The following is a 72,089-nucleotide window of genomic DNA, read 5'->3' as shown; positions in this document are numbered from 1 at the left end:
CTCCTCCTCTACCCTTCACACTCCCTAGAATCTCCAGATGCACCTATGCCTTGTGACTTTCTACCTCTGTTCCTTTGCTGCTCCTCTTTTAACCATTTCTACATATTGTTCAAACCGCAGTTCAAATCCTATCTTCTTCATGAAATTTTCCATAATCCCCACAACTGGAACTCATCCTTTTTCCTCTGAAAGTTTTAGGCACCTTATATTTTTCTTCTTGCATTTCTTACTGCCCATCACATGCTGTAGTTACTCATGTGTCTCCTTGAAGGAGGAGTAATGTCACCTTTCTATTTCTCCTACTGCCTGGCACAGGGCTTTTTACATGATATGTGCTTAATAAATGCTTGCTCCATTGAAATGAACTATTTTCCCTTTAATCCACAAAAAGCTAAAAACTTAATTTTAGCCAAACTTCCTTCTTTCTTACCCAATAGAATGGCCCCATTTTTCAAGTTCCTATCTGAAGAGCTCAAATGAGTGTATAAAATTCAAAATGTGGGTGTTGCAAGGGAGGAGGTAAAAACAAGGACTGGAGTGACACTTTAGAGGCTTCTGAAGAGTGGAGAATTCATTGTTAAGTAGAAGGGACGCACAGGCTCAAAGGAGAGAAAACTTTCAAGAATTAAAAAAGCTTCTTGGTTCAAGACTATTTCCTAGAGGGCCAGCATCTCAATAAGTTTGGGTTCATCTGTATATGATGGAAAAGCAAAAGAATAGTGGCTTAAACAAGCTAGAAGTTTATCTTTTACGTTAAAAAAAAAAAAAGCTCAGGGGTGCCCGGCTGGCTCAGTCAGGAGTCAAGAGTCAGTGACTCTTTCCTGCTTTGTCAAAGATTAGTTGGCTATACGTTTGTGGGTCTAGTTCTGGGGTTTCTATTCTATTCCATTGGTCTATGTGTCTGTTTTTGTGCCAATACCATGCTGTCTTGATGATGACAGCTAAGAGTCAGTGACTCTTGATGACAGGGTTGTGAGTTCAAGCTGTACATTGGGCATGCAGCCTACTTAAAAAACAAAACAAAACAAAAAACAAACCCAGAGGTAGGCAATCCAAAGCTGTTAGAGCAGGTCCTTGTGGGAAGGATCCTGGTTCCTTCGATCCTGTTCTTCTGCCGTCTGTAGTGCCTCCCTCTTGGTCCAGAGGGTTGCTCAGACTTCCCTGGCTCATTTGCATTTGGACAGCAGGAAGGAAAAGTAGGAAGAAAAAGATGTGTTCTCTCTTTTGAGGAGACTTCTCAGAGATCACTGTCATAATTTCTACTACTTCAGGGGTAGAATCTATTCTTGTGGTTATACCTAGCAGTGAAGGAGAAGGGGGAATGTAGTTTTTTAACTGGGTTACTGAAGAAAAAGGAACACTGGGTGGCAATGAGCAGCATCTGACAGAGCAAGTATCAGGCCTTACATTGTCCCTTATATTCCTTCAGGACAAAGAACAGCATTATGCCCAAAAAGGAACATTTTTGAAAAATTTTTGTAATGTTTATTTATTTTTGAGAGAGACAGAGAGGAGGGGCAGAGAGAGAGGTAGACACAGAATCCGAAGCAGGATCCAGGCTCTGAGCTGTCAGCACAGAGCTTGATTACAGGGCTCCAACCCACGAACCGCGAGATCATGACCTGAGCTGAAGTTGGACACTTAATCGACTGAGCCACCCAGCCTACCCCAAAAAAGAACATTTTAAGAAAATTTTCTGTAAAGTTAAAAGGAAAAAAAAAGAGCAGACCAAGCTGGAAATAAACATAGAGTCTCTTTGGATATAGGAGCGAACCTTGACAAAATGATGACGGTGACAAAAAAAAAAAAAAAAAAAAGACAAAGGTGGCCAAGTAAGCCTTTGGTCCCCCAAGGGCCCACATTCCAGCCTCTGGCCCCCAACCTTCATCTCCTTTCATCCTCACATCTGCATTGTTATTGTTATTATGCCAATTATACAGATCAAGAAACCAACGCCCAGAAAGATTCTGTCACTTGGCCAAACTTCCCAAGGAGTTTCAGATAATGAAAAATAAATAGAACATATAGCTGGGTTGAAACCTGCTGTATTACTCAAAAAAAAAAAAAAAAAAAAAAACCCATATACTCATAGGGTATTTTCCAAATGGGTTTCCACTTAATTTTAACCGTGGATCACCTCAATTAGCCCCAGCAGAAAAACCTATTACAAACCTGTTCCACTTGTCACTTGAAGTAGGTGATTTCATTTAATGTGGGATGCTTAGGAAAAGCTCTACATTTGTGGCTTTCATTATTTTAGAGTCAGATGAACTGCTCTGAATGTTGGAGTACTTCAGCTGATTTGAAATACATACAAATTTATTTTTATTAGTCAATAATAGTTGAGCTCATTTGTATTTGTCAATAATAGTTGCGTTAATAATAATAGTTGAGTGCCTACTCAACACCAAGCGACTTAAAAATGGAAAGACTCAAAGAAACAAGAACTTTTACTTTTTACTTGATATGTTATTAAATGATTAGAATTTTTTAACAGCAATCTATTGAATATACAATAAAAACCTTTAGTTATAAAATTATTAAAACAAAGGGTGGTATAAATTACAAGGTACCTATCATTATCAATGGCATTTTATTTCTTGTAGAACCTCTAGAAAAATCAGAAAGACTTCACAAAACATGGTGTGATGTCTACTGGTGGAGACAGGCCACGAGGTGAGTGAATATTTCAAAGAACCTGTTTCTAGTAACCACACAGATGAACGGAGAGCTTAGCTTAAACCAGTGTCCTTGTACTTTATTTATAAATGTAAGTGTAAACATTTATAAATTTCTTAAGAATCTTGTAACTCCTCTTTGTTTAAAAACAAGCAAATATATCATGGGATTCCTTATTAGTTAGCAATCAGAGCTAACAGCCACCTTATAAAAACCAGCCATGTTACATCAGACTTTTACCAAATGTATGAATGCTTACAGTATTGAGACAATAGTGAACTATATTTTCATTGAGTTCTATTGTGGATGTCTTTGGGCAGGGCAAAAAAAAAAAAATCAAAACACCTAAAGGACAACAAAATTTGCATTAAACTAATATTTACTGAGTCCCTACTTCATACTAGGCTTTATAACGTGATAACTATGTGGGATAGGTAAGTATTAACCTCATGTTACAATTGAGGATGTGTAGGCTTATAAAGGGTAAGTAACATTCCCAGGGGCACAACACTAAATAAGTAGCAGATGTGCAATTTGAAGTTAGATGTCTCATGAACTTAAGGAGAAAGTCCTATGGTTTAAAACATTATTTTTAAGTTTCAAAACTAAAAAGCACACATTATAAAACAAACTTGATCAAGACATAAGAACATAAGTATGAAAGCCCATCTCACCCCTAGCCCGTTCCCCTTTCCAAGCATAACCACTGCTACTAATTTGGCATAAATGTTTCTATATTTTTCCTTTTGACTAATGTACTTTTTACTGTACCACACTTCCTGTCTGCTTAAAAACATCGATGAATGGAGGAGGTTGAATTTACTATATATCTACTAATATAAACGTCTACCTCTAAATAGTAACTGAAATGTTGAGGTGCCTGGGTGGCTCAGTTGGTTACACAACCGACTCTTGATTTCAGGTCAGGTCATGATCTCGTGGTTTGTGAGTTGAAGCCCCACATTGGGCTGTGCACTGATGGCACGGAGCCTACTTGGGATTCTCTCTCTCCGTCTCTCTACTCCTCCCCTGCTCCCCCTCCCCCCAAAATAAATAAATAAACATTAAAAAAAATAACGGAAATGTTCATTCATCTAACATTAGCCATCTAATTGCAGAGATTCAAAGAAGTATAGAACTGACTTTCTGATTCCTAGGGACTCTTAGTCTAGTGCAGTGTTCTTAGTTTGGTTGTGAGAGGGTAAATATGGACTTTGTTGAGAGTCTGATGTGAGCTCTGAATCTTCTCCCAGAAGAAAATGAACCCCCGTAAAATTCTGCCTATAATTCAGGGGATTCATGGACACCCTGAGAGTATATGGACCCTTGCCTTTTGTAGAAGTAAGATTTTTAAGTGAATACTTTCACATAAATACCATGTGAACATAGTATTTTTGTGGACAAAACCCTAAGGCAGCACAAAAAAAGCAAGGGCTTACCTTTAGCAAGGCATGTCAAGAAAGACAGGGAAGAGTGGTACTTGCACTGACTTTGACAGACACAAGGAGCTAACCCAGAGTAAGGGAAGGATGTCCACCGAGGAACAACTTTATAAAGCCCAGAGGCTAGAGAGGCTAGAAAAGACAGGGAACCACAAGACTGTCTCTGTGATAGGAGCCCTGACAGTGACTGACATAGAGGCCAGATGAAGGTAGAGGTCCACTGCATGAGGACGTCTGAACTTTAGGAGTCACTGAAGGATTCTGACTAAGATTTTCATAGGTAGGTAAGAAGCCTATAATTAATGTATGATTGAACAAATGAACATGGGACTAATAAGTTAGATGATAGAATAATAAGTTAGATGATAGAATAAGGTAGAAAAAAGAGATAAGACCACTTGATTCAGACTTGTTGGAGGATCAGTGATGAAGCCATATGCTATTAAAAAGATATGTTGCTAAAAATCAGATGGAATTCATTGCAAAGTCTTTGGTTTTGCAAAGGAGATTGGGAGAACGAAGCTCGGAGATGGCGTGTGTAAGATAAAACTCAAAATTTGGGCAGCAGTTTGCGCCCTCAATGCAGGGAGTCCCATGTAGAACCAGACTAGTGTCAGTCACTCAGGGTATATCACTCACTCCTGGTCTGCACACCCCCTGCCTTCTGCATGGACTCTAGTAACTCCTGGTGGACTGTTCACTTTCCTAGCAACTCTTCCACCTGCAAAGAGTAGCAAAGAGAGGAGGATAAAATCAGTTGGTTTCAGTATTTCTACACTGAGTATATGTATTTCTTTTATAATTATTTTTGTAATTTAGGTTTCAAAGTAATACAACCAGAGCAAGGCTTACAAATAATTCCATAACTAGTTTATTTCTTTTTGACTCTACCTAACCTAATATACCCAGGTAAAAATCCATCTGTAGTCTCGCCTCCTACTGCTTGGCAGTGGCTTCATAACTGAGGAAAGACTATAATGTCTCAAGGATATTTACTTGATAAATATTTATTATTAATTAAAATTTTACTTATTAGATGTCGTAGGAGCTTTGAAGACTAAACTTACATATATATTGAAGAGGCACTTTTGTGTGTATGATGGATCATATGTATATATATATATTTTTAATACAAAGAAGCATTTGGTCTTTGCCAAAGGGTAGTTGCTCCAAAAGATTTCCTGGTCCATATGTTTAGACAGTGAATTTATGTTAAAACAGAATTTATAATTTTAGGTAAAATAGCATTGACTTTTCCAGCTTGCCTTTTCTAGCTTATTAATTTAAAACAAAAATGTATCTCCTTGATATTACTATGAATAAATAAAGTTCTGTACTGTTTTCTTTTTCCCTCAGCTTTAGTGAGGAATAACTGACAAATAAAATTGTAATGTATTTAACCAGCTGATTTGTTATATGTATATACAATGAAAGGATTTCCCCCATTGAGTTAATTAACACATCCATCACCTCACATATTTACCGTTTTTTTTTTTGTTTTGTTTTGTTTTTTGGTTTTTGTGTGTGTGTGTGTGAGAACATTAAGTTCTACTCTCAGAAAATTTCAATTATAGGGGCACCTGGCTGACTTAGTAGGAAAAGCACCTGACTCTTGATCTCAGGGTTGTGGGTTCAAGTTCCATGTTGGTTATAGAGATTACTTAAATAAATAAACTTAAAAAAAAAAAGGAAAATTTCAACTATACAATACAGTATTATTAATTATAGTCACTATGTTATACATTAGACCCTCAGACTTTATTCATCTTATAGCTGAGAGTTTGTACCCTTTTACCAATCTCTCCCTATTGTTGTTTGCTTTAGGGAAAAATAATCATTAACCATCAACATCCTCTGGAATTGAATTAAATTCAACTCAAACTTGTGTTGAGCATTCATCACAAAACATTCTCAAACTTCACGTCAGAGGAATGTGAACAAATAATATAAATGTATTCACCTTTAAAAGCCAAGCTAATTTTTGCATGCCCCTCTATAAAATATCTCAGCATTTAAGAATGTATATTTTTAAGTTGCTTATTGTTAAGTAAAATTGCCAAATAAGGAGATGATCTATATTTATCCTGAGGCTTAAAGTCCAGCTCTCTAGTTTGGTAAGAATTCACTGTACCCACTGGGTACAATGGATATGAATAAGAAATGGTCCTTGCCCTAGTGGGGCTGACAGTATCCCACGGGAATCAGACAGAGAGACTGTAGCCTACAATGCCTAGCAGGGAGAGATACTAACAGTATAGCATGAGAATGTAGTAGAAGAGGGGTTGACTAAAGATGACTTGGAAGATCAGGGCAGGCTTCATAGAGAAAGGTGCTTGAATTGAGCCTTGAAGGATGAGAAATACTTCTTCAGGCAAGGAAAGATACTTGAAGCATAAAGAACGGGATAAACAAAGGTACAGAGCCAAGTGTTTGATGAAATGCATGAACTGTGACCATCTACTGTGAAATGCATGAACTGTGAAATTCATCTACTGATGAAATGCATGAACTGTGACACATATACTAACTACTATAATGTTTCATTTTAAATACTATGAAATAGAGAAACAAATCAAGTAAGTTCAACTGGTTCAGTTGATAGCTGCTACAAGTAGCAACATTATATCAGCTAGTGTCTGGTTGGCACAGGGACACATGGGGAGCCCCACCCATGCAGCCTCTCCAAGGTTCCAGACCAGAGTGCTGGAAAGGATATGACGAGATTGTGATTTGCAGAGCCAATAAGCTAGAGTTAGTGAGAAGGGGCTCCTAAGATATAAAATTAAGGATCAAGACACCTGAGGCAGGCTAAAAATCTGATACTCATTCAAACGGATTTACTATCAATTTTCAACATTTGAATAAAGGACAAGCTGATTCCTTCATGGAGGAAGAGCGAAAAATGAGGCCCCTGAAGGGCAATACTTGGCCTCCCATCCAGAATCAATAGCAGCTCAGCTGCAGCCTCACTCTACAGCTCTCAGCAAAACATTTTACTAAGAAACCGGACTCACCTTTCTTAGAAGGCTTTTTGGTGACCATTTGTTGCTACTTAAGACTGCATCTAGGGGGCGCTTGACTCACTCAGTCAGTAGAACATGTGACTCTTAAATTCAGGCTCGTGAGTTCAAGCCCCAGGTTGGTTGTGGAAACTACTTAAAAAAAAAAAAAAAAAAGAATTATGGACGCCTGGGTGGCTCAGTTGGTTAAGGCGTGGGACTTCAGCTCAGGTCATGATCTCATGGTTTATGGGTTCGAGCCCCCCTCTCCTTCGACTCCGGTCAGGCTCTGTGCTGACAGCTCAGAGCCTGGAGCCTGCTTCAAATTCTGTGTCTCCCTCTCTCTGCCCCTCCCCTGCTCAAGCTCTATCTCTCTCGCTCTCTCAAAAATAAATAAAGATTAAAAAAATAAAAAAGATTAAAAAAAAAAAAAGACTGCATGTAGGACAGCCCATCACCCCCATCCCCAAACACACCCACGTGCCTGTACCCACACACCCTCATAATGTTGATCAAGCATTCCTTTCAATCACACAGGATACTTTCCTTGAGAGAAGTCCTGACAAACATAGTTTTCTCACTCTCCCATTTCCAGAGCTCTGTTACTGCCTCTGATAGACTGGTGCATGCCGGTCCTTCATCCGGCTGTAACTGGTGTTCAGGCCCTGCTGGTTGCTGGGGGCTCCCCCATGCCACAGCTGGACGGAGGCTGCCTGCAGAGGCAAGCTCCAGATTCTGGCTCCTGTGGTGGTAACCAGGGCCTCTGAATGACTCATTTTATTATTTCTGTCCAAACAAGAGCTTAGGATTTAGTCAAGTCACTTAACCGCTTGACCTCATTTTCTTCATTCCTGAAGCAACAGGGTTTGGCTGGCTGATGTCAACGTAATCCTTCAGTTCTGATTTTCTTTACCACTATATGCTTCATCTTTAGTTTGTGCTGCAAGTAATTCTGGTTTGGTTTGGCTTGGTGTCTCCAAACTATGATATTGGTTCATTCATTTATTTAACACCTATTTACTTGAACCTATTCTATGCTGGATCTTGTGTCAGACTTCAGAGAATGCAGAGTGAATAAAACTGCCCATCCCCTAATGAACTGGAGGTGGTGGGTCAAGATGGTCAACGAACGATAAATAGATAGCGCTGTCATTTGCTGGGAAATGCATCAAGAAAAATGAGGCAATGGAAGAGAGATGGGCAGTGGAGGCTGGGTCCTGCTCTTAACATGTGGTCAGGGAAGGCCTTTCTAATAAGGTGACCAAAAGCCTTGGAGCCTTTTTATCCTTGCTATATGATTATGGGATATTGTAAATTTGAGAAGACCTTGAAGTTGCCAAGAGATAGGAACGAAATAGGCCCTGGTGGAGGTGTGTAAGAGTTTGGGTTTCAATCTAGCTTTCCCTTCTCACATCTTTCATGTCCTAAGATTTTCACCAATGAGCTTCTCTCGCTTCTGTGAGTCTAAACGTTCTATTTCAGCATTTGAATGATTTTTCAAATGTACTGCATCTACCTATTTATCTCATTTTTCCCCCCATGGGAACTACGGCTATTAACAATAAAGTCAAAAAGCTTTGATAATTGAATTTACAGGAATTTACCAAGCAGGGATTTGTTTTGCATGTGAATTTTGCATCCTGATCTTCAGTATTTTTCTCTTCAGCTCCACAAACCACAGCCTAGAGGAAGGACCCCACCTAAAGAATGTGTGGGAAGGAGGTAAAGAATCAAGGACTAGATTGGAAATACTGCTTTCAAAGGGTGGGCCTCCCCCCCCCCCCGCCCTGCCCCAGATTCATCTTGCATCTGCTGGCTCCTTTACTGCCTATAAGGTGATTTGCTTTGGAGGAGGCTGGAAGTGTGGGTCCCCAAGCAGATGAATAGCAGACACTGCAGGCTGAAGGCAGGTCCTGTGGATGTTTAAAGAAAAGAAGTGGGCAAACCCCAGGTAGTGACGTTGCTAAGGTGCATTCCAAAGTGGGTTAAGGATGAAAAGGATTCACTTTACCTCTAAATCCAAAACATTCTAGTCTAGTGTGTGTGTGTGTGTGTGTGTGTGTGTGTGTGTGTGTGTTATATAATAATAATATATAAGATTATATATAAATAGAATATAGAATTATATATTCTATATATAGAGATAATACATAAATATAGAATATATAAATATATACAATATAAATATATAATATATATAATAATATATATATAATCTAATTCTAATCTTATTTGAATTAAATATATATCTGACAAGGGCTAAGCCACTACAGATCATCTACTTTTGACCCTGTAACTCTGAAAATGCCCTCTAGGGCTGAGATAGAGCCGTAAATCCCTCTGTTCCACTATCCCAGCCTGGATTTCCTGTGGCCAAGTTCTTCCTCCCTTAGTCTCTACATCCGTGACTACTGATTATCAGATTTTTAGGTAAGAGAGCACTTAGCTAATTAATTACTAATAGTTGATTACACCTAATTAACACATTAGATTACGTGCTAAATAGTTATCATTGACAGTGTTTGGCAGTTTTGTCATCTTATTGAACAAGATTCTACTCTATGTAAGAACATAGAATGGGCACCAAGGATCCCAAGAGGTGGAAGAAATAATCTCTTTTCTCAAGAAGTTTATAATCTATTTAGACAATGAGATTATTTATGTAAGATAAATAACAGTAGAAAGTCATGGTTTTGGTTCCAATTGAGTTCAGAGGATTCCAAGAAAGGAGGGCTAATTTACTATTGGATTGAAGGAGGAAGTTCCAGAGGTTATGGGCCTGAGTTAGACCTCAGGGAATGAGGAAGGATTTGACAGTTGGGGTAGGGTGAGGAGGGCAGACAAGGCAGAAGGAATGGGAGAGACAAGGCAGGAATGTAGGTGATGAATTAACTCAGAAGGCTGGAATTATCCCCTACAGATTGGAAACAAGGTTGGAGAGGAAGGTCAGGGACATTGTGGAGGACCCTGAAAAAATAATTTATGTATTACATTTTATAACTCAAGTTTTTGAGAAGGAGTAAGAAATGACCAAAGGAAAATAATCTAGTAGTGGCCTAGAGTGTTGAATAAACTAATTAGGAAGCTCCTACAGAGATTTAGGCACAGAGGAGTCAGGGTTGAAACAAAGAGGTAACATGAAAAGCAAAGGAGGAAATTTAAGAAATCTGACAAAGAAAGACTCAGAAGGATTTTACTTCCTTTAGACTGGACGGGGAGAAGAAGTTCATTCGGAGGTCTTGAGCCTGGGTCAATGGTAGTGCTAATGACAGAGCTAGAGGAATCTGAAGGAGGAGGCTGGATAGGTTAAGATGACCAGTGTGATAAAAACAGCTTGAGGGGTGCCTGGGTGGTTCAGTCGGTTGAGCGTCCAACTTCGGCTCAGGTCATGATCTCAGGGTCTGTGAATTCGAGCCCTGCGTCGGGCTCTGTGCTGACAGCTCAGAGCCTGGAGCCTGCTTCGGATTCTGTGTGTGTCTCTCTCTCTGACCCTCCCCCATTCATGCTCTGTCTCTCTCTGTCTCAAAAATAAATATAAAACATTAAAAAAAAAAAACAAAAACAGCTTGAGTTTGAGGTGACCATGGAACAGCCAAGTGCAAATATTCATTGGAAAGAAATATAACAACCAGGGATATTCATTTAGCAGGGGAAAAAAAAAAAAAGATCAGAAGAAAAGTCAGTTTTGTTTCTTTCCCTCAAAATAAAGACCTGAGTACTAGGGGCACCTGGCGGGCTCAGTTGGAAGAGCATGCTACTCTTGAACTTGGGGTCATGGATTTTAGCCCCACAATGGGTGCAGAGATTATAAATAAATAAATAAATAAATAAATAAATAAATAAACAAACAAAAAACCCAAAACCAAACCAAACAAACAAAACGACCTGAGTACTAAAAAACAGCCCAAACTGCATACTGAAAGAATTAAGGATTGGGAAATTATAAACTACTTAACATAATTCCAGTTGGGGTTATAGTGGGTTTTTTGTTTTGTTTTCATTTTGGTTTTTTGGTGTTTCAGACTGAACAAAAAAACAATTATGGGAGGCTGTGGGGACTGAGGGGCTGGGGAAGGGAGGCCACCGGTTGCTATATCACCATGTTGCTAAGTAATATTTGGAGATACCCTGCTAGATTTTATTTATTATTATTATTTTTTAATTTTTATTTTTTGTTTTTTACCCTGCTGGATTTTAATCTCAGCATTTTAGAGCTCCAAAGACTTTGAGAGCCTCCTTGTACTAGATCTGAGAAAATGGAAGCCCAGACTCTCATGGCTTCCTCTTGGCCCTGCTGAGTGAGCAGTCAGGGTCGGATCTCAGTCCAGTGTTCTTCCCATTTCTTGACCCTGCCAATCAGCAGGTCAAGATCTGGGGGGAACATTGTTACATTGATCCATGATGGGAAGCCTTGGTGAAAATGTTCAGATTGCATGACTGAAAAGCAAAATGGATGGTCTATGAAAGGCACTAAGTCTCCAGCATTGGAGGTGGAAAATGATGTGGCTCAGCATGTGTGTGCCCCTCTGTTAGACTGATTTGCCTTCAGGTAAGGGAATCATTTTCAAATGACATCAGGACAGGATGAAATGGGCATAATCTGTGCAGGGAATGATTTCCTTATAGTATGTTTAGGCAGCCCTGGAATAGATTTCAAGTGAGATTGTTCACTGTGTTTCTATATACAGTATATTTTTCAAGGTTCTGAAGGATAGGATTGCTATCTAACTCTCCGGGATGGGAGAAGTATGTAGTTGTTTGGAGACAGGAGGATGGAGAACTTCTATGTTTCATTTACTTACTCTTGTCCCAAGTTGTTCCCAAAAGGAAATCGAAACAGTGCAACAAGAGATTTAGGAATCAGTATATATAGCTTCTTAGCGAAACCAGTCCCAATGTGTTCTGGTCTCTTTATGGAGTATTTCTAGACCTCTCTACTTTGCGCCAAACTTTCCAGATATTGGTAAGAAATGGTAAGAAAGTACTCAGTGATTGGGTTCAGTATGCTTTAGCTCTAGGAAGGCCATGTATGAAACAGGCTGAAATGATTAAAGAAACAATCAAACTAATGATGAATTTACATTTTTTCATCGATGAACAAAAATATTGAATGCGTCTTATATCGAGGTTAATATATTGTTGGACTCTAGTCATAACAGGTTATAAGATGATCCTTGCCTTTGTGAGGATAGGTGACAGGTGAGGAGAATAGGTGACGTCAAGGCAGGCTTATGAAGGGTATAATTGCCCTTTGAAGGTTGAGTGGGATTTGGGTTGGCAGAGTGCAGAGGGTTTTAAGGCAGGGGAAAGGCAGGGACTGAGATCCTCAGGTATAAATGCATAGACCAGTTGTGCAGGGAGAATGTTGTCGTTTTTTAGTGGCTCAAGAACATCACTGACTCCTGTCAATGGTGCACGAGCTGGGGGCTATTCTTCTAACTGAAGTTATAGATTTGCAGGGTTTGTCTATGATTTCCAACTTCTGGAGCTCCCTGGGAGGTAATGAGAAATTACAGTCATTCTCAAGATTGGATTTGCTCTATTCTCCTTTCTAGCAGTTCTGAAAGTGCCAAAGGCAGATCCAAATTGGATGTGTCACTTTATCTGAACTATGAAAAAACTTCTCCCAGGAGAGGCAGCGGTAACCTGGTTTCCCCTCTTACCTAAAAAGGCTTTGGTGACTGATGATCTATTTCACAAGGTACTACTAACTCAGTCACGTGATCTGGCTCTTGTGAGGCCCGCTGCTGTCTCTGCCTCAGCAGGAGGAATGCTTCCTGAGGACTAGCTGAAGTTGGCCACGTTGATAGACCCCTCTGCTAATTAGGATCATCCCTAGGGCTGGAGGGAGCTCTCTCTGGGGCTCAGGCTCTTTCCTTCACAGCTCTCCCAGAAGCCTCTCTTGCCCTTCCCATTTTCCCAGGCAGGACCAACCTGGTGAGAATACAGCGACAGTCACTTCATCTTCCTTTGAAGTACGCATTTGCCTTGCACTGGGGCCACACTGTTCTCTCCATCTCTTGCAGAGTGTCTCAGAGAGGCTCTGAACTTCAACTCAGATGAATCCAGGGAGAGAGCCTGTTTGAAAGGTTGAAATTAAAGTGAGTCAAACTGGGATAAGAAAAGAGAGAGGGCGCATTTTCCTAACCAGACCCATACTATAAAGCATTCAGGTTCACGAAACTGGGTTCTGGCACATTTATGTATGCCAGTCAATAAAATGAGTCAGAAGAGCCCCTGGAAGTAACAGGGTCAGAAACTCTTGGTACGTTTTGATGTCTTAAATGACATGATAAGTTAAATTTAAATTTTAATTTTAAAATAGCTATCTCTAACCACTGGGTTGTTGTGTGTGCGTGTTAGCATGCTGGTGTTCTTTGTTTTCTGATTGACATGTTGACACATGGCAGCTCAACCAAATAACTATCCTGACTGATATTAGGGTAAACAAACAACTTAATGCCCCATGGAGTGGAAGTGGAAGGATCTCTGTTATTCCATATTCTGATGTAAAGAACCTCTGTGTGCTCTTGATCTATGGAATCACCCACTCTTTGCCCTCTTCTCACTGGCTTTGGGTGCTCTGAGGTTGCTGGCAATGGTGAGCTTCAGTTATAATTCGTTTTGGTGTGGCACCATTCGTCAGGAGATCCTGCTCTATCCTGGTTCCAATGGTGGGCACAGGGGATACATCCTGCCACTAAAACTTTGCTTGATGGGTTTTCCCCCCTAACAAAAATTACCTCCAGGCTAAACCCTTGTTCTATGTAACAGTAATTCTTTTTTGCTTATGTGAAGCATGTGTGGGAAAAAGCATGCTTCTCTTGTGGTACTGGATGAGAATTCAGTTCATTTCCATGAATATTTGTTGATGATGTGCCCAAAATGGCACAAGGAGCTGGGGATACAAAGACGAATAAGACCACCACTCTGCTCCCAGGTTGCTCACAGTCTGGTGAGGAGACTAGCGCTCACGCAGTTAACCAAGGATGTGATGATGGCCTTATGACCTGGTCAGTGGCAGGGCTGACCTTTTTCTAGCAACACCTGTATTTGGGAAAAAGTTAATTAAGAGGCTGTCTTGAGGACCAAAGACCATTTTCAAAATAAGACTGCTTATTTTTTTTCTTGTTCAGCTAATTTTTTAAAATTTTATTTTATTTTTAAAAATTTATATCCAAATTAGTTAGCATATAGTGCAACAGTGATTTCAGGAGTAGATTCCTTAGTACCCCTTACCCATTTAGCCCCTCCCCCCCTTCCACAATCCCTCCAGTAACCCTCTGTTTGTTCTCCATATTTAAGAGTCTCTTATGTTTGGTCCTCCCTCCCTGTTTTTATATTACTTTTGCTTCCCTTCCCTTGTGCTCATCTGTTCTGTGAATAAGACTGCTTATTTTGAGGGATGTCTGGTGGTCCTATATTTTAATTCTTTAATTTATTGCCTTTGCCACCATAAGTTGCTATGCATTCAAGAATGATTTGATGATTGTATATATTTTTGGAAGCAGGTATAAAAATTACATTATCATTGAGGTATCCTCATTATAAACACTTGCATCTGTGCCCAGGTATTGTGAAATTTGCTTTATCTCCTTACCATTTTGCTTCTAAGGGTCACATTGTGCTCTCTTTCCTTTCTTGAATTATGTTGATTAATGAACTGTATCAATAGATTTGTAAGCATCCAGCCATTTTTACACTCTAGAACGAACTCATGGTATTGTAATTTTGCTTTCAGACATTTTATTTAGAATATTTGTATTTTATTTATTTAGGCTATCCTAGAGTAGCTTTGGTATCAGAATCTCATGGGATGGATTTCGTGATTTACATATATCCTATTCTCTGATACAGATTAAATAATACAGTCACTGTTATTACAGAAACTTCTTGTGATATTATCCAAGATTATTTCTTATTTGAAGCATAGACATTTGACACCCCTCTTTCAATTATCTTCTCTAAATAGGTGTTGTAGTTGACATTACAATTTTTAAATTATTTTATTTTATTTTAGAGAGAGAGCACACAAGCAGGGAAGTGGGACAGAGGGAGAGAGACAGAGAGAGACAGAGAGAATGCTAAGCAGGCTCCATACTCAGAGTGGAGCCTAATGTGGGGCTTGATCCCACAATCCTGGGATCATGACCTGAGTTGGAATTAAGAGTCAGACGCTCAACTGACTGAGCCACCCAGGCGCCCCAAAAACAGAATTTTTAAAATAATATTTCATAGCCTCTGAATTGGTGGTTATAGCCCTCTTCTTTGTCCTATTTTGTATTCTTTCTTTTTCTCTCAATCTCCCTCTGTCTCATCAGACTTGCCGGAACTTTTCTCCTTTTACCAATCCATTTAACCTGTTTGTTCAAACAGTTCGCAGAGCCCATATAGGAAGTAAGACATTTGTTTTAAAGTTTATTTAATTTTGAGAGAGAGAGAGAGAGCATGGGCAGGGGAGGGAGAGAGAAAGAGAGAGAGAGAGAGAGAGAGAGAGAGAGAGAGAGAGAGAGAGAGAGAACCCCAAGCAGGCTCCACACCGTCGACGCAGAGCCTGATGAGGGGCTCAATCCCATAAACCTTGAGATCATTACCTGAAGCAAAATCAAGAGTCAGATACTTAACTGACTGAGCCACCCAGGCACCCCAAGAATACATCTTTAATGACAGTAAAAGTGGTTCCTTCTATTATAGTGTTTTGGAATCCTGTGTCATGAAGTGGCTTATTTAAAGATCTAGGCTAATAGAATAGTGGTCTTACTTGGAGCTACTTCTTGTGTAACTTTGAGTAAATACTTAATTGTTCAGAGCTTCAGTTTCCTTTGGTCCTGGGTGGTAACAGTGCCCTGCACAGCACTGTTGCAATGATCAAGTGATACAATGTAGGAGAACCTGCAAACTGCGACATATGTACAAACAAGGTCATGAAATATGCCATTTCATAAAACCTATGTCACTTCTAAGCTATAGAAAAAAAACAAACAACTACTTCCATAATTTTTTTCAAGCATTCTTCTACATCACAAAGATTTTAGAGATTTTCTTCTCTGAAAACATTTGCAGAATTTGTCCTGATGAATTACTTTAGTTTCAGGGGAAAATATTTCCTCATCACCCTCCCCCCAACATAAAAAGTTCTCATTCTACTAAATTAGAAATGTGCACTAAAGACCCATTCAATAAAGGACACTGAAATGGAAATTAGCTCAAGTCTGCTTTCAATTAATTTCAATTCCCCAAAGTGCCAAACTTTCTTTTTCTGTCACAGCAGTAATTGGAAAGTAATAGACAGTCCTAAGTTTTTGTGGTCTTATGCGTGTATGTGTGTGTGCGGTATACATTCTAGGTCAGTCTGGGGGAGGGTCAGGAGATTTTTCTCAGTATTCTTTAGGCTTGTAGTAACTTTACTAATATTATAAACTTTATTAATTTCATAAAATCTGGCTATAACTTCTTAGATTAATTCCTATTTCTCTATTGCAATAATTTTAGAGCCTTTGTTTTTAAGCAGCAGAAACCAATTTTATTTTATTTTTAATTTTTTTATGTTCATTCATTCTTCAAAGGCAGAGCATGAGTGGGGGTGGGGCCGAGAGAGAGAGAGAGAGAGAGAGAGAGGAAGACACAGAATCCGAAGCAGGCTCCAGGCTCTGAGCTGTCAGCACAGAGCCCGACGTGGAGCTCGAACCACAAACCATGAGATCATGCATGACCTGAGCCGAAGTCGGACGCTCAGCCGACTGAGCCACCCAGGTGCCCCTAGCAGAAACCAATTTTAAAAGGAAATGCTTCCCCACAAGCTGCAGTTTGTTTTCAGGCAAGAACAAAGAGACTCTAGTTGAAGGGGATGGAGAGAGGGGCCCGGGACTCCACGAGCTTGGTGGCTTTGTTTCTGTTCCCAAGGCAGGTTTGAAAAAGCCCGAGGGCTTTGAAGAGTACAGACTGAAAACCATTGCTCTATATAATGATCAGGCAAGGTTTAGTAACTAACAGACTTTTCCTAAAAACATTTTTCAAGGGTCTGCCAAGGCCCACACAGGTGTTTTTAAAGGCTAGCACTGTAGAGATGGAAAGACAGGAGGAAGACTGGGGAGGAGTAGAAGCCATATGAACTTGGTGAGAGGAATGTGGCAGCATTTGATGGTTATTCAAAGGTAGGAAGTGATTCCAGGGCAATGAAGGAGAGAGCAGAGAACGGGCTCAGAGAGTGAGGGATTCCCACAGAAAATGAGGAAAAGACTATAAGTAAGATCTCAAAGGGAATCTCAGAATGTAGTAAGTCTTTTCCTAGAAAAAGTCATACTACTTTTCCATGTAATCTTGTTGTTATCCTCCCTTTTAAGATGTGCTTTTCGATATATGTTAGTCATTAATATGACCATAGTGTTGGAACTAGTAATTCTCTTCTGGAAACCTTGCCTAAGGAAAAACAATGTCTTAAATATGGAAAGAAAAAAACTATATTCCTTTTAATATTCATTTGTTATAGTGGAAACCAAAAAACTCTCCTAATGTTCAATAATTTTGGGGAACGAAAGAAAACAATAACACATTTCCTTAAACAACTATCTTTCAGTAACTAAATATAATGGTTGTTAACTATTTGGAGAAAGCTGCAAGTAATAAAAGTACCAGTTCTGAAATCACAGAGACCTAAGTCGCAATCCTGGCTCCCTCTGCCATTTTTTAACTATGATCCTGGCTATAATATTACCTCCTTTTTCCAAGTCTCAATGTTCTCATCTATAAAATGAGGATAATAATACGTGTTCAACAGGACCAATATGAGGATTCAATTAAATGTGACAGTATAAATAAATATGAAGCATAGTGATTGGCACATAGCAGGTGTTCAATAAATGTTATTTCTCTCTCCACCATTCTTTATATGGCACATGGAAAGATGCTTATGCTCTATCAACAGATTGGTTGAGAAACTTAAGGAAATATATGGTTTCCTAGGAAAACATAAATTACAAAATTAAGCAGAAAAACTGAATAGATCAATTACCTTTGAGCACGATCTGTCTACCCTTTTAAAAAAGGCACCAGGTCCAAGTGGTTTCATAGCTATACTCTATTATCTTTTAAACACCAGATAATTCCAACTTAAGTGAAAAATTTCTAAATTATAGGAAAAGATTGAAAACTCTCTAATTCATTTTAAGAAGCTAGCGTAACCTGAATGCCAAAAAAGAATAAAAGACAAAAAACAATAAACCTCCCACAGATCAAAATCATTTATGAATATAGATACAAAATGCCTAAATATTAACAAATAGAGTTCAGTGTACCAAAAGAGGTGTACTTACAGCCAAGCAAATATTATAGGAATGCAAGGATGATTCAACATCAGGGAATCAGCATAATGCATTAAAATAATAAAGGAGAAAAAAGCAATTCTATCAATAGCTCTTGAGAGTACTAATAAAATATAGTATCCATTCCTAATAAGAAATTTTAGTAAAATAGAACTAAAAGGAAATTACTTAAGTATGATAGAGATGATTTACCAAATAAGAAGCATCATTCTAAATGACTTTAAAGACATTTACATTAAAATCAGAAAATGGATAATGATGTCCACTATCACCATTATTAGTAAACATTATTCTGGAAGCTCTAACAAATACAATAAGATAGGACAATGAAATAACCAGTATAAATATTTGAAAATAAGGATAAAAATCACCTAGAAAGGGAGCACCTGGCTGCTTCAGTTGGAAGAGCATTTGACTCTTGATCTTGGAGTCGTGGGTTTAAGTCCCACATTGGGTGTAGAGATTACTAAAAAAATAAATAAATGAATAAATAAATAAATAAATAAATAAATAAACAAACAAACTTTAAAAAAAATTTAGAAAGCTGAATACTCATTGAAAAATCTTCCATAATTAATAAAGGAATTTACTAAGGTGGCTAAATGTAAAATAAATATGCAAAGAAATAGAAAAACCAGCTAGAAGTAGAAGTGAAAAAATACCATTTAAAATAGCAATAAAAAATACTTAAGAATGAATTTCACAGGAACAGTACCGGATCTTTAAGAAAAAAACAATAAAATCTGATTGAAAGACCTAAAACAAGATCCAGTCAAATGGAAAGAATATACATGTTCAAGGATGACAAGATCTGATGTAAGAAAATATCAGTTCTCCCAAATTAATATATAAATCTAATGCATTTCCAATGAGAATTTAAATTTTTTTGTAATGGGTAAAATGACTTTGGAGTTCATTTATTCACATGGAAAAATAAATGTCAGGTAAAGCAAATTACAAAAAAAAAATAATAGTTGACTTGCCTTACCAAATATGTTTAAAACACAGAAGAACAGCCATAGTTTGTGGTTTGGGAACAGAAATAGATCAGAATAGGATAGAGGACGTATAAAAGATCTCTGCGTGACAAAGTAATATTCAATTCCATGAAAGAAAAGGATGGCTTATGTAATGGCTGGTGCCAGTACAAGTGACCATCCATCTGGAAAATAAAGAAATTAACACTCCCTTGCACCATATATTATAATAACAAATTCCAAATGAATGAAACACTTAAAAATAATGAAAGCCTGAGAAGAAAATTTAGGGAAACATACATATAAAATCTTGGGGCGGGGCGCCTGGGTGGCGCAGTCGGTTAAGCGTCCGACTTCAGCCAGGTCACGATCTCGCGGTCCGTGAGTTCGAGCCCCGCGTCAGGCTCTGGGCTGATGGCTCGGAGCCTGGAGCCTGTTTCCGATTCTGTGTCTCCCTCTCTCTCTGCCCCTCCCCCGTTCATGCTCTGTCTCTCTCTGTCCCAAAATAAATAAATAAATGTTGAAAAAAAAAATTTAAAATCTTGGGGCTGCATACAGCTTTTTTAAAAAAATTTTTAAAAATGTTTATTTATTTTGAAAGAAAGATAGAGAGCAAGCAGGGGAGGGGCAGAGAGAGGGAGATAGAATCCCAAGGAGGCTCTGCACTGTTAGTGCAGAGCCTGAAACATGGCTCAAACCCACAAACTGTGAGATCATTACCTGAGCTGAAATCAAGAGTCAGATGCTTAACTGACTAAGCCATCCAGGAGTCGTAGGATACAGAGAACTTTTAAAGCAGCTCAAGAAATCAAGAAGTAAATTAGGAAAAAGTTCTATTTGACTTCATAAATTCAAAAATGTTTTAATAGCAAAAGTGACTGCAAAGTCAAAAGACAAAAAAGACAGTTGGGAAAAATAACTAAAATTCACATGACAAATAAAAATCTAATCTCTAGAATATAAAAACTCTTACTAATTGATAAGGAAAAGACAGATGACTCAATGGGAAAATATGCAAAGCAGAGGAATAGGTAATCCCCAAACAGCAAATCTAAATGTACAGGAAGGACACGTAGAGGTGCTTGGTAACTCTAGCAATCAGCAAAAGTAACAATGAAATATCCCCTGTCACACTCATCTGACTGGCAAGAACTAAAAAGTGTTAACATCTACTATTGGCCGGGATGGGATGCAGGAGAAAAGGTACTCACACAGTTTTCCTGGGGGATATGGGAACAATTACAGCCTTTTTGTAAAGCAGCCTAGTCATATCTATTAAAATCCCACATAATTAAAAGTAAGGCTCTATGTACCAAGCTGTTTGTTGTGGCATTGTTTGCAGTGGCAACATAATGGAAATAGAGGGAATGTACATCAATACAGAAATGATTAACATAGGTCATTCACACCTCAGGTATTGTGCAGCCATGAAAAATAATTTATTAGCTCTACACCCATTAACTTGGAAAGACTGCCATGAAAGAAATAAGATGCAGGGAGGTGTAGTGGGATACTACCATGACATGTATGTTCTGTATATATGTTTGTACATGGTGATATGAAAATGGAGAGAAGAGTGGAAAAACACTGGCAGATTGTTAACACCAACTGGGACTGGGGAGGAATGCTGCCACTCTCTGCTAAAGTGACCACAACAACAAAAAAAAAACATGAGTAACAATGATCCAGTTAAAAAAAAATTTTTTTTAAATTAATTTATTTTGAGAGACAGAGAGAGGAGAGGAGGAGCAGAGACAGAGAAGGAGAAAGAGAGTCCCAGGCAGGCTCTGTGCTGTCAGTGCTGAGCCGACGCGGGGCTTGAACTCATGAACGGGGAGATCATGACCTGAGCCGAAACCGAGTCGGATGCTTAACTGACTGAGCCACCCAGGTCGCCCAACAATGATCCAGTTTTTAAAAAGAAAGTAAAATGCTCGTGCTATAATGCAGGTGAAATAGTAGATACAAGTAGGTCCATGAACAATCATGTAAAACATTCAAGAGAAAGAAAGATGGGCAGGCAATACAACTAAATGATCATCATGGCTACTTAAGTGAAGGCACTAGAGTTGTCTTTTCTATGTTTTCCAAATTTTCTCTAATGTAGTTTTGTTACTTCTGTAATTAAATATATAAAATAAAAATTCTCATTTACCCTATATTAACCACACTCTTTTGGTTATGTCTTGAAATCCATGACCATGTGTACATATGTGAGCTTGATGATGTCCTAACTCTGAAAATGTGTAAATTTACACTATATCTATGATATATGAATGGTATTTTTGGTTTGTTTTCAATGACTTGTAAATTAGATAACTAAATCCCTAGGAAGTAATTAGCCATAAAAACATGGCTTTACATATTTCAAGCTTTTTTCCCCTCTAAACAGTAACAGAAATCACTTCTAAAAGTCATTTTCAAAGCTGTGTGGCTTTGGGCAGGTCATTTCTCTTCCACTCTCCAGACCTCAGTTGCTTCACCTATAAATGATGAAGCTGGATGAAATAATTTTCTCAGGGCCTTTGGCTCTAACATTTCATGATTTAATTTACATACATCAAAGAATGCATTAGTTGTCAAACAAAGGAACAGCTGCTAAGGAGAAGAAAGTTTTCATCTCAGTAACACTCACATCAGCTGTAAAAGACATTCAGATAACTAGAGAAGATGCTCTACCCTGACATAATGTTCATGCTCATGTGAAAAGGGTGTAAGATCCCAAAAGTATATAGCCTTGATTTTCTTGATATCCCTCATTTATAAATTATTATATGTTGATCAATCATTGGAAAGGATTAAAGTTCTAGATGGCCAAAAAGAGGTCCAACATCCACAACACTGACATTTAATCGCATTTTGAACCCGCAGCTATGTGTCCAATGGTCGCTACAACCAGGCCACATTCGATAAGCACCTCCAGTGTGTAGTCTGCCAGATGCTGAAAGTGGGAACAAGGTCATCCAGGAGCTTACTGTGTGATGTATTGGCCTTCATACTTGCTCAAGTTTTTTTTTTCTTTAAAAAAATTTTTTTAATGTTTATTTTTGAGAGAGAGAGAGAGAGAGAGAGAGAAAGAGAGAGGCAGAGCACGAGCAGGGGAGGGGCAGAGAGAGGAGACACAGGATATTAAGCAGGCTCCAGGCTCTGAGTTGTCAGCACAGAGCCTGATGTGGGGCTAGAACCCATGAACTGTGAGATCATGACCTGAGCCGAAGTCAGATGCTTAACTGACTGAACCACCCAGGCACCCCATCAAGTTGTTTTTTTTCTTAAGATGATTTCCCTGAACTATATAACCTATTAATAAAATCAATGGGCCTAAAGTAATTGATATGATCCAAAAAAGAATATATTAAAAACTATACATCAATTTTTTTTAATTTTTTAAACTTTATTTTATTTTTTAAATTTTTATTTGAGAGAGATAGAGTGAGCAGGGGAGGGGCAGAGAGAGGGAGACAGAATCCCAAGCAGGCTCCACAATGTCAGCACAGAGCCTGACATGGGTCTTGAACCCACAAACTGTGAGATCATGACCTGAGCATAAATCAAGGGTTGGATGCTTATCTGACTGAGCCACCTAGGTGCCCCTAACTTTTTTTTTTATGTTTATTTATTTTTGAGAGAGTGCAAGTGGGGGAGGGGAGAGAGAGGAGAACAGAGGATCTGAAGCGGGCTCTGTGTTGACAGAAGTGAGCCTGATGTGGGCTTGAACTCATGAACTGTGAGATCATGACCTGAGCTGAAGTCAGACGCTCAACCGACTGAGCCACCCAGGCACCCCAGTTAACTTTACCTTTTAAACTAGCTATGAACTTAGTATCTTCACTCTTCTGAAATTACATAAACCTCAAGTTGCCTCTAATAGCTGTGTTCATTCCAATCATTTTAAGTTAGCACATAAAGTAAGTCCAGTTACTTCACCAGTTCTGCCTGCTAACCCTTCCTGTTGATTTCAATGGGCAGGTCCAGAGAAGAAGGGGTGGCCTGATCCAGGGACAATGAAGATGGAATGCTGAAAAGTAAGGTGGAGGAAAGAAGCAACAGGCACCATGGAAAAGACCAAAACAAAGCAAGGTTAGATTTTTTCCAATGTCTTGCTTTAGATCTCAGAACTTAAGAAATGTAGGTTTCAGTCTTCTTTTGCCATTGTATCAAAACATGAGAATAAGTTGCCTTGGCTATTCTCATTTCCTTATTATATAATGACCACAAAGAGCACAGACTTGGTGCTGGAAAAGCGGGAAATGCTGTATCTATAATTTGGTGTGAGTTGTTATCTTATTTTTCTTAGCAATAACTTTGGGACTTGCTTCAGAGCAACCTGCTGAATAAGGCCAAGATACAGATTCAACTAATAAACATCCAACACCTTCTAGGTTAGCCTAGAAACATAAGTGCTCTCTCTTTTCATCTTTACCATATAGAATCAACCATACAGAAGTAGTTTCTGTCATTCTCTCCAATTTACAGATAAGGAAACAGTCATAGAGATGTCAGGCTACAATCACAAAGTGTCAAAGTTTGATCTGGGAGCCTGGACTTGGTTCCCATGTTCTGGTTCTTGCCATGGTACCAGGCTGTTGGGACATAGTATAAAATGGGCTAATTAATCTTTACTCAGACTTGTGTGGGGAGTTGTGATGATCTTAAACCATCTAGATTTTATAGGAACAGCCTTCTGTCTGTGTAAGCTCTGGGCTGAGGTTATGTATTATTTATTATTTATATTTATTTAGAGGTTGGCTCCTCTAAGGAAGGGTTTTCTGTACGACCATATCTTAAGTGAACAATATATACATCCACACAACCAAATATTCGCAACCATGGCTTAAAAAAAATTTTTTTTAACATTTATTTATTTTTGAGACAGGGAGAGACACCATGAACGGGGGAGGGTCAGAGAGAGAGGGAGACACAGAATCTGAAACAGGCTCCAGGCTCTGAGCTGTCAGCACAGAGCCTGACGCGGGGCTTGAACTCACAGACCGCGAGATCATGACCTGAGCCGAAGTCGGATGCTTAACCGACTGAGCCACCCAGGCGCCACAACCATGGCTTTAATCTATAAACTGCAGAGTGACACAATGGAGATATAGCTAAATGGATGAGCAGTGAGCTGCATGTTTTACTTGGATTGTCCTTCTTCATGGCCAACCAGTGTGGTTCTGCAAGGTACACTGTAAGCTGACCTTTTTTCTCCCTAGTTTGTAAGTGGTTTTTACAACCTGCTATTTCCTTTGTATTTGCCCTGTGTTTATCAGTCTTTAGTGTTGCCAATACTATTTTCTTTCTGCCTGCATCCTTCCCAGAATCTTTCCTTTGACAATTCCCTTCTACCAACCCTCTTGCCCAGGAAGACAGTAAGATTGCCTTAGGTGATCTGGGCAGTGACAGCAGGGGAGAGCTCAGAAGTTTGGCAAGGACATTGTATGCAGGCCTCCTGAGAACAACACAGTGACAACTAGACAGGTGCTGGGGCAGCCTTCCTAATTGTAGAATACCCTCTCAAGTAAACTTCCACCAGCCCCAAGGACAGGAGGGAAACCTTCATGGGCATTCCCTTCTGGCTGATTAATGAGCATTCATCATTCAGTTTGGTTGCAAAACTTGCCCACTGTGGTAGGACATTTTTGTTTTGTGTTGTTGTTGTTTTACTACAAGAAAGAGTTATATCAGATAGATACGGTTTGGTCATTAGGATGTGAATCTAGAAACTACCTACACCAGCTTATGTTTTGTTCTTGTATCATTGGTTTCTTGTCATGCAGCCACAGATTTAAGATCCTAGAAGTCCCCTTATTCCCTACGTGTGTGTGAAGGGGATAGGGACAGAATAAGTCATGTCCATTGAACAAAGCTCTTTCTTCCCACAGGAGAGAATGAACATATACCGATGAATAATCCTTCCACACAGATTTACCAGGTAAAGACAACTTAGATTGTTTTGAACACTCCTATATGTAATAGTGATGACTGTCATTTATGTATAAAGTTTTCCAGCACTCAACAATTGCTTCCACATTTGTCATTGGTGTTTGTTTACTTAACAAGACTGAGGTAGGCGGGGCAGAGAGCACCATTCACATTGTACTTTTGAGCAAACTGATTTTTGAAGGACAACTTATCCAGGTTATAAATTACAGTGCTACCCGCCACCCCCCCCCCCCAATCAACTCTGCTTGTCTTGCCTGTTGCCACCATCACTATGGCCATTAAACTGTGCAATAACATTTCCGTAAGAGAGAAGGAGAAAGCAAGATCTGTTTTTTCTTAGTTTGCTATTTTAGCAGAGAGCATTAAGAACTGAAAGGGGGTTAACATTGCAAATGTTCAAATATGGTGACAGAAAAAAATTTAAGCTCCTTTTAAACAATGGAAATAATTTACAAGAAAGATAAAAATTCTTCAAAACATTTTATAATATGTTTGCAACAAGGGTCGCATCGGTCTGCTTTGGCTCTCTAAACAGTGTTTATTTGGCTTCTTTCTATCTCTAAATGTAAATTTAAAGTAAAATTCTGTCTTTAAAAATCATGGAAGTTTATTCTGATATAATATGTAATATAAAAGCAGCTTGGGCTAGGAAAATCCATGCTCCTCTCTAGAGTTAAGGCACTGTTATCTGGAAAGCATGAGAAGGAAGAGACAATTGACAGGGCTTGGTGGAGGCTGGCAGAAAGGGTAATTTCAAGTTGGCCATAAGACTTTAAGCTTTGGTAAGGATAAAGAGTGCTCTCCTGAAAAGAGATACAGGAATCCAGAAGAGTGGAGAGTTTTGGGGGGAAATGTTATTTAGATTTGTTGAGTTTAAGTGATAAGTAAAGTGAAAATAACAATAGTTCCCAGAAATATCATGCAAGATATCATCGCTGTGTGCCGAGTCAGAGCAAGCCAACACAGGATTATGAAAACATTTTTGTAATCATATTGCTCCTAGACCAAGACCAGCAATGGAAAGGGGTAGAGGAAACAGCCTCATTTCAATTTAATACATATTTATTGAGCAGTTACTATGTGCAAAATCAACTGCTTGGCCTAATGAAAAACAAAACAGATGCAACAAACATTCACAATTGATTTTTAAATGTCCACCACCTGGAAAACATATACAATAAATAGCTCACACAAGGCAGGCCACTGGAAGGATTACACAGAGGCATTGATATGGGGGAGTGATGAATGAATATTGGCTAAAGGATTTCAATGAGGCATTTAAGGACAAGTTGATCATTTGGTAAGTGGATATGGGGAACGGTATTTCAAACAGAGGGGCCAGCTTGAACAAAGGCCTGGAAGCAGGGGTCAGTCTTTCCTCAGTGCTAATTTGATGCCTCACTCATCTATGACCTTAAAATGCCTTCCCTGCCCACCTCTACTCTGTTCACATCTGACCTGTGTATGCATTTGAATAAGTGTGAGTATGTCTTTAAACTGAGGTATGATTTAAAATCTATTATAGGTTTTATGTAGGTCACTCCCTGAATGTTGGCTAAATATAGCAGCAGTGGGGGGTGGCCTCATTCTCTTATTGTATCACAAATCCAAGTACATCTGTTCACAGTGGAACAAATGAAGCAGTGGAATGAAGTTGGTCTATATGACCTCTGTGATGCTGTGATTATAACCCCATCCTTGTTTTAAAAGAACGCTTCCTAAATCCCAGTCTGTTTACTCCAAGCAACATTTAACCAAAAGAAGATGAAAGAGAAGTAAAGAAGAAGAGGAAGAGGAAGGAGGGAAGCAGGGAGAGGTTAACTATAATAGAATACAATTTACAGCAAAAAGGGAGAGCAAAATATGACATTTGAAGCAAAATATGACATTTCAGCCATTTTCTATGTCTTTATTTTATTTTCTTGATAGACCCCAATCCCTACCTGAAATTACAGCAAATATTAACTTGTTTCTTTCTTTCTTTTCTTTTCTTTTTTTTTTTTTAATTGTGTGTCTCCTTCTCTAGAATGTAAGCTCCAAGGGCAGGGATTTAGCACGTTTTGCTCTCTATTGTATTCTCAGCATAAAGTACAGTGCCTGGAATATAATGCATGTTCAATAAATATTAGTTGAATGAATGAATGAATATCTGCAAGATGTGTATATTGCTTTGAGCCAAGAGATCTGATGCACTTATTCAGTCTGGTGCCAAATGATGTTTGGAAAGTTGTCTGGTTCTTTTGGGGAAAATTGTCTTGTTCTTCTTTGGGAAAAAAAGAAAAGAAAAGGAAGACATCCTTACTTCATACCCCAATCAAAATAAACTAAAAAAATGGATTAAAGGACTAGAAGTAAAAAAAGTCAAACCATAAAAGTTTACAACTAGTGAATATTTATCTTGTATCTGGACGTGAAATGTCTTTTTAAGTAAAACAGCACTGGAGGAAATCACAAAGTAAAGGGCCAGAGATTTCACCCACATCACAATTAAAAATTTTCCCAACATAAATATATTTTTAACAAATTCAGAGGCAAATAACCAAATGGGAAAACTTCTTACAAGAAAATATCATAAGGGTTTAATGATATAAAAATAGTTGATACAAGTCAGTAAAAAAAGGAAACTTCAGAGATCTCAGTAGATTAAGGGCAAAGGACACAGACAGTTTACCAAAGTAAAATTACAGATGGTTAATAAATAGAAGATTGAGGTTTTCAAAGCTGACAACAATCTAATTAGCAAATAATGAAATAATATTTAGTTCTGATGAGTGTGTGTAAATTGGTGGAAGATTTCGTAAGAATTATTAGTTAAAATACAGTGAAAGTATTAAAATGTTCATACCTCTAATTGGCTCTCTGTTCTTTGGATGGACTTGACCTCCTTGGTGAGTAAGGAACATTGACCCAATCAGGTCATGGAAGCCGACAGGAGAACGAGCACTACTATCTCCCAGTTCGTTCCAGAAGTACTACCAGAACAGGTGAATCTGTGTGGATACACTGACTGTCCTTAGCTCACATTCCTTTTGATTGGAATCCAATCCATCCCACTTCAATCTCATCCTTTGTCCACTGTACATAGGCCTCTCAAAGTTTACCCAATCTCTTTTCCAGAGTCAGATTGTGTTGCTTCAGACTGATTACTTCCGTTTGCACAAGGATTCTTTAAAATAACAGTCCATTAACATGAGCAGTGCTGGTGGAATCTGCCAGTCAAGGCAACAGATGTGGTAACTGCACCATTTAGACCAGCTCAACTCTTGCCTGATGATGTGAATTCCAACTGTGTTTTTGGCTTACTTGTAGGGATGTAAATCCTGTAGCTTCCTCCACTTATATTACTTATGTTTTATGTATTTTATCCAAGACATGTTTTTCTAAATACACTAATTTAGCCCTTTAGGTCAAATACTGCCTAACATCCTTAAACTCACAGTAATTTCATATTTAGGAATTTATCCTAAGGCAATAATCTGAAATACATACAAAGCTTTAAATAAAAAGCATTATATGCCAGCACTATCTATAATATTGAAAAGTTATAGATTTCCAAGAAGACTGAATGGGTAAACTCTGGCATAACCACAGGATGGAATATTGAGTGGCCATTAAAAATAGAAACATTTTGAAGGCTATAGGAAAAGGCTTATAAGAGTGTTTGGCAAAAAAAGGAGGGGCAGAATAAAAATATATCTGTAGGGTGATTTCAACCATATAAATGTCTGCACTTACATTCATAGAACAAAGCAGAAGGAAATGTGCCAAAACATTCGTGGTTATATTAAAGTAAGGAGATTCGAAGAGATTTTTTTTCTTTTTTTCTTTTTGTCTGTAATGAAAAGAATTTAAGCCAATGAATTATGTGCCAAAAGGACCCCTAACTGAAAAACCATGGGAACCAGTCCTACAGCAATAGGTTTCATCATTAAAATTGTCATTGTAAGTTTCCAGGATTTGTAAGTCCTATTCGAGCCTCAGTCTCTTTTTGCCATTGGGGAATATCTTCTAACACCAGAGAAATTAGTTCTACTAGGCCTGTGGTGCATTCGGGGATGGATAAGATAAATATCCAGCATGCCACACTTCACATCAGCTTCCATTAAGAATGGAAGAATGGAAGTAAGAATGACATTAAGGATCAACTTCTATAGGGAGTGTAGAGGAGTAGATTTGGGAAATTTGCTCTTGACCATTCGGGCAACTTGCTGCCCACTTTGTGTTTTAAATTATTATATTTATGGGGATTGATAAAGAGGCCTAAAATTAAGAATATGAAAGCTGACAGAAAGACCACATTTCCTCTCTATAAACCCTGGTTTAGGGGGAAACCAAAGAAATTATGTTGGCATCCTTGCCAGCATGTGCTGCTTCTCACAGAGCCTTTAGTCAGGTGTTGAAGGAATTCAGCCTGCCTTCTGGAGTTTTTTCAAATCTTGACATTTATGACTCAGCAGGGTTCTCAAGGCACAGGCCCAGTCCCCCGAATTTGCCCCATAGTAGTCTTTGACCTTGATAATGGGACAGAATGAAGAACAAGTCTGTGTAAAAAACAAGTTGGAACAATTTGCATAATGTATGAGAATTTAGTCTGAGGGATCTTTGGTGGAAAAAAAATTGGAAGACATTGATTAAAATTCACCTTGAGAAGAGTTAAGAAGCCAAGAAAGTAAAGAAAATTGAGAAACAGAAATTAAGAGCAGGAAATAGGAAGAATTCGGACTCCTCTCCCCTATTTCTTTGAGCCTAAGATGCCCTCTGTGGTACCCTAGGCTTCGAAGTACAAGTCTTCCCTGAACCTGCCTCCAGTGGGAGCCCGTCTCCAGCGGCAGGATGGAGGGATCATAACCTCTCTAGAGCAGCTTCATGAAAAAATCAACGAGATGAGGAACGTGTTCAACTCGCTGGAGAACAAGGTAGACACCCATTTCTAATCCTTGGGGTGGGCTGCGGGCTGTCAAACAAGAGAGTTGAAGAGACAGCAGAAAAAAGATGTTAAGTCCATGTCCTGGGAGTATTTTTCATTCATAAAGGAATGGCCAGTTGGTACTGGAAAACCAGTCCACAGCAGCTAAAGACATTGAGCCCCACGCATCTTAAAAGTGACATGTGTCTCAGGTGTGTGATTGTGCTCACTTTTGGCATCTCCTCCCTGTCTGATCAGTGGTTGTGAAGCCGTTTATAAAGCAGTAGTGTTACTTCAATGGTAGGTACCCAAGGGGCTCAACGTAATATATGGGAAGGAAATGGGCTCATAGCTAAAATGGTTTCAAAATTCCCAAAGTCCCCATACAACCTGGCTGTTAGGGAAAACTTAATTTTTTTTTTTTTTTTTTTTTTTTTGAGAGCTGGGGTTCTACAGGTGAGGAAAAGTCCTTTCCCCCGAGGATCCTACTGCTGCATTTTGCTGCTGGGGAAAACTCTACACATCCACCTAAGGGAGCAGTGATAATGAAACCTATTTCTGTCGGATAGTGGTTCCCTTTCTTTTCAAAGAGGAAACCTGAGAGAATTTCAGAGCACCTGAATGAATGTCAGGTTTCCTTCCTTCAACTTTAAAACTTGCATAAATTTTGCTTTGATATTATATACTGTTGATTTTTTTAAATTTTGTTCACAGAAAATGAATTTACATAATGAGAATTACCAGATCAAAAGTAGTTGAGCTGGTGATTCAATCCATTCTGATGACTAGATTAGGATGTGTACTAAAAACATCACAAAGATTAATTAAAATTAAAAATGATTGGAGTGAAATACAGATTGCTCATGTTGTTTCTCCGGCTTCCAGCCCTGAACATGTGGCAGATCCTGTTTTTTTCCTCAGAATGATCTCTTTGGTTCCTCTACTTCCTCCCTATTCCCAGCCCTTGAAAGAAACCTTTGCGAGGCACAGTGAAACACAAACCCTATATTTTTAAAATGTGGTGTAGGAGACCAAATCACTTTATAGTGGGAGGTGTTTTGCAAGTTGGAATAATTTGGATAACCAGATTCTGAAAATGTTTAGAAATACACATTTGAAGGAGTTTTGTTAATTTTGTGAAAAGTTCTGTTTTAAAGAGAGATCTGGGGCTAAGAGTTCCTCTACTTAGCAGAGTGTAAGGTCATAAATTTCAAGAAAGTAACGTTTTTATCTTATTGTTATTATTATCTTAACTTTCTGTCTGTTGAAATGCTTTTTTCATTTGTTCAATAAAAAAACCTGAACTGTAGAAGTGCTCCATTTTCTCCACATTTCTGTTTGTGCTTAACTTTTTGATTTGCCACTTCAAGGGGGAGAAGAATTAAAATTTCTTGAACACCTTCTATGGACAAGCATGCACTGTAGCAGAAAGCTTATCTACATTTATTCATTAATTCTCCACACAGTCCTGTGAAATAGGTGTTATAGTAATTATTTTATGTATGAGGAAACTGCTGTGAAGAGGTTAACCAACTTGCCTGAGGTCTTACTTCATATAGGAGAGAGCTAGGATTTGTACCCTATCAGACTCCAGAATTGACACCTTTGTCATGGTGTGGAAGTTGACAACAGAAATCCAATGCGCACACTCCTACACGACCAGGCTTGACTCTTGGAGAGAATTCAACATCACTGTCAACAACGTGCTGAACTCCTACCATTTTATCTGTTTCCCACCACTGCAAATGCTGTTATCTCCTTTTCCATGACATCATTCAACTATCTACCTACCTATCTATATGACTTCCTCACCTGCAAAGAAATTCTCAGATATGCTTAGTTATTACTCTTTTTATTATTTTTAATTGTTTAAGGGGAAAAATGACTGAATTTCTTCATTTTCTTATACCACTAGGGGTAATATGACCTATCCCTTCTTTCATAGAATTGAAAGGGTTACTGGATCAAGATTCTGTTTCACATGCATATGTTGCTTTTCAAGTAAATCTCACTTTAAGCAAAGGTGTTAGAAGAAACAGTAGCTGGCAGGGACACTTGTAAACTTAATTAATTGCTTGCTTGCTTGTCATAATCAAGCTTCAGCATGTGCTGCATATAAAAGACCCTCTTTTCACTAAATGAATGGGGCCAAGTTTGTCTTAAGTTGTCAAAACTTTAGTTTACCAGGCTGTAGATTTTCTATATCCTGGTTTCTTAAAAAAAAAAAAAAGGAAAATTCAAGGGTTCAGCGGTACTATTTATAATAGTTAATAGCAAACTGAACTTACTCTTGGCGATCATCATTTAGTTGCAGGCCTTGGCCTCTGAACTGAAGACTGGTTTCACAGAAGCAATGCAAGAACTGTCCAGAATTCAACATGGCGAGTATGCTTTGGAAGAGAAGGTTAAGAGTTGCCGATGTTCCATGGAAGAAAAAGTTACTGAGATGAAGAATTCGTTAAACTATTTCAAGGTAGGCCCCTCTTCTATTTCCCTGCTAAACAGAAGTTCTTGGTCTTAGTCACAGAAGTAGAAAATATCTTTTCATGTAGCAGGCAAATATAAGAATTTTTACTCCTGGTCTATTCATTAATTATCAGGCAAAAAATATCTATTTCATGCTTTTCTTTCTTGTATCTCTGTGTTAAAATTATAGGCCACAGTAGAAGTAAGATGCTCATCTCTCATCCATTCATTCAACAAATATGTATTAAAATATGTATTATATACCATGTTATATCCTTTTATCTCTTTTACTAGATTAAATATGTATCAATTCCTATTTTTTAGGAAGAGCTGAGCAATGCCATGTCAATGATTCAGGCCATCACTTCCAAACAGGAAGAAATGCAACAGAAAATTGAACAGCTTCAGCAGGAAAAGCGAAGAGAATCTCGGAAAGTTAAAGCCAAGTGAGTGTCTTACAAAAAATTGGTGAAAGGCAAAGCCATAAGCAATGGCTTATCCAGTGGCATCCAGAACACCTTCCCTGCTATCAGTATACAGCTAACTGTCTATATACTGGTGGAATCTGTGGGTCAGCATGTGATGGAGGTTATAGAATCATAGAAGTTGATTGATATTAGGGTGCCTAGGTGGCTCAGTCAAATGTCTGACTTCAGGTCATGATCTTGCAGTTCATGGGTTCGAGCCCCACATCAGGGTCTGTGCTGACAGCTCAGAGCCTGGAGCCTGCTTTGGATTCTGTGTCTCCCTCTCTCTTTCTCTGCCTCTCCCCTGCACATGTTCTCTCTCAAAAATAAATAAACATAAAAAAATTTTTAAAAAGGAAGAAGTTGGTTGATATTAAAGATGGATGGTGATGATTACATGGACTCAATATAATAGGAAGTGGAATGAAAATGATAGAAGATGGTATGTAGAATTTATTTAAACTGTGAAAATGTAAAATAACAAAGATGAATTTTAAAATAATGATCGGTGTGTTAAGATACTGGGGTCACCAGTGATTTTCTTTTTTTATTCATTTTCTAAAATTTCTCTAATGCTACTAGTTTACTTCTACCATTGAAAATTAATGTATGTTAATAGCTCAACCGGTTTGAATCAATTAAGCCTCACCATTAAACATATGTGGTAATCATTGTCATGTTTTTAACTTATCACGTTTTAAATAGAAATATGCCAATAATAACTGTGTGACCCTGGAGACTGGCTTATTGTTTTTCGTTGAAGATCTGCTGCTTCCCGGGACCTTTTGTGTTGTTTTGTTAAGAGAATGTACATCATCCCAAGCAGACTGTCGCCATGGCAAACTCTCAAGATCCTGATGACAAGGAAGCCAGTAACAGAAAAATAAAAATATAGGTGGTACGGTTAGGATGTGATTTATACATATTTGAAATCTTTCCCCAGCTTTGGCGATGAAGTAAGTTGAACCCTAAAAATTGCTAATATATGTTTTTAATTTACAAAAACAGCAATTTTATATGGTTCAACCTAATAATTTGGAATTTTTCTTGGATTATTCTGAACTGATTCTCTTCTGAACCCCTCAGGTATTAACACCCTTTGTTTCCCTTCCCCAGGAAAACTCAAAAAGAAGAACATGGCTCACAGGCGGGGCCTGCTCAAGCACAAGGAAGTCCTTTCCGTTCAATCAATATCCCTGAACCTGTTCTTCCAAGTGAAGACTTTACAAACCTTTTGCCTTCTCAGGCCTATGAAAAAGGTACATTTTGCAAATCATATTGAAAAAGCCAACCTTTCCCCTGGATTCATAGAGCTTAAGTAATAGTGAGCATGGGTTTATGTCTTCCATCCTTATCTTATTTAATGCTTATGTATTTATTTTGGGGGGGTGGTGAGGGGCAGAGAGAGGGAGATAGAATCTCAAGCAGGCTCCGCACTGTCAGTGCAGAGTCCAACACAGGGCTTGAACCCATGAGCCGTGAGATCATGAGCCTGAGTCGAAGCCAAGAGTTGGATATTCAACCGACTGAGCCACCCAGTGCCCCTGTCCTCCATCCTTATTACAGGAAAATGATGTATTGCTCAAAATTTTTCCTCCAATAACTGGAATTTAGAAGAATCCAGAGCATCCTAAGAGACCAGGAGATCTGCCCAATTTGAAAGATTTTCTTTTGTGCTCGCTTCGGCAGCACATATACTGAAAGATTTTCTTTTTGGGGGGCGCTGGATAGCCAGAGCTGGTGCTGTCCGTTGGCTGACAGTCACTAGCACATCTCTGATCTGAGGGATGATAGAACAGATGCTAGAAAACTGTTCCTGGGCAGTCCTAAAGAAACTGGCTTTCCATCCAGTTCCATCTATCTGTAACCATGTCCAGTTCCACGTTTGCTACACTTCTGTATGCTCAGTAATGTCCAGCAAAGCACTTCTACACAGGAGAGTGAATGCAGACATTAACAGTGTTTAGAGGAATTGTCCCATCTGTCTCTCTCTCTGTCTCTCTCTCTCTCTTGATCTCTCGTTTTTGTTTTTGTTTTTTTTGTCACATCTAGAAAATCTCCAAGAGTCTCAAGGGCTTCTCAACCAATTGTAAGCTCCTCAGTGGCAGTGCTGGTGGTTCCTACCCTTATGGCTGAAGGAACAATATATTCATAGACAGTAAATATGTCCTGCATAATTAAATTTAAAAATCTAAATCAGGGGATGCCTGGGTGGCTCAGTCAGTTAAGCAACCAACTTAGCCTCAGGTCATGATCTCAAGGTTTAGGGGTTTGAGCTCCGCATTGAGTGAGCACAAGCCCTGCTCTGGGCTCTGCACTCTCTCCCCCTCTCTCTGCACCTCATGGGATTCTCTCTCCATCCCTCTCTCTCTGCCCCTCACTCACAAGCGCTCTTTCTTTCATTAATCAAGTTAAATCAGATGGCTTTTTAAAAAATTTTTTAAACATTTATTTTTTTTTTTTTGAGAGACAGAGAGAGACAAAGCGTGAGGAGGGGAGGGACAGAGAGGGAGACACAGATTCTGAAGCAGGCTCCAGGCTCTCAGCTGTCTGCACAGAGCCCAATGCAGGGCTCGAACCCACAAACCATGAGATTATGACCTGAGTCGAAGTCCAGGGCTTAACCAACTGAGCCACCCAGGCGCCCCTAAATCAGATGGATTTTACTCAGTATAACTTCTAAGTATGGATTTGCTTTTATTTCTGTTTTTTTTGTTCTGTTTTGTTTTTGTTCTTGTTTTTTTACGTCTTTGAGTAGTTACTTTTGAGACCAGTAGGTGCAGCTTGGCAAAACTCCCTGATCCATCTGGGGAATGAGGGGGTTCGTCACAAGGGGTTCTATTTTCTTTGCTCCATGTCATGAAGAACATGATGTAAAAGGATGATCTTATTAGGAAAGAATACAGGACAGCCTTGGAAAGTAGAGGGCAGATCAATGCCAAGTGTGGGGAAGTTGAACATGTTTACAAGACAAAAGGTTTAAAATGATAACTTGCGAAGTGCTCGATGGAGTTCATTTAGCTGCGTGATGGTAACTCCTCCTTCCCCCACTATTATAACAGAGGTAGCTTATATAACATAGTTGATTCATAGCTGCTGCTATGACTCTCTTAGGAGATTGCAGTCAAGGTGTTGACTCTTCCACTACCCATTCTTCTTTCCTCCTATCCATCCATCATCCCAGACACTGACTTAGATGGTGGGAGATAGTAGTGAACAAAACAACAAACACTCCTGCCCTCCTGGAGCCTTTGTTCTGAAGGAAGCAGACAATGAACAAGATACATAAAATATGTAGTTTGTCAGTGATAAGGGGGGAAATAAACACAGGTGTAATTTTAGAGAGGGTGCCCGGTAAAGATCTGAAGGAAGTGAGGAAGTGAGCTCCTGCATACCACAGGGAAGAAAGGGAACAGGTCCTGGTGGGAACACAGCCAAGATTTCAAGGAAGAACAGGGGCAGTGGGGCTAGGGCAGAGTGAACAAGGGAGACAAGGGGAGATGGGGTTTTAAAAAAAGAAGGAAACACCAGGCAGGGAAGGGAGCAGATATTTTAGAGCCTAATGGTCATTATACAGCCTCTGGCTTATGGGAAGCCATTGGAGGGCTAAGCAGAGGAGTGACAGGGTCTGACTTACATATGAGCAGCGTTGTTCCCGCTCTTCCCATCATCACCATCCTCTCCATCATAGTTAAATAATAATTTAGCTCTTACTGTGTATAGGTTACACATAATAACTGATTTAATTCTTTTTTTTTTTTTTTAAATTTTTTTTTTTCAACGTTTATTTATTTTTGGGACAGAGAGAGACAGAGCATGAACGGGGGAGGGGCAGAGAGAGAGGGAGACACAGAATCAGAAACAGGCTCCAGGCTCCGAGCCATCAGCCCAGAGCCTGACGCGGGGCTCGAACTCAGGGACCGTGAGATCGTGACCTGGCTGAAGTCGGACGCTCAACCGACTGCGCCACCCAGGCGCCCCAATAACTGATTTAATTCTTACGGTAGTCTATGAGGTAAATGCCACTTAATATATCTTTTTACAGATGGGAAAATAGTGCTTGCCACTATATTGAGATTTTATTATTATTTTTTTTACTGCTCTGTCTCTCTCAGTAGACTTTGAGTCTGTCCCCAATGTCTGGCTCATAGAAGGTGCCAGCCCATGTTAGTGGAATGAGTACTGATTGAAAGCTTTCCTTCCTCTGCAGCTCAAGAGTCCCGATCCATGCATGTAGGAGACAGTAATGTGAAGGGGATGATGGGTCCTGGTAAGTGGCTCTGTTTTTAGTTCTCTTCTCTTCTAGCAAGTATACCCTTTCCCTGCTTTTACCTTTCCTTTTTCTACTCCCTCAGTCCCAAAGCAGGCATGAAAGAACTCAGGCAAAGAGAAAGCACTATGGTTACTAAGAATCTAAGATGAATGGTGGAGTAGGTCAGTGACTCAGTTAAACCCAAGGAGCGAGAACGGGTCGGGATGTTTAAGACAAAGCCAGAATCCTTGGTTCTTTCTGGCTCATTTCAATTATCAATGAAATAACATTCAGGGGAAACCTACAGATGTACATAGCATGACCTAAGTTTTCTGTGGACACATTTTATAGTTTATTTAATTTAAAAGTTATTTACTTAATAGACAATTCACCAGTATTTTATAAATTATTTCATCTTCCCTCCCTCCATTCCTCCTTCCTTTTTGCACCTTACCATTATCAGGACCAAGGAAGACAAATTCCACAAAAAAACATTGTGTTTGGCATCTTTCTTCTGTATTTTTTTCTCTGGTGTGCTCACCTAAAAGGAAGGAGATACAGGGAGTCAACGTATACTATTACAAATTAATATATTATTATATAAATGTTTTAATTTTTTTAATGTTTATTTATTCTCTCTATCTGAGAGAGAGCAGAGCCTGAGTGGGGGAGGGGCAGAGAGCAAGGGAAACACAAAATCCGAAGCAGGCTTCAGGCTCTGAACTCTCAGCACAGAGCCCGATGCAGGGCTCAAACCCATGAACTGTGACATCATGAGCTGAGCCAAAGTCAGCGCTTAACTGACTGAGCCACCCAGGCACCCCTATAAATTTATTTTTTAAAGTGCCTTAGTTAGTAGAAACTACATACAAAGAATAAGGATGTATAGGCCAGAAACAGACAGAGGTGATCCTTTGTAACTGTGGAAACTTTAATCCTTAGTTGATGTATTTAATCCTCAAGTGGAGGAGGTAGGTATACCCAAACGGGGGCATACTATTTAACCGTTAACAACAATTTTTTTTTTTTTAACTCATATATTGATGGCGGGTGCTATTTTTCAGGAATGAACCCAACAACTCCTGAAGCGGAAGAAAACCTTAAGCCTTGCCTTTCGGCTGATATCCAGCCCAAGGGCCATCTCTCATCTGGTGTGTGGAGGCAGCCCAAGGATGGTAAAGAATGGGGAGAGGAATATGTCACGAAAGACCACCCAGATAAACTCAAGGACGCTGGCCAGCCCAGGCACAGTTCTCTGGAAAATGTTTTATGCGAAACCTCTTTAGCTGGTAAGCCCTAGAGGGGAATGCAGGCCGAAAGTTTGAAGAACGGGAAGCCTACAGGCTACAATTCTTGCAATTTAGATTCAGTGGAGATATGAGACCACCTGGTCTCCAGTTTTCTTTTCAGATCAACACTAAAGCCTGTAGAGGGGAAGGGACTCACCCGAGGTCACATGGCAGGCTTGGGACCACCACCTTGATTCTGGGGATCGATGACATCTAGAAATGCAGTGCTTTGGGAGAAAAAAGGCATAAAGGTGGTGGAGAGGAGGGCAGAATTTTGTGAACTCTTTTGTCAGTGATGCAAAATCTTCCATATGTGCATCTTGGATCGGAAGTCTGCCACCAAAATACCAGATACTGCATCAAGGTCTGTCTTCCCTCCCTCCCTCGTTTCCTTCCTTCCTCTCCTTTCTATCACTAGTTGCTACTGAACACCTATTATATGGCACATAATGGCATTTCCCTCTGGCTATTTTGTGGAAGGTAATTTTCAAAAATTAATTTTTATTATCAAACACATGAAAAAATAAAGAGTACTGGAAGGTTTATTATGAAGAAAGCAGCAACCCCTTTAAATTGTTTTCACAGTTTCTTCTGGTACTTGCTTCTGTGTTTTGAAACCAGTTTATGCTGCTATTTTTTTTTTATCAGTACTTTACTGAGGGTGGATTTACATAAAGCAAAAGTCACAAAACCTAAGTTTAAGCTTATTGACTTTTTATGTATGTATGTATATCCCCTTGTGATCACTCTCTGGATCAAGATATATAATATTTCTGTTACCTCAGAGAGCTCTCTCATGCACCTGAAGAACCACTCTTCTGACTTCAGTCACCATAAATTAGTTTTGTCTGTTCTGGAACTTCATATGGAGGGAATAATACAATGTATACTGTTTTGAGTCAGACTCCTTTCTCTCAATACACTATGTGTCTTTCATTCAGTAGTTCAATCACATGGAATATATTTACCACAATTTGCCTATTTTCCTGTTGATGGACATTTGGACTGTTACCGGTGTAGGACCATTATAAATAAAACTGGTATGAATATTCTCATCTAAGTCTTTTTTGGATGTATGCCCTCATTTCTCTTAGATGTATACCTAGAAGTGAAATCTCTAGATTCTGGGATAGGATTATGCTTAACTTTGAAAGAAAACATCAAAAGTTTTCCAAAGAGGTTGGGACATTTTATACTCCTACCACTAATGCCTGAGAGTTCTGGTTGCTTGACATCCTTCCCAATATTTAGTATGGTCAGTCTTTGAAATTTTAGCCATTCTCATGGGGGTGTAACTGGTATCATATTGTAGTTTTAATTTGCACTTTCCTGATGACTTATGATGTTGAAAATCTTTTTGCATGCTAATTGGTTATTTGTACATCTTCTTTTATGAAGTGCCTCTTCTTATTATCAATTACTAGGATTTCTTAATATATTTTGGATATGAGTTCTTAGATGTATGTGCAGAGAATATTTAATTCTGGTATATGGCTTGCTTTTTCACTTTCTTAATATTCTTTTGATGAATGGATGCTCTTAACTTTGATAAGGTTTATCAATTTTAAACTTAAATTTTTTTAATGTTTATTTATTTTTGAAAGAGAGAGAGAGAGAGAGAGAGACAGAGACAGAGAGGGAACAAGCGGGGGAGGGGCAGAGAGAGGGAGACACAGAATCCAAAGCAGGCTCCATATGCTGTCAGCATAGAGCCCAACCTGGGGCTCCAACCCCCAGGCCGTGAGATCATGACCTGAGCTGAAGTTGATGCTTACCTGCCTGAGCCACCCCAGCACCCCAATTTTAAACTTTTTAAATAGATCATGACTTATGTGTCCTTCCAAGAGATCTTCACCTATCCCAAAGTTGTGAAGATATTCTAGTTTGTTTTCTTCTAAAATCTTTATAGTTTTAGCTTTCACATTTAGATCTATTACTTATCTTTTGTTGTTGTTGTTAAGTAAATTCTACACCCAACATGGGGCTCAAACTCATGACCTTGAGATCAAGAGTTGCATGCTCTACTAACTGAGCCAGCCAGGCGCCCCAATCTATTAATCTTGAATAAATTTTGATGTATGGTGTGAGGGAGTCCAGATTTTTTTTTTTCCTCATGTGATTATTCAGTTGCTTCAGCACCTTTTATTGAAAATATCTTCCTTTCCATATTGAATTGCATAGAGAACGTCAAGTGATCACATTTGGGTGGGTCTAATTCTAGACTCTATGTTCTTTTTATTCCAATTAGCAGAGAATTTACATCTTGATAGTATTGAGTCTTCCGATCAAAGAACGTGGTATATGTCTCCCTTTACATAGGTCTTCTTTAATTTTTCTTAGCAGTGTAATGGAAAATCTTTCATTTACATTTTTCTTCTTTTCCCCAGAAGCATGTGTCCAAGAGACCTCTGTCCTCCTGCTCCGTGCTGGCCTGTTGCACTGCTGCCTTCCCGGGACTTCCCACTCTTCCTAGGAATTCCCTTCATAGTTCTATGCTAGATTCCTGTTTGTTTTTATCTTGTGTGTCCTTCTTGGTTTCTCGGTTTACTTCTCGTTTGATGGAACCTATTGTCCAGTAGCTTCCACATACTTTGTTGATAATTTAGGTGAATATAAAATCTTTTTCCCTCATCATTTTGAAGCCATTGTTCCATTGTCCTCTAATTCCTCATGTTACTGTTGGAAAGCCCAGTACCACTCTGATCCCCAGTCCTTTGTATGTTACTGGATTTTTCTCTCTGGTAACTTTTAGGATCTTCTCTTTACCTCTGGTGTGCTGAAGTGTCACAGCAGTGCGAGAGTCTTTTTCATTAATTACGCTGAGCACAATGGGCTCTTTCCTCTAGAAATGAGTGTCCTGGTATTTTTTTTTTCTATTATTCATTTGATAATATGCTCTTATCCATTTTCTTTCTTTTCTCTGAAACTTCTACTAATTTGATGTTGGGTCTCATGGATTGATTTTCTCCACTACCATCTTTTTCTAGTCTATTTTTCTTCAACATGTCTTTCTTGTTTTGGGGGTGGGGGAGTAGGGAAGAAGGCAGGAAACCTCCTTGACTTTACTTTCCACTCTTCATCTTTGAAAAAATGCCAAAAAATTTCTTTTTCTCCTCCTCCTTCTTCTGGAGTGTTCTCTTTTCTTAAAACAAAACAAAAACAAAAAACAAACAAACAAAAAAACCAGCATCATGTAACTATTAAAAATTTTTTTCCCCTAATGTTTATTTATTTTTGAGAGAGAGAGAGACAGAGCACAAGCAGGGAAGGGCCAGAGAGAGAGGAAGACACAGATCTGAAGCAGGCTCCAGGCTCTGAGATGTCAGCACAGAACCCGATGTGCAACTTGAACTCACAGACCTTGAGATCATGACCTGAGCCAAAGTCAGCCACCTAACTGACTGAGCCACTCAGGCGCCTCTAGCATCATGTAACTATTAAATGATTAGAATGTTTTTCTCGTACCTCTTTGAGGTATTAACTGTAGGATTTTTAAAAAGTTTTGTTTCTCCATTGTCTCTTTTATTAAGGTATATATAATTGACATGCAACATTATATTAATTTTAGATGTGCAGCATAATGATTTGATATTTGTATATACACTGAAATGATCACTACAGTCAGTCTGGTTAACATTGTCACTATACATAGCTACAATTTTTTTTTCTTGCCAGAACTTCATGTCTACCTACTCTTTTAGCACCTTTCAACTATGCAATATGATATTATTAACCATAGTCACCATGCTATACATTCCATCTCCTGCATTGTCTCTATTTATTCCTAATGGGTAAATACCTTTTTCTTCATATACATACAGCCCTAAATAAAAAGAAACTGCAAAATTCTATATTGGCCAAGCTTATCAGGAAATGGGCTTCACTGTAGGCTAATCGGGTGGCAAATTAACTTTTTGATAGGTGACTTCCTTATGTCAGTGTCTGTAGGTCTTTATTCCTCGGAGAGTTCCATTTCTTCAGTGGTAGATCCTCCAGTCTCCTGCCTGAAGAGTGGCAGGAGTGGGAACTGGCATTGTGGGAAGACCTCCAGAGGAAGGGGCTGGGGGGGGAGGTCTCCCTGTTCCTCCAGAAGGACACAAGCCTTCTGAGTTCCCTTGTTTTCCTTTTGGCATCTCAACTCTTCCTTCTCCTCTCTGATGTTTTTAGTCCAGACCCCAGAGATAAGGGCCCCTCTAGTTTAGTTTTTCCCATTTTCGCATGGGGCATAAATGAGGAAGCCATGTGGCATGGGGGGAGGGGCCTGGAAGTTCAATTTCACTTTATGTAGACCATGTCTCCTGTTTTCAGCATTGCTCCTAAATTGCACTTTCTGTGGCGCCTGGTGCCTCCACTTTTTGAGCCTTTCTGCTTCTTAGCAGATTTTCCATCTGCGGATGAGAACACCAAGGTTTTGTGCCCTCACTCTGCTGAATTAATTACCATGCTTCCATTCTGTTTTCCATCTTCCAAAAATTTGCTGATGTCTCTTTTTATTGGGTTTAGTGTCTTTTTATTGCTTTCTATAATTTAACAGAGTTTTGGGAAGGAGTGGTTGACAAAAATTCCCTCTTTGATTTATTTTTAAAGCTAAAAGACAGACCGTGGCTCTAGAACTGCTTGAATCGGAAAGAAAATATGTCATCAACATCTCTCTGATCCTGAAGATCAAGGCAACGTTCCAAGGGTCAGATGGAAAGAGGAATTCCAAAGAGAGAAGGTACCCATGTATTCATTGCCTTTCCTTTTTCAGATTGCTTAAGATTTAAGGTAAGTTGTTTATTGTTTCCATTTGGGGAATTCTGGGACCTGTGAGGAATTCCAGGAATAGTCTTTGAAAAGAGCGTAGGCAGTGATAGCAGGTAACCCCTGGCAAGTCACAAATTTAGATAAGAAACTGAGTATAGTCTCTGGGGCCTTCAGTATCCCTGGCATGTCTGTAAAGAACCTAAAGGGAAAATAAATGCTACAGGGAGGGAGATGTTGCTCTCTGTTGACATCTGCATGTTCTCGTGTGACCACAGGTCTCCCGGGGGGTGTAAAGGAATGGACGCAGGGAGGTCTGAAGTACTAAGTGGCCATCAGATAAATGGCATGGGGCTGGTTAACCCTGGGACTTGGATCTTTCTCATTTGTTCAGGTGGTCCCATAGTACCGAATGGTGCACAAGTGGTGTGTGTATGTGGTGTGTGTGTGTATGGTGTGTGTGTTGTGGGGCAGTGCTTCCACAGGGTCTGGAGCATGCTGGCCCCAAGATTACAACACTCTTTTGACAGGTATCTGTCCATAAGCTTTCTATTTTCTCCGCCTCTTCTCCATTGAGGAAAGTAGGAAGGAGGAAACTCTGGTTTGGTGGAAAGGACTAATGTGATGAAGATGGAATAATCCAGATTAGTTGAGGAAAAGGTCAATCCAAAAGCTTGGAAAGTCTAGATTATGGCCTATTATAGATAAACGTAGCATTACCGGTTTAAATACACTATCAGGTAATAGACACTGATGCTTCATATTGTGAATCTATCTAGGGAAGCCCCTAATTGTCAAATTTTCCTGCTCTTTTCCATCCCCTCGTTTTACTTGGCTTTGTGGCTACCAACAAGGTACCTAGTCACCAGAGCACAAAGCTTCCCCTAGCTAAATGGCTGAGATGAGGGGATACTCCCTGACAAACTCGAAGTGACTTGACTATTTTCAAGAATTATTTTACTGCAAAACTGAGGTAAACAAAGCATAGAAAATAAGGGACAGAAAGGGTGATGTGACATGGTGAAAGCTCTGACCACTGGAGGCCCTGGACCAGGCTTCACCTTCTCTCAGCGGCCACCTAGATTCCTGCTGGTCGTTCCTTCCCCTTCTGGCCCCTTAATTCCCCTGCTAGACTCCAATCTTACATATGAATCAAATGTAAAGGCAAGTCTACCTCTGGGTGTGGTTTTGCTTCCACATCTGAGATACTAAGCCAGCAGCTTCTCTTCCTTGTCCCTGAAAATTTGGGGATGGGGTAAGGAGAGAGAATTGTTCATTTTGTATCACAGTAATTAGGCATTTCAGTTATAACTTCATGAAACCTTCACAAGAACCCTGTGAACCTTGTCTTACAGATGAAGAGACTCAGGTCCAGAGGGGTTTAAAGCCACATGGCCAATTAGTGCCTGAATTCAAACCCAGGCTTGTGTGCCCCTGTCCCTGTGATCTTTCCACATCATGCCACTTCTCTAAGGACCTTGTAGTTTCAAAGACGTCACCTGACTGACAAGCACTATATCAAGTTTCTCAGCCAGAAGCAGACTTTCTGTTTCTTCCCATCTCACAACTTACGTTTCCCTTCTAACAGCCCACAGGTTCTTACTTCAGATCTCAACTGATTTGTCAGGTAGGGATGCTAGAAATGTGCTTGGCTCTCGGAAGCTCTCTTCGACTTGCCGTCACTTCCTGCTTGTCTAAGATGTTCTCCTATGACCCATTGCTGAGGAAGGACTAATCTTCCCCAAATCCTGAGATTAAAAAAAAAATTAAAACTATTATACAAAATTCCATGAAAGTAAGATAAGTTATTCCTGATATCCATGACGATGCTATGCATGTTAGTTATTTACTAAGCCAACCCTCTTTTTTCTTTTCGTAGATCAAGATGAGAAAAGCTTTAAGTTGATACTCTCAGTCTTACTAATATAAAGATTCTAGTTCTGAGCTTTGCAGTGTTGCCATTTTTCCACCCTAGGGTTAGATTTCCATTATCCTCCTTCAGTGACTACATTTCTTCTTTTTTCTAAGCTTTTCTGAAGCCTCCGTGTGTGCTTTAAATAGACCAGCTGAATGAAAACATAGCAGAATGGGATTATTCCTTTTCTCTACTGACATTTTCCCCCATGTAAAGATGAAAATAAGTTAATAACATTTCCTATCTCTCCCATCACACATTGCAAGGCTTCAGCACTTTCTGCTCCTGCTGAAAAGTAACCTGGGGGTGAAAATAAAACCCACCGTAACTATAACCTGACACTCAAAACTGAGGTTGCCACATCTTCTCACACCTTTAAGATACAACTTTAGGATTTCCCTGGGGGGGAAAAAAAGCCTTCAAGAGCCTCCTCAGCCTGTTTCAAGCCAGCCCTGCTTCTGGGCTGGAAACTGCAGTGGCACAAGCTACCAGCGGAGGTCTGAGTGGAACATGTGGGCTGTTGTTCATTTGCTGGAGGATCACAGAAGTTGGAGTTCTTGGATTTTTCTGGTCTGATTCACTCTATAGATAGAATTATAAGCTCAGGATCAAATAGTCCTGTCTGTCTGAATACTTGTAGGGAGGGGCAAAGTCAGCTTGACTTGGCTGCCAGTTAGTCTTATAAGCTAAACTCCAGCGCCACATCCACCAAGAACTCAGTGTGCTACAGATCACCACCAGGTGGCGAATGTTTCATTATCCACGCGGGTCAGATTGGGTCACATCCTGCTGCTGAAACTCAGGAGTTATTTTGGCCTAAAATTGAACTGGCAAGAGCTAAGTTATTAATTTGAAACTATAACTGGGTTTTCTTTCATTGCTTTTAGTTTATTTCCCTTGTTTTTAAGTACTGTAGTGTGGGAGTTGAAATAACTTTGAAGGTTTTAAAAAACAATAAACAAATTCACGTTGCCGTAATTTCACTCCTGGTAAGGAACAGATAAGAAATTGAGCATTTAATACTTTCATCTTTATGAAAAAGTTGCTTCTGAGATTCAGGTCTGGCTCTAGGCAAAACAGTGAAATAGGTTATGTGTGTGTGTGTCTATACTGCTTGCCTTCTTTCTCTCTCTGTTCTCCATCTCCTGGCTCACTTTCTCCACACTCGTCTCCAATTTCAAATAATATCCTTATTAAATAGAACATTTTTTCCCCAATATTTGGTGAAGAACCCACCACAAGTCATTGCTCTTCCTGTAACTTATGTGTTTCCATAATACTTGATGGGGGCATTAGCCTTTTCTGACCCTCATCCCTCACCCTGAAATCTCTGTTACCCCAGTGGACAGTCCAGGAGGTACTTGGACTCCAACCAAGTTACCAGCTCTCCAACTCTGCAAGTACACTGATCACCATGTAGCAGAAGGCAGCTGTCTCAAAAGAAAGAGAAAGAAGGTGAGCTCAGGTGAGACCAGGCAAGGCCAGGAGAGCAGTAAAGAGAGAAAAAAAGGAAAGGGGTAATCTAAGAGATATTACAAAACCTAAAAGGACAACCTATCTCCAAGTCAGATCTTACCATGGTGTGGGGCCCTAACAGCTTTCAGTGTCACATCAGGAATATCACCGGAAGCCATGGTAGCCTTGGGTGGGGAGAAATCTTTCACATCTAGACCTTTTGCTGGCACAGTGTTTCACTTGTTCAGTTCAATCAGTTGTGCTTTCCTCCAGCAATGTTATGGTTTCCTCCCAGTCAGACTGTCTCCTAGCCACTCCTCCAAATTCCCTCTGATCCAGACAGGGATCACTTAGATCTCCTAAGCCCACTATGCCAGCCATAAGAGCTCAGGAAGCACAGACCAGCTGGCTTTGCATATGCGGAGACCAGTGGCACAGGAGGTGGAGGGGGAAAAGGCAGCAATGAAGGAGGCCTTGTATCTTTTCACAGGGGGCTGGGTACCCTCTCCAATCTGTGTGTCTTCTCTGAGCTATAGCTCCAGGGGAGTCTTTGCTTTCCTTGGAGATGGGTTGAAAGACCTCTTATCAAACTGATGGTCTTTCTACTGTTCTCAACAAAGGTCTGCTTGTTCAGGGTGGACAAAGCACACCAACTGTCCACTAACTTACTCTCGTTGGACCCTGGAGAAATATCCACGTAAGTTCAGCTCTCGGTGACAAGCAGGCCAGCACTTTCATCTTTGTTAAACGTGTGGTCTTCAAAACACAAGGGAACCTACTTTCAGTTCCCATAAGTCACCAAGTTAGGGCTCAGATCCCTGCTGTAGCCCAGCAAGACTCCATTTCCTTGCAGCTTGCATCCTTGTTCCCATAGGCCTCTGATTGTCCCACTCTTCTCCATCCACCCCCTTCTTCCTCCCATGATTCTTTCTCTCTCACCTCTCCACTGTGTCCTTCTCTGACACTTCTCCTCCCTTCATATCCTCTGAAAAAACAACGAAACAACCAAAAAACAAAAACAAACAGACAAAAAAAGAGGCACACTAAGGGATGGGGGAGAAGGCTGTGAGAGTAGGAAGGGGCTCTGTGAAACTCCTGGGAGTAACAGGCCAGGCCTGGTCTATAGCCTTCCCAGGCAAGTCTCTGTCCTTGCTCAGTTTTCCTCTTGGATAATGAAGGGAAGGGAAATGAACACTTTCATATGCCTGTCCCCTGAGCGTTTAGTTGCCAGCTTTAAACAAGTTTTCCTTCTTCCCTAAATCAGTCTCTTACCCAGTAGCTAAGAATGACCAAGTGCCACCTCAGTGCTGTTGTCTACAACACTAATTAGAATAGACTATTTTGCACATCAAGTGGAAATAACTTTAAAATTTTGGAAAAGATTTCCCTGAGAATTTCCACCGTCACATAAATGAGAGAGTAACAGTTTGGCTTTAAAAAGGCCATTCAAGGGGTGCCGGAATGGCTTTGTTGGGAGAGCGTGTGACTCTTGATCTCAGGGTTGTGAGTTTGAGCCCCTTATTGGGTGTACAGATTACTAAAAAAAATAAGCTTAAAAAAAAAAGCCATTCAAGTGATATGCTCCTTATTAGTACAATATAGATTTGTGTAGGAACCATTGCTAATGGGTCTTTTTACATCCTGAGGATATTTTCTGTCAGGTCTACAATGGCAAACTTTAAAAAAAAAAAATCCTGAATGCAGAGCTCAGAATATTTTGAATGACTGGGAAAATGGGACCTCCTGCATATGTTCTTATAGGCTCTTTTCTTCTCTACACCTGGTTTGTGTGATCCTATCTCTATTCTGTTTCAAGCCTCTTCCCTGGTTCTTTACGGTACCTTGTCCAGCAGCACCTCGATTTGCTCCATGCTCTGCAGGAAAGGGTCCTGAAGTGGCCACGCCAAGGAGTTCTTGGAGATTTATTCCTTAAATTAACAAATGATGAGGTAAGTTGTAAAAAAAAAAAAAAATCCTGCATAAACTTGAATTACATGCACCTGTGTCTCTCTTGTCTGCTTCTCTGAATGGAGAACCTCAAACCAGTGATTTTTCAGAGATAGGAAACCCGCTGAGATCTAGTCTAACCTCCTCACTCTACAGATAACGAAATAAAGTTCAGAGACATTAAAAGACTTTGCTGAAATCACCCGGCTAGCTAGGCAGTCATGGATCTGTTACCCAAGTCTCCTAACCTCTAGCCCATCGCTCTCCACTGTACTATGTAGAACGGCCCATTGAGTATGCACGTAAGTGTGTGTGTGTGTATTTGTCTATCTATCAATCTATCTATCTATCTATCTACCTATCTATACATATCCATCCATCCAAAATTAGTATAGGGGGGTTTGTATATGTGCTTGTATTTCTCACCTAATTTCATTCCTTAGCGGTATTTAAAAATGTGATAGGCAGTGGTTTGTCTTTTTTATTTTCTTTTTTTTTTTTTTTTTTTATTTTTTTTTTCAACATTTATTTATTTTTGGGACAGAGAGAGACAGAGCATGTACGGGGGAGGGGCAGAGAGAGAGGGAGACACAGAATCGGAAACAGGCTCCAGGCTCTGAGCCATCAGCCCAGAGCCCGACGCGGGGCTCGAACTCACGGACCGCGAGATCGCGACCTGGCTGAAGTCGGACGCTTAACCGACTGCGCCACCCAGGCGCCCCGTCTTTTTTATTTTCACTTTTTGGAGAAGAGTGCTAAGTTTTGAAATCTCTGTAATGTTCTACAAAGAAAGTATGACCCAGGCCAGAGGTTGCAAACTCAAATGCCTACGGGGCCAGGTAGTGATATAAATCAGTGGAAATAAGCGGAGTGTAATACAGTATGGACTGCTGGGAGGTGAGCTTAAGTGGACCACATATGCTTTTCTACAAGAAATATTATCCAGTTACTATCCAGGAAGAAGGGACTAGAGTTTCCAGATCTGATTTTTTTTTTTTAACGTTTTTTATTTATTTTTGAGACAGAGCGAGACAGAGCATGAACAGGGGAGGGGCAGAGAGAGAGGGAGACACAGAATCGGAAGCAGGCTCCAGGCTCCGAGCCATCAGCCCAGAGCCTGACGCGGGGCTCGAACTCATGGACCGCGAGACCATGACCTGAGGTGAAGTCAGCCGCTTAACCGACTGAGCCACCCAGGCGCTCCTCAGATCTGATATTTTAAGAGACTCTGGAAATCCAGAATTTTGTATGAAATTTCTTATGTAAAAAATATTGTGAGGGGCGCCTAGGTGGCTCAGTCGGTTGAGCGTCCGACTTTGGCTCGGGTCATGATCTCACAGCTTGTGAGTTCGAGCCCCGCATCGGGCTCTGTGCTGACGGCTCAGAGTCTGGAGCCTGCTTCAGATTCTGTGTCTCCCTCTCTCTCTGTCCCTAACCCACTCACATTCTCTGTCTCTCTCAAAAATAAATTAACATTAAAAAAATATATTGTGTGGGCTAATTAAAATTGGTCTGCAAGCCATAGTTAGCCTGCAATCAAATTCTGTATATTGGTGATTCTCAACTGTAGGTAATAAGACAAAGTTCACAAATTATTTACTTGTATAGTTTACAAACTATTTACTTGTATGGATATAATGCAATCCCTCTAATACCACTTTTACTTGTTTGTATTCAGTATGCTTTCTGGGGCTGAGAGTTGTTATATCTGTGGGAATATAACTTTGGAAGCTGAAAATTGTTTTCTTGAAGGCATACTGCATAGAAGAATAAACAAATGGTGGGAATATACAATTAGTGGCAAAAATTGAGAATCACTGGTCTAGACACCGGAAGGTGCGTTGGACAACGTTCCTCACTGGATGCAGATGACTGAAATTAAAAGTAACTTAAAAACAAAATATGCATTTTAATCATTTAACAATTTAAAAATACTTTTTCGAGGTGCCTCGGTGGCTCAGTTGGTTAAGTGTCCGACTCTTGATTTCAGCTCAGGTCTCAGTCTTGCAGTTCTATGGGATTGAGTTCTGCGTTGGGCTCTGTGCTGACAGTGTGGAGTCTGCTTAGGATTCTCCCTCTCTCTCTGCCCTTTATCTCTCTCAAAATAAATAAATAAACACACACAAAAAAATTTTCAACTTACATGACCCCTCTCTGCTGCATTGGTTTTTCACTTTCTCTCATGAAAGCAGGATTATTGAATTTTGGTTCTCAAGTTCATAGGGATATTTACCTTAAAACCAAAAAGTTTAAAGAAATGAATTAAAAAACCCTCCAAAACATATTAACAAACACATTAAATGATCAAAATAATCTCTACAAAGTACTCCTTTTTGAAACACACGACTATAAAAATATTAGCTGCTATCATTCCTGTGTCCAGAGTCTTACCATGCATTTTTGTGTTTGTTTTTAAGAATAATTTCTTGGATTATTATGTTGCCTACCTGAGGGACCTACCTGAATGCATCTCTTTGGTTCATGTTGTTGTTCTGAAGGAGGTAAGGTGACTCTGTGTGTGTACTGCCCTTTGGTTACAGGTATATCTGTAGGAAGTTGCTCATCCACCTAGGGGAACACAACACATGCACTCAGCTTGTCTTCCAGGCTGAGGAATGGCTCCAACAGAGTCCCTGACACCCTACCTGGAGTTAAAGGAGCCCACTCGAGGATGAGTGCCAGTGCTTTGGTCCACGCCCTGCCTCGCTGACTCTCTGTTCTATTGCACTGGAAGTTTACACAAAGCAAACAGGTGTTCTAAGCAGAGATCCTCAGGCCACAGCTTGCATGCTGTATGAGGGTTTCTTTTTTTCAGGTACAATTTGAATCTGAATATTAAACTGAAATCATCTTGTGTCAGTTTATAAGATCATAAAGTGGTTCTAATCATGTAGCTTTAAGTATTGCTACTGCAATGCTATAATAGGTGCTCAAGAAGCACATATAAATATCTAACAATTCTAGTTATTTTAGGTCAATAGGAAGAAACTCTATCAGAAGCCTAAAGTTAAGAGTTAATCAAGTTTCACGAGAGGTGAGGGTCTCTTTCTTATTAACATTCTACTTCCACCCCCCCTCCCAACTACTCTCAACCCTATAAGTATAACGCCTACCACATGTTAGCACCCATCAACTATTTGAGGAAAGGAAAGGGGAGGGGAGGAGAGGGAAGGGAAAGGGAGGGAAAGAAAGGGACATGGGGAGAGTCCAACATGTTTGCTCTGCCAGCCCGGCTGACCAGTTTCTAGTTATACTCTGTCTCCACCCTCATGAGGCTCCAGTCCACCCTTAGGGCCTATTACTAAGCCACTGTAATGAGTACTTACAAGACAACCTGAATGAATTTATTCAACTCGGTTATAATTTATTGAGTGCCCACTTGTGTCCAGCACTGTGCTAACAAGAGTAGTGGGGAAGGAGGGGGTTGTTTGGAAAGTTGGGTGGATTCGAAAGAATGATATGATATGCTCCCTGCTACAGAAGAATTGTCTCCTTGAGCATGTCTCTGAACAAGTGGCCTATCCAATGAAGGACCATGACACTTTAGAGAAAGAAAATGCTCTGGGAATAAAAAACTCTGCCTACTCTGGTAGGACTGACTTTGGGGTTCTGCAGCCAGAGCCGGAGGGACACCGAAGAGTGACTCTACCTTTCTTTCATTCAGGGCGACGAAGAGATTAAATCTGACATCTACACACTGTTTTTTCACATAGTCCAGCGCATCCCTGAATACCTGATACATCTGCAGGTAGGCGTGGCTGGGAAGCCACCAAGATGACTTTCAAGCTAAACTACTATTTTTGGCTTCTAAATGAGAAACACTGTAAAGGGTCAAGGAAGAATCATTGGTATTTCTAAAGAGTAATTAAATGATTTAGATAGCTATGATTATCCCATTCCTACCTTGTAGTACGAACCACAATCTCAATGTCTAAAAATTTTTGTTCATGATGTCTGCCTTTGAAGTTCTATCTTCATTTACCAACAATCACCACCTCTGCTGATCCAGGATCTTTCCATAGAAGCTCCTGGTAGACTCTAAGTACCTATTGAGTCCCTCCCATCTTGTTCTACAGCCATCTAAATGTACCCCTAAACTCTTAACCCATCCCTGGCATCTAAGAAGTATCTATGTAACCTGTTCACTTAACTGCTCTTTGACTACTTTCTTTTGGCTTGAGTCCAAGAGCCTGCCATATATTGCTTATGTCTTATGTCACAGACAAAGCATGAAGAAATTGATGAGGTGACTTCTGCACATCATTTTTCCACAGGGCTTGCAGCACCCTGGAGGAAGTAGAGTTGAGAGAAAGGCTCACCAGCATCCCTACCAGTCCCTCTTATTTCTAACATCCACCTATTCTGGTTTAATTGCTGACTGATTTTCCTAAGTAATTCAGTTGAAAGCATATTAGAAATGCTTGGGATTTATCTCAGGTAGAAGTAGCCCAGTATCACTATTAAGAAGACTTTCAAGTATATGTGGCTTTAGATTTTAAGATCTTCTCACAATAAATTAAATTATCTTATTTAATGTTTTCAATAATCCCATGAAAGAGGTATTATTGCCATTGCTTAGATAAGGAAATAGAGAGCCAAAGAAGTTAAGTAACTTGCTCAAGTTAACACATGTTATAGGTGAAAAAATCTAGGGCTCAAACCCAGGTCTTGCAAGCAGTATGATAAATGAGAGCCCCGATTCTACTGTCTGACGAGTTCAAATTCTGGCTCTGCTACTTGTTACATGTGTGGCCTAATGAAGACTACCTAACTTCGGTGTGCCTTGATTTCCTTATTTGTTAAACAGAGATAATGATTGCACCTATCTAATCTATCTGTGGTAAACATTAAATGAGAAAACGAGTATGTAAAGGGATTAGTACTTGGCAATAGGAACACTAAATACACATTAGCTTTCCAGATCCAACTAACATGCATGTTCCACTACCACACAGTAGGCAATATAGTAGGGACCACCAGACCAGGTTTGATCATAAACATCCTCCCCTTGATGTCTGACATTCTCACCATTAGTCTGACTTATTTGGGTTATGAGGCATTGCTTATAGACAGTAATTGTTAGAATGGCTCCATTACCTCAAAAATCTAATGAATAGATCCTTCAAATTTTTCAGATGGAATTAGCCTATGTTTACATCCAGCCAAAACAGGAACAGTGATGACTATTAGTCTCCCTTGGTGGGATGGACAAAGAGAACGTCAAGTTTAACCTTTCAGATTAATTAGATTAAGATTAACCTTTCAGCCAATTAGATTGGCCATATGTATTGTTGTTTTGATTAAATGGCTACCAAACGCTCACAACAGATGGAGGCAAAGGGTACAAGAGACAAAATGTTTCATTCTAATTATGCAATGCTGCTTCCTTTTTTCCTCCATCCAGAACGTCCTGAAGTTCACAGAGCAGGAACACCCTGACTATTACCTACTTCTGGTGTGTGTTCAGCGCCTTCGAGTATTTATCTCGCATTACACCCTGCTGTTTCAATGCAATGAGGATTTGCTTATTCAGAAACGGAAAAAGCTCAAGAAGTAAGGTTCTGATGGTGCTGCTTAGAGGGTTTATCAAAGGTTTCTAAGAACAAGAATACAGACAATGTGGGTACCTGTCACAAGTAACCGCACTGTATTGAAAGTGGCTGAAATGCAGTGACAGGAGGTAGAAAAGAACACAGAAGAGGTGGGGAATGAGATGGCCAGGCTGGCTATAGGGAGGGAGGTACCTATTACCTGGGGGAAATTACCTCAGAAAAATAAACAGTTTTACTCTAATACTTATGCAGACCCCCTTGTCTCATGTTACTAACCATTGAAATTGTTTCCCTAAGCTTGCCAGACTAAAAAAATGCAGTTTAAAGGCCAGAATGTGGGTTCTTTCATTAATTCAACAAATATTTATTGAGCACTTACTATGCATCAGGCATTGCTCTATGCACTGAATATACTGCAATGAACAAAACAAGCAAAAATCTTTGCCACATGGAACTCACTTTCTAGGGCTGGACAGCAAGTTAATAAGTAAGTTAGATAGTGATAAGTGCTATGGATAAAAACAAAACAAATAAGGGAGGGGTGGTAGTTGAACAAATTAATGCTAAAAAGAAACAAAAAGGGCTGACTGGGGAGAATCTGGGCTTCAGAGGGAACAGAAGCAATCTATAGCAGAACTTTCTAATGACCTGGATTTCCTTCAACCTCATTCCAATCAATGAGGAAAACAGAATAATTTCTGTGGGTGTTTGAGACCGGAAAAAGATGCTGGTCTGGGGGATATCTTCCTATACCACCCCTTTCCCCCAAACTTAATTCAGGCAATTAATCAGCATCCTTATTCTTGCCCAGCATCTAGCTTACACTGTTATGTAAACAACCTTGTTTGTGGAGGGCCAGAGAGAGAGAGAGAGAACTTCACAGATGAGCTTCATCTAAGAAATGTTGTCTCCTTATCTTTCTTGTCCTAATCTGAATGTTCAGAGCCAATTTCCCAATGTACACCCTGAAAATGATTACTTCTATTCTCATAGGTCATCCATGGCGAAGCTGTACAAAGGCCTGGCTTCCCAGTGTGCAAACACTGGACAAGATGCTTCCCCCACTGCAGGCCCTGAGGCTGTCCGCGACAGCGGTATCCACTCAGAAGAGATGCTGCAACCCTACCCTTCTGCTCCCAGCTCTGGCCCTGCTGTCACGTAAGCACCTGTTGCTGTGGAAATGCTAATGGCAAGGCCCTGGGTGCCAAGTGGTCTGTGTGGGGTAGCAGGACAGCCTGAACCAGGAGTATGATCTACAGGACTCTCCTCTCTCTTGCCCCATCAGGCCTATGTGGGCAGGCAAGCAGCTGACGCAAAACTTGGATCCCAGAGGAAGGCTAATGTCAAGGGGCAGGCCTAGAGGCTGACGGCTACTCCTAACAATTTACCACACATAACCACCCTCCATCTACAACATAAGTCTCTTTGGGTTTGGACAGTGATTGGGTGGAAGAGAGTGCTGCAAGAAGACAGGAAGGCATCTCATAGCTCCTCAGAAGGGTGGGAACCTACTTACGTTCTCCAAAAGGTATAGTAGAGGGACAGAATCCCAGTCAGGGGGGAGTGGAACTCCAGGCTCTGAAAAGAGAAATAGGCCTGAGGTGATGCACAGAGAGTGTAGTTTAGTCCTCCTGATTCCCCTTGAAGCTTCTTCATAAAAGGACTTCATAAGCTCTTTTCTCCACTTGTGACAGCTTCTCTTAAAGTTTTTCTGTGCAGTGGATGTATTTGACAGCTTTTTAAAGTCTCTGCATACAATCCTCTAGCACACTAAGCTGGATTCTTTTTTTTTTTTAAGTTTTATTTATTTTTGAGAGAGAGAGAGACAGAGAAAGTGAGTGGGGGAGGGGCAGAGAGAGGGAGAGAGAGAGAGAGAGAATCCCAAGCAGGCTCTGTGCTGTCAGCACGGAGCCCGACGCGGGGCTCGAACTCACACACCGTGAGATCATGACCTGAGCTGAAACCAAGAGTCGGACTCTTAACCGACTGAGCCACCCAGGTGTCCCCACTAAGCTGGATTCTTATTGAGCAAACTTCTTGATGATTTTTACATTAAGGAATAGGCCATTTATGTATCTGGAACTCTTTACCTCTAAAGGATAAGGATAAAGTCAGCTTGGCTACTTTTGAAACCAGGATTTCTGGAAAGATAAGGGGAACCAAAACTCAAAATCCCAGGGGCACTGGGGTGGCTCAGTCGGTTGAGCACTGGACTTCGACTCAGGTCATGATCTCAAGGTTCGTGAGTTTAAGCCCTGTGTTGGGCTCACTGAGAGAGAGAGAGAGAGAGAGAGAGAGAGAACACAGGAGCATGTGGGGCAGGGGCATAGAGAGAGGGACAGAGAGAAACCCAAGCAGGCTCTGTGCTATGAGTGCAGAGCCCAACTTGGGGCTTAAACTCATGAACCATGAGATCATGACCTGAGCTGAAATCAAGAGTCGGATGCATAACTGACCTAGCCACCCAGGTGCCCCCCACTTCAGCTTTTATGAGAATGATCTTTGAAGTGAAACAAATAGAGCCCCAAAATGAAATCCCTAGAGATTATATCTAGCCCGAAAAGATGGCTGCCATTGCACTCTGTGTTGGGAAAACAGCCAATAAAAAACTCAACAATTTTCCAAGTTAAAAGACAATTCAGGTTAGGTCAGCATTTCATTTATCATTTCTTTTCACCTTTGAAAGTGGGAGACCTCATTTTCACCTGAGAAAGATACTCACCAGAGTATCACCAGAGAAAGATACTCAGCATTTACATTTGTATTTTTAATGCATTTTTGTGGTAGGATTAATAAACGAGTAGAACAATCAGGCTGGGTCAGTGTGCAGTCCTCCACTCACATCTGCCTGGCTGTTACCTTCCAGAACTGGCAAATCACATCCAATCTGATGTGTATGCTACCCTAATATCCTATGTAAGTTATTTGTTATTCATGATTAAACAAAATATCCTTCCATGAAATTGGGCATATTCAGAGTGACAGCCTTTTCATTTCGGTCATGTTTTTGTGGGTGAAAGTTTGAGACAACTTTTAAAAGCATGCTCTATAGCCACAAGGAATTTTTTAGGTTTTTTTCTTATGAAAACTTCAAATATACACAAAAGTGTACAGGGAACCCCACATACCATCATCCAGATTCAACAGTTTTCAAGTTTGTGCCACACTGATTTCATCGAGGAATATAATTGTTCTTAAGCATGTAGGTCCAGGAGTCGAATAAAAGTTCTTTCCATTATTTTGTATCATATTGCTAGGGTAAAAAAGGGAGAGGAGAGAAAGGAGGCACCTTGGGGCTCTGGACACGTGGTGGGCAGGTAAGAGCTTCCATATGTGGAGTGATGACCATCCTGGCTCACCAGCCATCTTTGCGCAGAGCCTTCTTGCTCAGACGGATACTTCAGGCATCTGCTTTATAGACAGCATTTTCACCCTCCCACGTGGGGGCCCAGGGCTCGTGGGGACTCCCTGGCTGGAGACGCCTACGGAGCTTGGTCGGTGACACACGTAGACGCCTGGGAGGGCAGAGAGGAGAGGACCTGGCAGTTTTGCGCCTAGGCCCTATCTGGTTCCCGTGTTGCTCCCGGCTTCGCGCTGCTTGGGAAGCGGCCTGAACTAACCAACCGTAAGCACACCTCTTTTTGTACTGTTTCCTTTTTTACAGACATTTGATGCCCCCAGTGAAGAAAAGCCAACAACAGCAAAGCTTGATGGAGAGCATGCAGCCAGGGAAGCCCAGCGAGTGGGAGATGGAGGGCAGAAAGCACGAGAGGCCCGAGAGCCTCCTGGCGCCAGCGCAGTTCTGCGCAGCCGAGCAGGACGTGAAGGCGCTGGCCGGGCCCCTGCAGGCCATCCCCGAGATGGACTTCGAGCCCTCGCCCGCCGAGCCGCTGGGCAACGTGGAGCGCTCCCTGCGCGCCCCGGCCGAGCTCCTGCCCGACGCCCGCGGCTTCGTGCCCGCGGGCTACGAGGAGTTCGAGTACGGCGGCGAGATCTTCGCGCTGCCCGCGCCCTACGACGAGGAGCCGTTCCAGGCCCCGGCCCTCTTCGAGAACTGCTCGCCCGCCTCTTCCGAGTCCAGCCTGGACATCTGCTTTCTCCGGCCCGTCAGCTTCGCCATGGAGGCCGAGCGGCCCGAGCACCCGCTGCAGCCGCTGCCCAAGAGCGCCACGTCGCCGGCGGGCAGCAGCGGCGCCTACAAGCTGGAGGCGGCGGCGCAGGCGCACGGCAAGGCCAAGCCTCTGAGCCGCTCGCTCAAGGAGTTCCCGCGCGCGCCGCCCGCCGAGGGCGTGGCCCCGCGCCTCTACAGCACGCGCAGCAGCAGCGGCGGCCGCGCGCCGCTCAAGGCCGAGCGCGCCGCGCAGCCGCACGGCCAGGCCGCCGCCGCCGCAGCGGCGGCCGCAGCCCGCGGCGCGCCCAGGACCTTCTTCCCCCAACAGAGGTCCCAAAGCGAAAAGCAGACCTATTTGGAAGTAAGGAGGGTAAAGTAAAACCGAACCCAGACCCACAGCGCCGGCAGTCCCGGGCCTAGATCTCCAGGGAGCAGCCTGGGCTCCCCTAGCGTGGAGGGGAAAGCGGGCTGGCCAGAGGGGGAGCGGAGGCCGTCGAGGGAGAGCCCAGATCGGAGGTTTGCCCCCTCAGATGCCCCCGGAGGCGAGCGGTAGCGCCCGTTCTGCAGTGCCAGGGCACGAGGGCGTGTTCTGCATGTGTATGTATGACGGCAAAGAGCCAGCAGGAAAGACGGACTGTTAGACCTGCTTACACCGCCCCCCTCCCGCCCCCTCCAAGAGTTAGAGGTGTCCTCTGCCTCGCTGCTTAAGCTGTGGCACTTCACAGTTGCACTTCACTTTTAAAGACCTGCACGCAAGTCCCAGGCTCGTTTCTTCCTCTGCCCGCTAGGCGCACCTTCTTGTTGAGGCGTTTAAAACCCAACACGGTGTGCCAGCCTGCTCCACTCCTCGACACGCACTAGCTAGTAGCTACTTGCTCGTAGCTAGGGAAGAGGCAGGTGGCTCCATCTCACAGTGGACTCCCTGCAAAGTCAGCGGCAAAGCGAAGTTCATTTCTGCTTGCTTACCTTGTGCCTGGGAAAGGGTGTTACACTGCTTTGCAGACTCCACTGGGATGGGGACAACAAAATAGTCAAGGAGACATTGACTCACAAGTACCTTCTTTAGCGTCCATATCATTGTTCAGTATTTTGCTGTCTAACCTTGCTGTCTGCAAGCCTTGGGACATTTAAAGAGGTGTTTAAATACTTACCCATGAAAGGTCTAGTAGTTCCTGAGCAAACACTTAATTTCTCAGCATGTGATTAGAATAACGCAATTTCTGATTAAGCAGAGAGTAGCTGGATAGCTTTGACCTCTGCCACCATCCTTCCTCTTCAACATCACTTTAGAAATGGTGGTTAGGGTTTACAGGGCAGCTCTGTATTGGTACATCTTGAAAATGATATAGTCCAGAACTAACTTTACCTGCATTAAGTATCATTTGTATCAAGCGCTGGAGATCCTTTGCCTAGGCTGAGGCTGCGGGTGTTCCAGGAATAAGGGCCCTATACACCTATTCCTATTTCCAAGTGAGTGGGGACAGAGTGAGGATCACTGACTCCTTTCATTCATTCATTTTTCAGCAGACACGGAGCACCTGCCTCCCACTGGACTCTGTCCTAAGTGCTGAGGGTTCAGAAATGAATGGTGCCTAGTCTCTGACCTCCAGGACCACTGGCTTATTGCAGGGAGGAAACACAGAAACACAGAATTATAATAAACTGTGGGGACACAGGGGAGGGGTATTTAAACCTTCCTGGGATGATGATGGTCAGAGAGGGCCTCCTGGATAAACTGAATGTCTGAATTCAGTTTTAAAAGCTGCCTAGATGATGAGTGAGATAGGGAAATATGAACAAATGTGACAGGCCACAGGAACAGGAAGGGACTGGGTTGTGAAGAACCTTGGAACCTGTAGCTGATCTGGACTCCAGGAATCCAAGTCCGACTGGTTTCTGCAGAGGGACCTTCCTATGCTCAGCTAAAATTGCTGGGATTCCCCCAGGGTTCCCAGAGTTTTTGTTTTTTGTTTTTTGTTTTTTTTTTTTTTTGTGGGGGCTCTGATTTTCAACTCTGAGCGTTACAAAATTCTATTAGGCAAAATTTCTTAGACAACTCAATCTTGGATATGTGTTGAACTTTAAAAGTTCATTAACAAGGGAAGGAGATAGCAAATAATAATGCCAATTCAAAGTGACTTGGGATGGGCAAAGATTTACATACAGAACCTTCTAAATAGTATGGTCTAAGCTGCAAAGAATGCTTTTCACATGTTCATAGAAGTATCTTTTATCCCCCTATTTAATATGTGAAAAAATGGGAGTTCAACAATTGACAGGAAAAAAAAACCCCATTAATCAGAGATAACAATATACCTGAGAAGCAAACAGTAAGTAAAATATTTGTGGCTGTTTATCAGGCATACCAGATAATACTAAACAATATATCAGGGACTATTAACCACACATACTAGACAGCAAGTTTCATTCCTTAACAGTGTCAGACATGAGTCAAGTCAGTTCAGAAAGTGACACTAGGAGATATCAAACAGAGATCAATTAAAACAGGCCTTTTCTCTTACGGTTATCACTAAATTTGCCAAGCATATGAGGTTTTCACACAAAGTTCACCTTATTATTTCCATTTTTGGACAAAATTTTTCTTTCTAAAAATCCAGAAGATGTGGATCGTTAGGAATCCTAGAGAGAGGCAGAATGCAAAGTCCAGGTGGGCCGAGGCTGTGTGTGTCTGTGGGTCTATGTGTGTGCACGTGTGTATGGGTGGGGATGTACATGCATGTGTGTATAGGGCACATCTATGTCTGTGTATATATGTGTATGTGTGTGCGTGTGAGTGTGAGTGTTTTTGAGGTGAAAGTGAGATGGGGTTTTAGTTGGCAAAAGATGAACCATTCAAAAGCCGTGTCTTTAACGGTGTCAGCTCTTTCCTGCTGAGATGTATAAAGCTCTTACTGTTCCATCTCCTTAAATATACTCTGTGTATCTTCCACCCCTGCCCTGCGGAACCAGCCAAACCCTGTGTCTCAGAGTCAGGAGAGAAAGCAACATGATTTAGTGCAAAGAGCACCTGACTAGGTGTCAGGAGATCTGGGTTCTAGTCCCGGCTCTGCTGACAAATAGCTCTGTGCTTTTGGACAATTCACTTGGCATCTCTGTGCCTCCAGTTTTCTCATCTGTAAAAATAAGCCAATATATACCTTACTTAACTCACAGGGTAGGGTCAGGCCAAGAAAGATAAAGTATGTGAGAATGCTTTGGTAAAGTCTGGGATGCTATATAAATGCAAGATATAATCAAGATCATGATTGCACAGAGAGATTTTCCTTAGACTTAATATATGTAGTTCCTAAATAGTCCCTAAAAGCCCAGTTTTCAAAGTGTGATCCTTGGGCTAGTAGTTCATTACCTGGGAGCTTAATTGTAATTGCAGAATTTGAGCCCTGCCCCAGACCTACTGAATCAGATTCTGCATTTTAGCAAGCTTCCCCGGGGTGACATACAAACATTAAGTACAGGTGGGCAGGAGGATAACTCAAACCACTGATTTTTAAAATCTAAGTGTGCATAAGGATTACCTAGACCTAACTCCAGAGTTTCTGATTCAGAAAGTCTGGGTGGGGCTCAGGGATCTACATTTTATGTTTTATTTTTTAAGTTTATTTATTTATTTTGAGACACAGAGAGAGAGACAGAGACAGAGACAGAGACAGAGAGACAGAGAGAGAGGTGGGAGGGAGCAGAGAGAGAGGGAGAGAGAGAGATTTCCAAGCAAGGTCCGCAGTCAGTGTGCAGCCCTCTGTGGTGCTCGATCTCATGAACCATGAGATCATGACCTGAGCAGAAATCAAGAGTCTGATGCTTGACTGCTCAACCAACTGAGCCCCCTAGGTCCCCCAGGGACCTACATTGTAAATAGAAGCTCTAGTTGATTCTCTTGCTCCAGGACCACACTTTGAAAAATGCCACAGTAAGCCATCAAGATATTGCTCTCCATAGTTTAGTTATGACTCTTAGTAGAGTCCAGAGAATCTCTAGATCTGCTACTACAACCCCACGTTAAGTTCTCAAAGTCAAACCCATGTTTCCTGAAAAAAAAGAAAAAAATCCCCACGTTTCACTTCACTGTCAGCAAGCAGTCACCCATCCTGTTTATGAAAGTTTCGGGTAGTGTTTGCTTTGACTTCTTGGGTTCTCACGTTCAAAATTAAGCAGCTATTTTTGGTTACTTTTAAGTTTCAGTCACCCTCATAGTAAATATTTTGTTCATATGGAACATAAATATAAGTGCATTTTTTTATTTAGCACATCTTATTTATTTATTTATTTATTTATTTATTTATTTATAAATATTTATTTTTGAGAGAGAGAGAGAGAAAGAGAGACAGAGCATGAGCAGGGGAGGGGCAGCGGGTGAGGAAGACACAGAATCTGAAACAGGCTCCAGGCTCTGAGCTGTCAGCACAGAGCGCAACGCAGGGCCTGAACTCATGAACCACAAGATCATGACCTGAGCCGAAGTCAGACACTTAACAGACTGAGCCACGGAGGCACCCCTAGCACACCTCACGTTTAAAAAGAAACTAGAAAGTTCACAGGAGATAGAGCCTTCTTTTTTATTTATTTTTACTTCGCACGCCAAATACCACGGACTAAGAATTATAAAAACCATATTAAAGGTGTATTTGCAGGTTGGAAATGTGTGGCATGCACACAGACACTTGCGTGTACATGCCCAGATATATATAGTTGCCATTTACTTCTAAACAGATCCGACCTCTCAAAGCCTCCTTCCCTCATTTATGTCTAGGAGAGTCAGGAACATGAGTTTAAAACTAACATTACAATCAAGAAACTGCCTTATTTTGTGGAAAGAGAAACATATGCAGAGATGTGGGGGGACCACTACTTGTTTTCCAGCAGAACAGTATTGGTGCCAGAATAAGAAGTTATTCTCCATAGTCTAGATACTTGCTAACTTCCTTTATGTCCTCATCTTTATTGTTATAGGATAATCCTACTCTAAGACTGTTTGCCTTGATACATACAAATTATTTCTGCACTCAGCAGAAAATTGTCCTCTGTTTAGCTTCTGATTTATTATTATTTTTTAATGTTTACTTATTTACTTAGAGTGAGGGAGAGTAGGCACGCATGTGCAAGCAGGAAACGGGAAGGGGGAGAGGGAGAGAGAGAATCCCTAGCAGGCTCCATGCTTAGTGAAGAGCCTGATGGGGCTCAATCTCACGACTGTGAGATCATGACCTGAGCAGAAATCAAGAGTCAGACGCTTAACCAACTGAGGCACCCAGGCACCCCTCAACTTCTGATTTCTTAATTAGCTTAGGTTTGCTTTAGTTGGAATAGGGTGCTCACCATTAGTGTGTTGGGGTGGGAGAGGAGAGTGACAGAAGGTAAAAAAATTGTCCCAGTCAGGATGATATTAGCTTTGGAAAAGAGTAAATAAACACCCCTCTTTTGTGTTTTCAGGAGATGCATTTAGAAGATACCACCAGATTCTGTCCAAAGGAAGAAAGAGAGAGCGAACAGACCTCTTTCAGCGATCAAAACCCCAGGCAAGACCAGAAAGGGGGCTTTCGCAGCTCCTTCCGCAAGCTCTTTAAAAAGAAGTGAGTAGCCCTTAGACAAGACAGCATCATAACTCCTTTCCCTTTGGGCTAAATCTTGAGGTTTTAATAGTAATAAGTTTCAAGTAGCCTGGTTCAACTGCTTCAAGCTCAGTGCCTGCAGCCAGTAGCCATGATTCCTGCCAGGTCAGGATGTTTCTCATTGTAATCTCCTAGAGTAAAAGCAAACTCAGCCCTGTCCTCTGCCTCTTCTATCTTTTAGCTCTACTTCCTTGTTCCCAAGTCATGTGTCTGAGGAGAGAAAGCAGAGGAGGTCCCCTGGGTAATGAGCTGGTGACAATCAAATCCCTTTTAGACTGGGAGGTGTGGGGTTGGGTGTAATGGGAGGTTCCATGCGAATCTCCCCACCTGTGGAAAGTTTTCCAAGGGATCTCAGCACTTCTGCCTGTAGGAGTCTATAGTTATCCTGGATGCTAGTACATGTTTATTGGGACTTCTGCTAGTGTTTTCCCTAGCAGAAATGATAGAATGAATTTGGTTTGGGCCCTAGTTAAAAAATCACTTTAATGGAGCTTCCATACTCCATAGGAGGCAAAAACAAGACATTTCCCTTCTGTGGTCCTTCTAAGATTCTAAGTCCTTGTTGTATGAAATCACCCACCAGGCATTTTGGCCAGCACTTACCAGCACTGTCTTACAGACTGGGAGAAGGTGGCCAAACCCCAGCATGAAATGTAAGGAAGAGAGATCTGAGCATTTGGAGTTTGACCTTAGAGGGATTGTCCAGTCCAGCCATTGTCTGCCTGAGAGACTACTGTCTCTATCTCCACTGGGCCTGAGGCCACCCACCCCCCCCCCCCCCCTTTAGAGAGATTTCACCCTTACTTAGTTTCTCTTGGTAGAGGTGGTTCTTGCAGTCAGTTTTAAACATTTAGTGGATGGGAAAGTATATTGCTGCCTTTGGAGAGTTGCTGATAAGTGAGGAAGTACAGGGAAATCACTTTATCCTTGAGGGTAGAATTTACTGGCTGATTTAGATAACGGTTTTGATGGAAGAGTTGAGGACAGGCCTGGAGTAAGAACTTTTTTTCATGGTTTGTCTAATTTTTCTCCTATGGGGAGGGTGGTACTGAGTTTAGTGGATCTCTGACTGAGGATCCCTGCCTGTTATTACTGGAAGAATGAGAAAGAGGAAGAGAGCAACAGTATTGCAATTAGACACAGCTAATTTCTGCTGAGGTAGTCCGGTGCATGCCTGTTGCTAGATCCCTTTATGCAAGGGGTGAGGAGTTAAGACTTGTATCCCTCTCTTTAGGTTCATAGACAGATTTTTCTCGGCCCAGTGCCTGTTTCTATCATGTTTGGCGGGGGTGGAGAGACCTGGAAGGAGACAACTCTCCAGCCTGACCTTGGGATTTAGGCCCCTAAATCCTTCTAAGGACTCCTAAGATAGGCACTGCTTGAGCCTATCTCTTTTTTAAAACCACAGTATTCCCAAAACAAACAGCCACCTTTTGCCCACTGACATTTATAATGAGTGGGTACTGTCTGTTGGAAAGCAATGAGCCATGGATTCGCAAATTTCCTTTTTTCAGAGAGATGTTAGAAAACGCTCTGCCAGTACTTGAGGCAGAGGGAGTAGACTTGTCCTCTGTGTATCCAGGGGGCAGAACTAGGAGAAATGGGTAAGAGGTGCCTGAATCCGGAGCTGGCTCCCTCATGAGGGTGTGGGTTCTCCTGAGTAGAAGACGGTGGCCCTCCTCAGGGGTGCTAACGGAAGGGATTCCTACACTAAGTGGGAGATTGCCCAAGATAAGCACCTGAGTTCTTCCTAGTGCTGAGATTTGCTTTGTTGGCTTTGTTTTAGATCAATCTGAGTAATCACATCTTTTTAACACCTGGAACAAGAAATTAATATGGCGTTGGGACCTATAATTTTAAAGACTCACCATGTGGAAGACCTGATTTTATCTTTCTGTAGCCCCCCACCTCCCTTGGCACAATGCTGAGGACTAGCTGTGGACTCTCCAAATTCATGTTGGTCGATTGCTTTCTGTCTTCTTGTACCTTTGGGGGATCCTTCTTCTTAGAGGGTTAAATGGATCCCCTTAGCCTTCTCATCCTTTCTCATAGATCAGTCTCTCCTGCATCAATCACAATACTGCCACCAATCGTGCTGCTGCCTTTGTATTTAAAATCTGAAGTGTTACCTGAATGGAAGTAAAGTGGGGTACCACACAGATGGCTCTTCCCTCCGGCAGGCTTTCCTGGCTTTGAACATCTGGGGTTGGACTGTGAGCACCACCAGGTGATACTTGCTTATCGCCTGCGTGCACGGTGCCACAGCGTGCGCTCTGGGACTCTGCACAGGATAGAGAAGCAGCTTGAGTACCTTCTCCTGAGTGTTCTCAAGAAGAACCGTGGGGAAGTTTGCTCCATTATGCTAAGGTGGAGAGGAAGGGCAGGAAGGTCCCAGTGTAGCACAGAAAGGTCAGTGACTCTTAATTCAGATGAGAACACACCATTCTTCTCAGTAGTTAAGCATTCTTTCTTACATGCACGTACCGTATGAGACGCTTGTATAGGAATCGCGAACGACACAGTCCCAGCTGCCGTATAGGAGCTTGCACTCTGAAGTCAGGCATGTGGACAGGTACAGGGAGGAACCGGAACGAGACATTCAGCTTATTCTCCTCCCGTGTGTTGGGAGGTCAGGCTGGCAGCAAGCCCTGTGACTTTAAGAAGTGGTTAATCCTGGGTACCAAAACCATGCCAGAACCTGGCCTCAGAGGTCCAAAATGGACTAGTGCCAGAAAAGCCACCTGTGTCACACCTGGGGCTCGCTGCCTGCCTCTCCCACAGCCCTCTGGAGGCTCATTCCTGTCTACACTGACACACTTTTTGTATCCATAGGGGCTTGTTTGGCTGGTGGCCCCACACACCCAGAATGCTGCTTCGGGATGAAGCTAGGCATGGAGCCAGATGCAACAGAAAACCTGAGAAAGGGTTCTCTTCCCTCTGAGGCTGGGAGGGCCGAATGAATGCTCATACCCACAAGGATTCAAAAGGGAGAGTCGAGTTGACATCATTAAAAAAAAAATCCTGAAAACACCCAAGATATTTGGGGAAAAGAATGATGCTCTGATTATTTCTATCTCAGGCACATTTGTCCTGGGTAGATACCAGGTCACATGTCCCTGAAAGCTGCCCAGAATTGATCAGCATAAAGACTATACGTATCTAAAGCTTGAAAATGTTAAGTGACTTTAAAATTCTTTAATGCAGATCCTTAGAAGCCAGAAACAGACCTAATGTGATAGGCTAATGCTGCACTGAATCCTTATTTCCCTGCCTTTGATCAGGGAGTAAGGCAAACTCCATTCTAAAAGGCTGTACATGGAGGCTGTCAAAGACTTATATCTAGACTATTCTGAAGTGTGAGGCAAATGCTACTTTATATATAAATCCTGCACTTACTTTAGTAAGTATTCTTGGTTAGAGGTGTGGCATGGAGGAAGAGGATTATATAAGGCAGTTTAGGGGTAGAATGTAGATGCCCTTTTTATCTGCAAATTTGGGAGAGTAGAAGAAAAAGAATATGGCTTCCAAATGACTAATTCTCCTTCCTTACCCGTTCCCTTCCTCTTTAACACTTTATAACTTACATACCTCAGTGTCTCCTCCCTGCACCAATCACATCAAAATCCATTAATCATGCACACGCACACACACACACACACACACACACACACACACACATTTAATTCTACAGCACCCCCATTTAATTGAACGTCAGTGAATCTCTTCTTTTGGTGACTTATCAGTTGTTTTAGTATATGCCCAACCTGGGCAGTGGAAAAGATCATGTCATTGAAAGCAGGACTCCTAAAGATTTAATTGATAATTTTATCCTCACCTTCTTCTTTGCCTCCTCAAAGCCTATCTCAAGTCCTTCTCCTATTCTTACCCACTATGGGTTTCTCTCTCATTTCCCATCTCATTTCCCTACATAACTTTAAAATTGAAGGAGGTGATTAAAGGCATAACATTTTAGATTACTTAAACCTCATTACAAATTTTTCTTAATAGGTCATTTGAAATCAATCACTAAGTCAGTGTACTAGGTTCTGTCCAGCACTAAAGAAGTAAAAGAAATAGTTCTCGCCCATTAGAAGCTTACAGTTCAGATGTAAGGGTAACCTAGCTGAAGGTTCAGTACCTAGAGGATATTAAGCACTCAAAAGACATATATTAAATGAGTGCTCATTGTGTTACCCTGTTGATTACTAGGGCTGACTCATTTGGCTGACAGGATGGTGTTCCCCTGCTCCCTTACTTTTCCATGTGCTCCTAAAGCTTCCACAGTGAACAATCTTTCCAATCAGAAAACCAGCCCTTCTTAGGTCAGAGGGTTCCAAGGCACTGGATTCTACCCCTCCTCCCTTTCCAAGCTCCAGACAAACTTTCAAGGCTTATTTGTAGCAAATCTGTACTTGTATAATGTACCCAGCTTGTTATTTTCTTTGTGTGGACTAAGTGGAAGGGAACTTAGCAACAGGTTGTTCTCTTTCCATCAAACACTTGGATGGCTATGTGTCCCAATGTACTGGCAGCCATTGTACCCTGGGCCAGCAAGTGTTTGCCTGCCTGTCCCTCCAGTGTCTGCTCAGATCTGCCCTGCATTCAACCAGAATGGCCCCAGGAGCTCAAAAGCCATTCCTGTTTTATAGATAAAGGGAATAAAAGCAAATACGCTGGCCATTTCTCCTAGATTCTGTAGGTATTTCCCAGTAATTTAGGTACACATTACATCAGAGCCTCATAGCCACACATTTGGAAGAGTCCAAGTGACCACATACCATGTAAGCATGTAAAGAGATCAGTTAAAATTACCTTTACAAGGGTAAAAATAAGCTTATAGTTCTGACTACCGTAGAATGCTGGATTTTGAGAAGGATTAGCAAGTTAGCCATTAGTTAATTAATAGTTACTATCGAGAAATGCACACACCTGGAGACACAGAGAAGGCGGTTTGTGAGAAGAGCGGTTAAAAAAAGAAAATACTAAGCTGAGTTTGTGGACTTTGAAAACTAGACAGGGCGATTTTGGCATTTGTTTCAGAAATGGGAACGCAACTGGTGAAGATTTCTGTGGTCCTTGGGGCTGGTGGTGACATCAAAGCTTTCCCATTTCCAGGTAAACACTAAACAGTTGCATGTTGGAACCATCAAAGTGTGACATATTGGGTTTTGGAGAGATCAGATGCAGCTAAGAGGGGAAACGAGAGGTAAAGATTTTAAGTTCTGACTAATGGCTTTCTGATCAGAAACTGCCATGTGGGGGAACATTCAGAAGAAACACCAGCCAGATTCAAATCTTGCTTCCTACTTCCCACCCCCCATAACTATAAGCATTCCTAGCCTTCTGTATAAAAGAAGATATGGGGAAGGAATAAAATGGTCAAAAATATATCTTCCTAACATTTTGGGTACAACTGTACTAATCAGGGATGATTTGAACTGGAAGTAGGTGGGAGTTCTGAGTTGAGAGAAGGTGTAGAGTTTGGGGGGGGGGCACGTGAAGGCTGTTTCAAGGGGGCTTCTGAAAAGGAAAAGGACTTTCACCCCAGCCAGATATAATCTTACCTGATGAGTATCCAGATGCACTGGTGTGCTGAGAAAGAATAGTTTTTCCTTCATGCCCTGGGATGTAGAGGGATGGTGCTTCTTCCTGACTGGAAGTAGAAAACATGGTGGGCAGCTCTGGCTTCTCTGTGAGGCCAAGTATCAGGGTGAAGAGTAAAAAAACTCCAGTCAGTCATCAGATTTCTAGACATCAGGATTTTAGTCTTTGTGTGGATCCAGCTGCTTTCTTTGAAGAATGTAAAGGGATGTTTGAATTCTGCCCAATTAATTCAGTAACTGATAAGAGTCTTAGTTAACTTATCTAACAACAACAGTGAGGACTTGTAGCATACCAATGATAGTGAAAGAACTTACCTTTCTTTTGTGGATAGTGGAAGCATGCCTGATTCTGCCTCAGCATATGGAGAACTTGTTCAGTTGTATAGGAGCTTTGGACAAAGAATTTCATGTCTAACATCGCTTCCATACATCCTGCATGAGGTCTTTTGATACTGGTTCTCAGTCAGTGGGCTAGTTTTACCCATTCTAGCTCTGAGTTTAAGCTAGCCAAAGGGCCCAGCCTAGCCTTTCAAAGGTTATTTCCAGAAAGCCTCCTCCCTCCAGGGACTTCTGACATGAACAAACTGGAGAAGGTGCAGAGCTGGGATGGATTACCCAACTGGCTTAACCAAGATAAAGGAAGAATGCACCCTCGACTGGGGACTCCATTGGACTGATTTGAGTTGTTGACTATTGATTGGGCTTGGTCTCCTTTGTGGTGGTTGAGATTATAGAATCTCCTCAATCTGACTACTGTACTAATTTCTGAATTCTACCAAATGTAGCATATGTGTGTGGTTGGCTTCAATAAATTTTTCATTTAAAAATGAAAACAAGCAACAGCAAGAGTTTGTAATGTAATGCCCAAATTCAATGATGGCCCTTGTTAGATAACCTCAGTTGAGACCAATGAATTCCATCCATTTTAATTTAAGGGCCTTGGTAATTTGTGGAGTAGTTACTCGGTTGAAACAAAAATAGGATTTACTAAATTTTCTGAGCCTTTATTTCCCTTTTACAGTGTTATCACATAATATCTTACACTAACATACACAGTTGTCACAATTGTCTCCATAAAGCATTAGAAAGAAATTCTCTTTATGTTCTTTGCAAATTTTAGCTACACATGTCCTGAGTCATGAAATTCAGGGGAAGTAAAAATTATTCCAGATCTAAGAGGCAACTGTTTTACAAATGCAAAACAATTTGGATAGATAAAATATCTGAAAACAATTAAAACCAAATCAACCTGTACTTTATCTGTGTGCTGAGATTTTAGGTCCAGTGGATCAGAATACAGGGAAAAAACTAATGAGAATCCCTCAATGGATCCTTCACCCACCAAACAAGATTTCTTCAGAAACCGACTTGCTCTTGCAAATGACCTTGACCAAGGAACAGCTGTGTAAAACATACTTAAAGTTGTATTGTCAAGTGGTAAGATGAGGGTAAAAAGCTTGTATATATCTGTGTAGGAATATATATATACATATATATATATATATATATATATATATATATAGATGTATAAGTCCCTGAGGAAAACTAATATAAATACTTACATATGAAACTAAATCAACATACAAGACATTGAAGAGATGAAGATTAGTCTGTGGTTGAGAGCTGGCTTTTTGAACTTCAGCACTTGGGAACAGGGAAACGAAGACTTTTCACAGCATTATAGAAACACAATAAATTTGGAGGAAAATAAATGTTTGTAAGAACAAAAACTTCCAACTTGAAGTCATTCCCCCCAGTATAAAATTGAGCGTGTAACATGGATGTGAATTTTATGCTTCCTAGGCATTTACCTTATTAATTCATCCCAATGTTCTTAGGCTAATATACACGATGTTAGGGGCCAGTTCTGTCTTGCTATATGTCTTCCCCAAAGCAATACCCAACATCCCTTAAGGCAAAGGATCAGTAAAAAGTTGTATTTTACGTGTTGCCAATCTGAGTTGTGGAGAATTTGTGCTTAAACCATGACATAGAAGGTTCAAGGGTTATAGACACACTGGTCTCTAAACGGGAAGAGAACCAGAAGAGTAATATTTCTCTCTCTGTGGCTATGAGAATCAGTACAGGGAACAGTGATTTCTCTTGAGACTGGGAGGCCAAAGAAACATTTTCACTTGTGTGAGTTGTGCTGCAGATGAGAATAGTCTAGAGTCTATGTGTTATTGAGTTCTCAGGATTCAGAGACACATTAGTGATCCTGAGTGTCACATACACTCATGAGCAGATGGGTTGGGGGAAAAAACACTTATTTAGCTACGTCCTCTTTTAAAAGACTTTCTTCAGTCTGGAAAGAAGGTGGCAACAACATCAGTGCTTTAATAGCACATGCACAGCAGTTGCTACAAAACACCGGAACAGAATGAAAATTTAGGGCTGG

At 40.9% G+C, this 72,089-nt stretch overlaps 1 protein-coding gene across 1 annotated transcript; it reads left to right on the top strand.

The window, feature by feature from the left end:
- Positions 1-23,473: 23,473 nt before the first annotated feature.
- On the top strand, positions 23,474-71,887 carry ARHGEF33 (Rho guanine nucleotide exchange factor 33). The gene is made up of 16 exons (XM_030311250.2): positions 23,474-23,498; positions 25,298-25,347; positions 32,573-32,737; positions 33,055-33,176; positions 34,314-34,456; positions 37,408-37,467; positions 38,514-38,738; positions 43,326-43,455; positions 48,668-48,800; positions 51,216-51,299; positions 52,463-52,546; positions 54,203-54,351; positions 55,344-55,508; positions 58,015-58,831; positions 63,910-64,049; positions 70,971-71,887. The coding sequence occupies exons 1-16, from the start codon at positions 23,474-23,476 to the stop codon at positions 71,098-71,100; spliced, it is 2,622 nt and encodes an 873-aa protein (XP_030167110.1). The 3' UTR covers positions 71,101-71,887.
- The last annotated feature ends 202 nt before the right edge of the window (positions 71,888-72,089 follow it).

Source organism: Lynx canadensis, chromosome A3, assembly GCF_007474595.2.
Source record: "Lynx canadensis isolate LIC74 chromosome A3, mLynCan4.pri.v2, whole genome shotgun sequence".
Classification (NCBI taxonomy): Eukaryota; Metazoa; Chordata; class Mammalia; order Carnivora; family Felidae; genus Lynx; species Lynx canadensis.
The sequence above is the reverse complement of the archived record's forward strand: the minus strand, read 5'-3'. Positions and strand labels throughout refer to the sequence as shown.

Excerpts from the sequence above, each read along its gene's own strand:
- ARHGEF33 (XM_030311250.2), top strand. The coding sequence starts at position 23,474 with ATGGAAAAGACCAAAACAAAGCAAG. Across the intron at positions 32,738-33,054 it reads ATTCGTTAAACTATTTCAAG|GAAGAGCTGAGCAATGCCAT; the intron begins GTAGGCCCCTCT and ends CCTATTTTTTAG. Across the intron at positions 43,456-48,667 it reads AGGAATTCCAAAGAGAGAAG|CCTCTTCCCTGGTTCTTTAC; the intron begins GTACCCATGTAT and ends TTCTGTTTCAAG.